The sequence below is a fragment of the Harpia harpyja genome, chromosome Z, assembly GCF_026419915.1.
Source record: "Harpia harpyja isolate bHarHar1 chromosome Z, bHarHar1 primary haplotype, whole genome shotgun sequence".
NCBI lineage: Eukaryota > Metazoa > Chordata > Aves > Accipitriformes > Accipitridae > Harpia > Harpia harpyja.
Window position 1 is genome coordinate 50,512,596 of NC_068969.1, and position 71,762 is coordinate 50,584,357.

At 45.9% G+C, this 71,762-nt stretch overlaps 1 protein-coding gene across 7 annotated transcripts; it reads right to left on the reverse strand.

Moving 5' to 3' along the window:
* Nucleotides 1-29,579: 29,579 nt before the first annotated feature.
* LOC128136953 (E3 ubiquitin-protein ligase TRIM36-like) lies at nucleotides 29,580-60,052 on the reverse strand. 7 transcript variants are annotated; one of them, XM_052777398.1, is made up of 11 exons: nucleotides 59,946-60,052; nucleotides 50,680-50,914; nucleotides 47,444-47,473; nucleotides 42,174-42,499; nucleotides 39,683-39,829; nucleotides 38,515-38,610; nucleotides 37,322-37,575; nucleotides 36,575-36,699; nucleotides 35,738-36,031; nucleotides 35,146-35,443; nucleotides 29,580-33,594 (listed from the first exon to the last, which is right to left on the reverse strand). In XM_052777398.1, exons 1-11 carry the CDS (start codon nucleotides 60,006-60,008, stop codon nucleotides 33,240-33,242), a joined length of 2,223 nt encoding a protein of 740 aa, XP_052633358.1. In that variant the 5' UTR covers nucleotides 60,009-60,052; the 3' UTR covers nucleotides 29,580-33,239. The 7 variants fall into 7 exon arrangements, with proteins under 7 accessions (XP_052633358.1, XP_052633357.1, XP_052633360.1 ...); XM_052777397.1 differs by having other exon boundaries at nucleotides 42,174-42,517; XM_052777400.1 differs by lacking the exon at nucleotides 59,946-60,052 and adding an exon at nucleotides 51,972-52,073 and having other exon boundaries at nucleotides 42,174-42,517.
* Between the last annotated feature and the right edge of the window lie 11,710 nt (nucleotides 60,053-71,762).

The following is a 71,762-nucleotide window of genomic DNA, read 5'->3' on the forward strand; positions in this document are numbered from 1 at the left end:
ATGTTTCTGTGGATGGCTAGGCTTTCACAGCAGGATATTGTAGCATGTTATATGCTAATGTTAATGTTTAGATCCTGCTTTAGGATCCCTTGTTTGGGGGAAACAATGTGAATGATAACAACAAATCTATTGTTTATTTACGAGGGAGGAAAATACTTAAAAAACCAAATTTAATTTGGAAAAAATTACTCATAGTTTGCATGTAAGAGTTTGCAAAGTAAACACTCAAACCTTCATGTGTCTTTCACTAGGGATATTCCCGACACATCCAGCTTGTCAAGAAGATAAAAATCAAAAGCTGTGTACAAAGCCCATACAGTAAATTCAGACGACTCCAGCAGGAACAGGCCTTCTCACAGCACCCGCCAGCTGTCCTTGGCTGGCAGAGACATCAGGCAGTGCTCATTGCCCGGGCTGTTCAGCTCGCAGCACAGTGTCCCCGTTCAATTACTCCTGCTTTTCTCTGTCCCCACATTTTTGACAGGCAACTCCCTGCAGATCTCTGTTTTAATATTTAACAGCTGAATTGGAGCAGTTGTTTGGGGAAAGAAATGGAGGTTTTAGTATCTGGGAAATTTTTGCCTGGAGACGAATGAGACGTTCCCATTGAAGTGGTTGGCTTACAGTTGCAGAGATTTAAATGTTCATTATTAGGTTGCAGTTCTGGTCTATTGAGATGGATGTAGCACTTGACTCCTTTCACTACAATTGTTTCAGTTCTCTGGAGGGTCAGAAAGATTGCTTTCAGCTCACGGTTTTTCTGTAGACTTTTATTTTCTTCACAGCTCTAGAGGCTCACTTCTTGACCTGAAAGAGTTCTGATCCAAGGAACCTATTTGATGCCCATCAGATTATAAGTTAAATGGGACTCTAACCATAAATACTAACCTTGCCTACCTATAGCAGGCAATGGGATGGGGTGGGCTGGTTTTGAATCTACCAAAATTCAGGGCTTGATATGCGTGCAGAACTCAGCTGTCTATGGAGCATTGCTGGTTTATTTCCCATGGTTCTGGTATCATTTACCACAAGTACATTTTAGGCACAGCCTAAAGTAGACTCCTGCTTACCTGAGCTGCTCCCCACAGATGCACACTGGCTCAGGAGCTATTTGGCCTCTCCTGAAGTGGGGCAATTTGTTTGGCCGTCATATCTCCCAGAGGACTCCAAGCTCTGCAGCAATCTACGTGGTGGTTCTCAAAATCCACAGTCCCATTCCCTTCCTCCCTCCCTCCCTCTGCTGTGACGGGATGTTTTTTGAAAGCTCAGATTTTCACAGCCTGTTCTTTTCCTCTTTCCTCCTCTAGTACCACATTTATAAGCCAATTCTGGCAAATCCATACCTGTTTCACAACTACTGGGTAGAATTCAGGAACCCTGAAGCGGGGTTCATTGGTCTCACTGATCCCACCCTACAATCTCAGACAGGAGCTGTCAGTCACATCTGATCAAGCTGGCAAAAGAGATGAAAGACTGAAAGTGGACTGAGACAGCTTCCCAGACCAACAAAGGAGTTACAGCTGAAAACTGATTTTGTCTTTGGTGACAGAAATCCCTTTCTAAAAGATAGAGTCTGAATTAACAAAAGTAGCTATTTGGGTTTATTAATATTCAAAACTACAGCCATGATTAATAGCAGGGAATGGCTGCCTCTGCTATTATATTGTTATTCTATTATTTTTCAGTTATTACTGTGTCATAGTCTTTTATATTTTGATGTCTTCTCTATTCTGTTTGTTAAAATTTGCCTGTTAAATTTTGTCTTCATTTGTTTCAGCTGCTCATGAATTGTGCATGCCCCCTAGATAAAAAGCTATGTGGAACTCCACAAAGCATGAAAGAGCAATTCCCATCAGATAGCTGACTGTCATGACCTAATAACCTGCTTTCTTCACTCAAAATTAGAATTAAGATGTCATTTCTCTTTTCTTGCTATCCACTCACTGAAGACTCGATCCAAAGCCGCCTGAGTTCAGCAGAGCTCTTCCCAGTGGCTTCTTTTCTCTGGCCTGTCCATCCAGAACCTGACTGAGATACAGATGTAGATCACTGACTACCACAAGTTCTTTTGACAACTTTGGAGAAAGAAAACATGCCTCTGAACTAAGTGTTGAACTGACTAGCCAAAAGACCACAAGTGCCAGCTATGACAAACAGGCGAACGTATTTGCAAGGGCAGAGAGCACAGGAGAAGTCATGCACAATCACTCTTTCAGGTGCAGAATGATAAATCTTCTAATTTCTGGTGTTCTCTTCTCTCCATAAACACAGCCACTGAAGTGAATAAGTAGATATTATAACTATTCACAAAAAACGCTCAGATACAAATTATGCTTTGAGTTATAACATTATCATAATGAAGTTGGGCACCCTCCTGAGTACAGAGAATGCACACACATCTTGCAAGATTGAGTAGTAATAATACATATGATGATCTTAAAAGTATGTAATTTTATCTTCTTTATAGTAAACTCTTAGCAAATTTCATGATAGTGTAATTATGCAGAATTTTCTAAATCTGAGTTTCTTATTTAAAGAAAATACTACACATTTTGCATATCTACTTAATATAGATAAGAAAGTCAGACTTCGCTATCTGTTGGTTTGTTACTGCAATATCAGATGACAGGAGGTAAAAATAAGTAAGGATCTAGAACAGAGAGAGGGATAGTAGGTTTGGGCTTTTTTTCATAGATGGATTGCTATGGATGCAATACTGACAGAAATCTTATAGGCCCCTGATTTAGTTGGCTATTTCTATTCAGGTAAGTTTTCAAGCACATTTGCATCAGCAAAACTTTTAAGCACGTGCTCAATTCTCACTGCCTTGAAAACTGTAGTGAGTCTTTACTTCAGCTCAGTATCTCTGTGGGAATCTCACTGGGATACAGCACTTTTCACGTCTTAGGTAGATATTGCAAGTTGCACTTCCAAAAAGATTATCCTTTCAACTGGTTGAATTTTTTGTATGTTTGTACTCCTCTGGCGATGTCAAATACTGGCCTTGTAGAGCCGACAGGATAGCTGACTGTGTTCATGTATCTTTGTTTTCGTTCCATACTAAAGCAGCAGGTATAGTCAAAGTAGTGGTTAAAAAAAGGCCTTGGAGGTTTAAAGCATAAGAAAGGGTACATTATTTATTTCCCTTTTGTCATGTTTGTGTTTGAACATTGAATTACAGGGGCATTATGACAAATTAATCTAGTCAGCCATGTTATGAAACAGTAAGTGAAAAGTTCACTGAAGTTAGAGGGAAGTCAAGAATTCTATCTGTTCCCAAGAGATGACATGTCTGCTTTGATAAAAATTTTCCATTTGATGCTCAAGACAGATACCAGAGATAAGTGAATTTCAAGTGCTTGCCTTTCTTTGATTGGCATTCTCATAAGCAAAATTAAACTGATGTTAATGACTGTAGCCCCAGATAAGTTGATGGTGCTAAATAAATCCTTAACAGCTGAGGATCTAGCATAGTGTATATCTTAGTATGAGCTCAGGCATTTCAGTCAAGAATCAGACCTGAGAAGACAAGTACTTCTCCAACTAATGGTAGGTACTTCCTGCTGTAGGTTTGGTTGGTTCATAAGCGTATTGAAGCCAAAACAGATGAAGCTACGGAATGACACTAAGTACCTTCTGCCAGAAGCCCCCAAATTGGGGCCAATCTACACATATCCTGGAGAAAGACGTCAATCAACTGGCATAAGACTCCCAGATTACTGATCATTTATCTTAGCCCTTGATAGGACTGCTCAAGGCATGTATTTTCTCATTTTGACTTTTATGTTTTCTCATTATGGTTTTGTTTAATAGATTGTAAGAATACAGAGAGTTAGATACAATACCCCAGGTAAGCACTTTTGTACCGTAAAACTAAGCTAGAGACCAAGCTGCTAAATCTCCCTTTGTAGGGCCATTGATCAGACTTCAAAACATTCTTGTGGTGCTTTCCTAACCCCACAAATTTTCACCATCCATTTCAATGTGAGAGCATCTAATCTCAGTTTAGCCTAAGTCACCAGAACAACCTACATGAGTAACTGCATCCACACTAGATGACAGAAGAATGTGGCAATTTCGCGAAGAATAGTTTCTAAGGAAATAAAAACATGTCTGTGCTACAAACATGGTGGGAATGGCTGTACTCCAAAAGGACACTCAGCTAGCTGGGGTTCTCAGAGAAGGTATCAGTGGCTTACAGGCAAGGCTGCCTGGTCAGCTGCATGCCAAGGGTCACGCAGCTGCAAATAAAAGCCACCAAACTAGGGACAACACCTGAAATCTCCTCAAAATCCTAAAGCAGACAATGGCCAAGGCTGTGGAAGCAATACGTGGCTTGGCATATGTCCAAAAAAGTGAAGCCCAAGAAAACCGTTATACTTTCATCAACCAAACCTGTGATCTAAAGCAATTAAATTAAGTACATTTGACAAGACCTGTTTTCTTTTAAGCCCTATTGACTGACATTAATTCTACTTCAATCTTTTAACCATTCCATCCTTTGGCCACAAATCAATGCAAGATTGACCTAAAATTACTCAGGTCATTTAACTTACCTTTCTAAAAATACTGTCATGACTTTCATACTGTGCCTAATCTCTTGGAACGTACACAGTTATAAATTTACAGGAAATTGTAGACATGGCCCAGAGATGTCTACTACAAACAACCATTTTTCAGTCATCTTGGTATCCTTGTTGGAATCGAAAGGATGGAGGAAGCTGGAGGAACTTGGACCTCCAACTTGTGCATTTCCTTACATGAGTGTGTTTGCTCCAGTTCGAGGGCTGAAGATAGTATCTTATTAATCTCTACTGCGCTCATATGCCCCTCTTGGCCATCCTCTCCTCAAAATCTTAATGCATATTAGGGTGCAGTCGGTCCTATGCTGAGAAATTTGCAATAGGCACTTCTGCAAAATTCCTCAGGCTTGTCACTTGTCCCTCTGAAGAAGAGCCTGGATGTTGGGAAAGCACATGAGTCAATATACCCAGGGGAGGGAAAAGGATTTGCCCCTTAGGATGTGCTGCAGATCAGGGGCAATGCAAGACCATTGAGTAAAATTAGCAGGCCCCTCTCAGATATAATTTGTCCTGACTCTGGATTATACACTGCTTACATCGTATTTCTCCTCTGAACCCAAACCTGAACCTTAACATTTTATAGCATTACCAGGCTGTTTGTTCTTGGATTTACCGCTCTCCATACATCTTCCTTCTGACTGAAGTAGTCCTAAATTTCTGACTTCTTGTTAAGTTAATTTTCCTTTCAGGACCCTGGGTTTTGTCTCCTCTCCATTCTGAACACCATCACACTGCTTTCAAAAGAGCCCTCTTCATTATGAATACCTCAGCAACCACACCCGTAAAACCCTTGTGCCTTCAGACTTGATGGTGGTGATGATAGTAATAATAAAAAAATATAGTGTGTCAGAAAAGAGCATTGGGGAGGGGAGAATAGACTGGAATAGTAATTAGTCTCTATAAAATAATTAGTACTTATAACAAAATGCATGTCAGATTGGTAGAAGGCCATTAATCGTTAAATGAAAGTGACTGAAAGTAAGAGACATAGATCTCCTCAGATGAGCACAGCTCCTACATTTCCTTACACAGTGATTCCCCATGTAACAGACTTATCTCTAATCCAGCCAACTGAGTGTGTTACTGACATCTTCAGAGGGAGTTTTCACAAGTCAGACTCACTTTGTTATGTAACATGAAAGCAAAAATGCACAAAGTCATGTAGCATTTCCAGTGAAGACATGCTAAGAAACAAATCAATCCTGGCACCAAGGTCACAAGGCCCTGACGTGATATGACCCATTGCACTCTCTAAGGCCAGAGGGAGAACAGTGAGGAGCATCTCAGTCACATTAAAGTCAGAGGTGAAGCTCTCTGCTGAGGCCTGTAAGGCCAAGACTTCATGTTTATTTTGCCAGTATCTGGTAACTGCAAATAAAATGTATTTTTCATAGTAAATCACTGCTTGGTGCCTGCTCAGCACTTTCTCCTCCATGCTCCAGCATCTTTGTCAATGGCATCCATTGCAGAAAATAGCTGGTTTAGTGGGTTTATTATTATTTAGTTATCAATCTCTATTTAAAGACATGAACAGTATTGACTATTCTGCACAAAACATCTATTTAAATGTTATGACATAGGCAGCCTTTCAGACTGGGGAGGTTCTCCTGAAGTGACTTGCACTGTGCTTTTTAAATTCTTCTTTTTAGCTTATCTACTAGGCCACTATGTCCTTCATCCAGGTTGGAGACTCAAAAGCAAAAGCAGTGGAAGACAGTGGCCAGGTGTGCAGAAGGGCTGGGTACTGGAAGGACACAGATTCTTTTTTCCAGCTTGAAAAAGATCTGCTTTCATCTTCCATCCAGCTGTAAGAGTAATCCTAACAATACAGGGAGAGCTGAAAGGTAAGATGGTAGTGACTGGTTCTGTCCGCTTGTTTGATGGCTGTCATCTTGGCTGCGGGAGGCCTTCTCCTTCTTTTATTAATATTCATTCCTATGTTTTCAATCAGCAAGGGAATCCATGGAATGTCAGGAGAATGAATTTCGCATATCCAGGCTGTGCCGGGATGCAAGCTAAGGAGCAAAACTATTGAAGTTGATCAGGTTGGTCATTCAGGCACACATCCTTGTTTTGGCCAGTTGAATTGTAGCAAGATTATTTGAGGGAAATGACATTTGTTGTTAATGTATTGAGATAGTCCCTGAATTAGGAAATAGAAGTCATCAGCACGGAATTTCACTTTAGGCAGAACCAAGAGTAAAAGCAGAATCTCGGTTTTTTCTGTACTTAAAAAGGAGGCCCAGACTACTGCCAAATCTAGAGAGGACATCAGCATCCAAACTGAAGATCTGCCATGCAGAGGCACACAGTCATTAACAAAACAGGGCCACGTTCACTGTTGGTATAATTGGACACAGGTTTTTGTATCTCAGGGAATTACTTCTCATTTAATCAGCTAAGTAAAGCGTTCTTCTCAGTGTCACGGACAAATACCCAGCTCACAAACCCACCATTTCCTCCAGCACCCTTTGTGTGTGAGTCAATTTTCAGAGAGTAATCAAAGTTAAGAAATCTGGTATCTTTCTTCAGACAGGGAAGATATCACAGCTCAGTGCACTGAAGGGCTTTGCCTCCTCTAATGGGATTGTTGACCCAAATCCTTTGGTATCACCTCTTGGCTAACCCCCTCTGGTTGACAGGCCTAGCAATGGAGCAGGTAAGCCCTGAGCTCACTGGGACTCATGGACTAGTCAAGAGCAACTGAGTGCACTCCCCACCCTCACCACAGTACTCTCCACTTCTATGCGAGGATTTCTCCCACACTAGCGGTAAAAAACCCAGGTGAGTTGGTGACTCCATCGCTAGCTGAATTTGTGTTGGCCATTATGACTGCAGGTACTGAATGTTGGGCATATTCTGAACTTTGTAGAAAGCTTCATAAATCAGCCTTAAGTCTGAGGGAATCCTCAGCGTAGCTGCACAAAGACCCAAGTATGCAGGACATTATAGCGTAAGATAGATACTAGCAACAAGGAAGGTAGAGTTTACATCACCTTCACTGCCGGGGGAAACCTATCATGGAACGATATCACGGGACACTCCAAGGTGGGGAAACTGAGGCACAAGCATGAACATGAAAATACAACAAAATTTTCTGTCATTCCTCATGCAGAAGGCATTAGTTAGGGCCAGGATGACTAACAGGGAAGGTTACATGCTCATTATGCAAGCTGAATGTATAGCATGATGAGGAAGCACTTCAGCCTCCAGAGCAGTTTTATACAAGAATGAAAAATCATCACAGGAAACTAAATACTTAAAAGGCATCTCAGCAAAGCAAGTGTCACCATCCCATGCATCTTGCTCTACCCCAAAAAATTCACCTTGCTGAAAATGCCCCAAGAGATATGCTGCTGAGTTCATCAGCAAAGCACCGAGTGGCTGAGAAGCCGTGGCTGAGAAGCACTGCAGCAAGCCATTTCTGAGCACGAGTAGAGAGGTGCTTGGTACACCCAGGTATTTGATCACGGGACTACAGTCGAGTATTTGTGTAGCCTGACATACAGTCTCTTGTATTTGAGTTGTGAATATACTCATTAAGAAACAGATTGGAGACAGTTGTGTATTTGTCCTTCAAAAAAGCAACGTCTTCATGAAATCTTCCTTTGTGGAAGTAGTAGAACACTGACTGAGGCTGGGACACGTCATTGCAATTCAAAACAAAGACCAAAGTGTCGTGACAAAAGAATTTAAAAAAATAATAATCCATTTTCTTTCCTCTTACCAGCTACCTTTACAGAGCAGTAACTGTGACAACATCAAGTCCTGAAGCAGAGAAATAATGCAATGTTTATAAAGTGTCCTTTGCCTGTCAATCTGGAATTGGAGAGAATTTTCCAATGTCAACTGAATGATAACAAATAACCCCAACTGGTTAAAGGAAACAATTTATAAACTAAGGACCATTATGAGGGTATCTTTATAACCATCCAGGAGGAAATAGATCTCACAGAATGCTTTTCTTAACTGATACCCCCTTGTTCTCACACAAAAGCATACACAACGTTAAACATCTGCATTTATGTACAATCTCTGCAACTGTGTAGGCAAAGCAGGAACCTGGCAAATACTTGGCTGTTTCCTGCTGTTATCTGGCTGTGAGGTCCCACTCATGATTCATGCATGTAGGAGCTTGGCTCTCAGAACTCTCCTGAAAAATGAACCCCACATTTCTAATGCAAAGTCCCAGACTGGTATCTTACAGGTCAAGCTTACTGAAGTTTTCTGTTGTCTAGCCCTCCATCACGTACACACACACTAGATGAACCTTCCCCTCCATGGAGAGTGAAAAATCTCTGCTGTAAGACATTGTACTACTGTAGCTGCCAGGTTCCCCAGAGCCCTTTTCCATGGCTGTCATTCCCTTGTGCCCCAGGCAGTGCTCCTAGACAGGGTGGCCTCCTGCAGCCACCCTTGGCAAGCCAGCACCCACTCAGCCACCCTACCACCACTGCTCCCGGGAGCTGGCTGCCTCAGCTTACCCTGACAGGCATGGGCAGGCAGGACTCCTTGGGAAGGAGCCTGCAGGGGGTTGTGTGCTCTCTTGCCACCCCATCAGGATTGTTTTAGTTATACTTCCCAACACGTAATAACTACTCAGCCATCTGTGGAGGAAATCCTCTGCTGTGCCCTGGTTCAGAAGCAGGCATAGACCATTACAAAGCTCCCCACTATTTGATGAGTTAGTATCAGCAGATCAAAAGAATAAGCCACAGAGTGCTAAGAATCACTGCCAGAAGAGACTTTCAAAACACCTACAGAAACAGGCTGGGGAGTAAAATCAATTCCCCTTCTATTACACAATACATAAATCCCCATTTTTAATAAGATGCTGGGCTTTCAAACTGCTAGAGGGGACTCCGCTCCGGAGACCAGCGCTGATCACTAGTGCTCAAGCTCCCAGTAGGCTGCTTAGCGTGGCTATCAGAAAATTGCTTATCTCATTAAATTATAGCATAGTAACAGACAGAATCCAACAAACCTGGCAACATTGCTTATAGTCAATGTCAACCAGAAGAGACCAGGATTGAAATAAATCATACAAGAAAAAAGAAATGAGAAAGAAGAGATCACTGTATGCCTCTAGCGGTAGTTGGTTATAGAGTATCTAACACATAATTGCGTGTTACATTTTCATAATGCAGTTTCATTGCCAAAGAGGTTACACTTCTCCCATTGCACATTGCTCATTCCCATCCATGCAGTCACCACCCCTTTAAAAACAATAGGCTGGGGGGGGGGGGGGGGGGAAGGGGCAGCTGGTGGCAGTGTGGCCAGAAACATCTTCAACCAGCTCTGCTGCTGAAAACTATAATACAGAATTACATCGTTATTCCTTACAGAAAATGTGACTTAGCAGCCTTGACCTGAAACAGATCCTTTCTTCACTTAATCATGTCACAGTGCTGACGGCATAGTCCTTAAATAAGACACAGATGCTTCAGAGAAACAAGCATGCATGTGTCAGAGAGGAAGAGATGACTACAACAATTTCTGTGCTAATTGTAGGGTAGACTCGTGATGCTCCTAAGTGGGGCTAAGGAAATAAGCCACAAAAAAACCACAAAGACAGGAAAATCAGGTAAAACACATCGGAAATACAGAGTCAGCATGCTGGATCCCGTGGAAATGTGAGCCACGAAAGACTCAGGGACATTGCAATACTTGGACTTCTCAAAAACAGTCCATTCTTCTCCCGCAGCCCTCTTCAAGCACACAGTTTATAAAACCAGGAGTATGAAGTCCTAGGTTTTGAGAGACTGGCTCGGCAATGCCAGGTGAAATAACAGCCTTCCGGTCAACTCCTTCTAAAACACTAGTTTTATAACTTCCCTGTGTCTAACTAACTAGAAGGTTTCCGGTCTGCCCCCAGAGAAGCAGTTTCCTTCTTGTCACGGTCCACTCGGTGGACTCGTGATGGTTCGTTTGCTACGATCTCGAAAGTGCAAAATTAAGGTGACCAACACCAAAGGGGATAGCAATAATCACACAGTAAAACTTTATTGTATTGCCTGTGAAGAGGCACGCGATAGTTAGAGATGGGTGAAAGAAAGGAGAAAAGAGTAAAGTTAAGTTTAGAGAGAGGAGAAAGAGAAGTTATAGCTACCACCGCTGATCTCAAGACGTCCTAACGGTCCCTGGTCCAGCTAATGCTGCGTCGTTGATCGTCGTGGTCCTTGGTGGGGAAGCTTCAAGCTTCCGTTGTTCAGAAGTCGTCTTTTATGCTTAGTAACACACGTTGCTCCACCTCTGCCTCAGGAGTCTCCGCCCTTCTCTAGCGAGGCTATCACGCAGGCGCAGGGTCAGTGTCCGAGGCGTGGTAAGTCTTGGAGGCGGGTAGCCTTCGACCAGGAGGTGTGTTTTGGTATTAAAATGAAGCAAAGTTCATCTAAAGTTCATGATTTCTTCATCCATGTTATGGCAACAGTTGCAATCCATCCTTTTTGACAGTCTAATGGCTCTAGCCAGGTACCTTCCAGGAGCCTTGTACCGCGCGTTCCGTTCTTGGGATCGGCCACTGCGCTCCAAACAGGCCGTTGTCAGGAAATGTACTGTTCATGTTCCCGATGACAGTGTTGAGACAATGCTGATTTTCTGACCGACTCCTACACTTCTTAAACTCATTTTCTTTCCTGTTTAAGAAAAAATACATGTATCTGTTGAAATTTACAGGCAGGAAGTCATTAAGAGTGTGGGAAAAGAGACATGGGTAATTCAGACTCTATTCCACAGGCTTACATGTATGAGACATGTGAAGCAGTTGTCTGCTCTCCCCAGCTCTGGATTCAGTTTTGGGGCTGGCTTTCCATAAAAATAGGAGCTGCTTGAGAGGGTCTAGAAACGGGGGGGGGTGGGGGGGGTGGGGAAGCAATCAGCAAGCTAGGAAGCATGACTTCTGGACACAGATTAAAGAAGTTGAAGGGGGGGTCATACTTAAAAAAGAAACAACAAAGGAGGAAGGGACGTGATAAAGGTCTTAAAAAACTCAGGAGACTTCTGCATAGAAAAAGGGATGATTTGTTCAAGTCCGTCATACGTAAAACTTAATCAATCAGGCAAGCCATGCTGCTGCAGGAGAGGGAGACACTACCAGGACTCTCTAGAGAGCCTGTGGAAACTCCCATGCCGGACGGAGAGGGTTAAGGACACGTTACGTAACCCTTTGTCAGGACACAGTTATCAATGGTCCCACCTCACAGCATGGCTGGGACCCTTCTGGGTCAATCAGTCTGATATTTGACTCTTTACTATGAAGCAGTCATTTACTGAGCTGATCATGAAAATTTTTTTTATCTTATCCTCTATGTGTTGCAGAAAAGAAAGTAAAAAAATTCATATTCTTGCTTGTATACTTGCCGGCCGGCAGCAGATTGCAGGTCTCCTTTCCAAACCTGAACAGTTGTATTGCTTAGTAGGAGATTTAAAGAGATTCAGGTATCAAAGGAACTGCTTTAGATGGCTACAGGCCCATCTAGACAATAAATTTAGAAATTGTCCTCTCGACTGAGGAGCCTGCAGTGCAAATGGGTGTTGTGTCCCCTTTCCACCCATGTTTTCATCAGCAGTTTAAGAAATAGTAGTGTGGTCTTCTTCAAGTTCTTTAGTTTTACAATTATTTATTGTCTCAGACACAGAGTGACTGCAAGTTGAGTGTTCAGTACTGGAACAAGCTGCATGTCCTTCTGGAAACGTAATGAACGTATGCCAAGAACAGCCTCCAGCTGAGACAACCGGAGCACAGTCCCTGCTTGCTCAGCCAGAGGAAGGCTCCACTGCGTCTCACCTGGGGTAGCTGGTGCCCACAGACCATATTGTTTCCTCTGCGTTCGGCGAGCACCAGGCTGGGGGAGCAAAGGCAGTGCGTAGGCGTTGCAGGAACAGTTGGTGCTGTGAACTGGACACTGCCTCTGTACTACGAATGTGGGAGGGATGCAGAAGGGAAGTAAGTTGGTATCTGTTCAACTTTTCTCTACTCTTAAGCGAAAAAAAATGGTATTTCAAAAGCATGCTCAGAACTCGGCACTCTTTTCAGCAAGTGACAAGGTGTGTATCCTTTTCAGTCAACTCATGTACTCACACAAGTAACCGCTGATCACCTGCTGAGCCAGCAGTCGAGAAAGCAGACGTATTGCACGGTGCAGCACCCCATTTTGGTTGCTCCTGCGTACGGTGGCACGAAGCAGAGTGCTTTTGGCACTTCTAAGGAGAGCTGAACTGTAGGCCTGAAGCAAGTTTGGTAGGTGCATTAACCAAACTCAGGCAGAAATCTTTTTTTTTCTGTCAATAGGCCTGCTCCTCAGAACTGCCAAGTGAATGCATTCCTCCATTATACCTGTCTTCTCTGCGTCCGTCTTACCTGTTCGCTTGCTGGGTAGCCTTTGAAATCTTAGTTAAATGAACTACCCCTGTAAAAATGTATACCTAATGTGTATATCCTGCCTAATACCTAGTGTATACATCCTGCAATTTGTTCTTGCACTTTGAACCAGTTTTCTTAGTACCAGTGCAATAAAAGCAGACAGGGTGCAGGATTTGTAATCCTGCACCTCCTATCACGTCCAGACAGCCCGCAGATGGCCACACCAGTACGGTGCCGAGTTCTACCGAGCGATGTGGTTCACCTGTCTCCCTTTTGCACGGGAGACGCGGGTGAGCAAAGATTTGGCGGCTCTTCGGCAACCCAGCGGTGATTTTGCCTTTGCTGTCTTCTGCTCTGGGTGGGAACCTGCCAGCAAAGCAATTTCTCTGCTACTTCTCAGCTCTTGGAGGGACTGCAGCACTCCCGCGTGCTTCCCATAAGGCTGGGGCCCTCCCCGGGGACCCGGCAAAGGCAACCAGCGAGCGCACAGGGGAGACTTTGGCAACCACTGCCTCTGTTGCCTTTCACGAGCCCTGCAGCTGCCCTGCAGGCGCAGCGCCGGGAGTGCCCCGGCTTCACTCCCGGGAGATGGAGGCACCTACTTAAACGCCGACAAAGCAGCTTGTGAGAGCCCCTCCGCGCTCCCGACACGAGACCCGTCGCGCAGTTCTAGCAGCAGCCCAGCGCTGGCTCCGCGCCTGCAGCCCGGAAGGCGGTCGCGGCCCCGGCCCCCGGCCCCGGGCCGCGGCCGCCGGCCCCGCGGGAGCCGCCGCCGCCGGCCCCGCGGGAGCCGCCGCCGCCGCCCGCAGCACAGCGCAGCGCAGCGCAGCGCAGGGCCCCGGGCCGCCCCCCCTCCGCGGCTCGCCCCGGCGCGGCGGCAGGGCCCGGCGGCTCGGTGCAGGGCTGCCCTCGCCCGGCAGCACCGCGGCAGAGCGCACCGGCGACCGGGCGGGACGGGTTGAAAGCCAGGCGGGAAAACGCGGCAAAGTGGCGGGGGATTTTTTGTTGTTGTTGAGGTTTTTGTTGGTGGTGTTTGGTTTTGCTTCGGGGGGGCGGGGTGTTAAGAGACAATAGGTAGGGCTGCCTGCAACTCCTGCTACGCTTAGGAAACTGCCCCTGGGCTTTCCTAGTCTTTGGCTGGGTCCCTTGAATCACAATTTGGGAAGGCTGGCTCTGGATATGGCAGGATTTTATTCTGGGTATCCCTCAGCGAAAGCCGTTTCGGGCCACATTTATACATGCTTCGTTCACATGACTCCTTTCAAAGTCGTTGGGAGGGTCACATTCCTAAAAAGAACTATCTCAACTAGGTGGCTCGACACACTGAAGTTGAGGTTAAAGCAAGTATCTTACGCTCTAAGAACAGTTTTTAAGGGATTGGCACTGTGGGTGCATGAGACCACATACCTTTTGGAACAGACTGTTCGGACATTGCTAGCCTTCAATGCTCTTAAGTATTTGTTCCTTTTTTTCCTTGCTGACATTTAGAAATGTTTTGCCTTTATAGTAGCTAATTTATATTTGCTTGCATTGAATATACCCTAACAGAGAGCTTCCTCTATCCGTACATCATAAATTAATGTACCTACCACCTGCAGCAATTCAGTAACTGATTTTGAACAGTGCAGTACATGGATTGTAGCTGCAGGTTTTAAATTTAAGCAGGCATCCTACTTTCAACTTCCCCTTTTCTTATCCCAGCCCCCTTGCCTATCATGGCACCCCAAGTAGAAAGGCATGTTTCTTAGCCTTTTACATGATCTAATCAGATTTTTCTTTATGGCATTATGGTCTGTAATCAGATCAAACAAAAAGGAGACAAATCTAAACCTTGGTTGCGTGTCAGCATAAATGCACAGCCTTCTCCTGGATCTCCAGGTGGCCTGCGGCGGGGGGAGGGGGCAAGGGCAGCACTGGGTGAGCTGCAATGGGGCAGCAGCCCCAGCCCAGTGGTGCCCCTCAGCTGCTGGCCAGCCATGCCAGGGCCAGGGCGCAGGCAGGTCCCCACTAGTACTCTTGTAGAAGGGATCCCTGTGTGGTCTCACCTAATCTTTCCCTAATAATTCACCCCAGGCACCTGCCTTGTAGACACCCTGGGAGGGCACCCAGTATAATCCCCATTGCCCAGCATGTCTGGACAGCACTGCCCTCTGCTAACCTTCAGACTGGTAGTAAAAATGGTAGTAAAAACAAAACCAGGCGAAGGGCTGCAACTTTTGTGTGCAACATGCAATGAGTAAGAACACTGCCAATGGCCCAGAAAATGGGCTCTGGTGCTGTAGTTTACATGCTTCATGCCTTCAGTGGGTCTCCTGTAGCAGACTTTGCTGCTTGCTTCTCTTAAAAATAGATAAATTGCAAGGCACAGCTTACAGCTGCTACCTGTTGCTTTCCAGTATTTATTGGAAATATAACGGCTTTGAAGAATAAGGGACTGAATGCATTGCTTCACTAGAAATCCTGGTTAAGAAGGGTTCTGACTGCCCTGTACCCACAGCAGTTCACAAGAGGTGTTGTGCTGCCAGCTGCATGGTTTAATGACCGCGACTTAATGCAACTAAGATCATGACTTAATTATATTAATTGTCAGACCTGGAAGGCTGCAGACTGCACAGTGCCACAGAAACTTGGCTTTTCAGCTGAAGAAATACCTATTTCAAATTGAATCTGAGTGTTTTAAGAAGAAGCAAAGGCGAATCATGCTTATTGCCCAAAGCCATGATCTCAGAGGTTACAAGTCCAGCCACCTGACATCACTGTGTGTAAAAATGGTCATGCAATGAGAAGTAAAACATGCAGGTAAGTGAGGAGAGAAACAGCAGAGATTTTTGGAAGACAAAGGAGTCTAAGACTATTTCTCTGCAGGAATCTAGGTTTTCTTTTTAACGTGCTACAGATCATGGCTGTTTGTTATTAAGTAAAGATCTTCATCATTCCACAATATCCATGTGGGCAGATGCTCGCATCCCTCCAGCAGAAAGCTAATTTGGAGTTGAAGGAAATGTGTTGTTCTTGCCTTCTTTCAGGGTCTGTTCTGGAATTTATGAAGTTACTGAAATGCTGCAATCAGGTCTTGAAGCTAATGCAAGCAAGATGGGTTTACATTACCTTCTCAAAGCTGCTTTTGTTCCATTTGCTTGGCTTTGTCTTTGACAACCTTGTTGTATGGAAGATGTTTTGCAAAAGCAAATGATCAGTCAATGTTTTGTCAGTAGAGTGCACTTTCTTACACATAGGCGAGCTGAGCATTCCTGGAGGGGATTAGCTATGTTTCAAAATGAGAAAGATTATTTGATATGTTCTGATTGAGGCTCAACACACATTTTCTTTCTCTTCCGTTGAATCCAACAATAGGTTTTAATAATTAAATGTGCAAAACTTAGCGCAAAACTTAGCACAAACTTAAAGAATCTGAAGCTTGTTAACGTTAACTCTGTCAAATGATGATTACCCAAGGATCAAGTCAGAGCTTGTTAATGAAGGTGTAGAACAGGGTTTTCCTTCCTCTTCAACAAATAGTTTGATAACTTGCAATATTGTGGTCTTACCACTTTGATAAGATAGAAAGCCCCAGCTGGTAAACAAAACAACCTAACATTAATTATCTGTTAAATATTTCTGTCACTATTTATGTCAACATATACAATATTTTGCAAGCATTTAGACTAAACCTGCTATAAGAAGCGGAAGGGCAGACAGATATATACTACGGAGAGCAGAATATACCCCCCACAATCCAGGAGGAAATAGTTAGTGACCTACACGCCGTCTGGACACTCACAAATCTATGGGACCTGATGGGATCCATCCAAGAGTACTGAGGGAACTGGCGGAGGAGCTTGCCAAGCCACTCTCCATCATTTATCAGCAATCCTGGTCAACAGGGGAGGTCCCAGAGGACTGGAGGCTTGCCAATATGGCACCCATTTACAGGAAGGGTTGGAAGGAGGATCTGGGGACCTACAGGCCTGTCAGCCTGACCTCGGTGCTGGGGAAGATTATGGAGCGGTTCACCTTGAGTGCGCTCACACGGCACGTGCAGGACAATCAGGGGATCAGGCCCAGCCAGCATGGGTTTACGAAAGGCAGGTCCTGCTTGACCAACCTGATCTCCTTCTATGAGACCAGGTGACTAGCTTAGTGGATGCGGGAAAGGCTGTGGATGTTGTCTACCTTGACTTCAGCAAGGCCTTTGACACTGTGTCTCACAGCATACTCCTTGAGAAACTGGCGTCTCATGGCTTGTTCAAGTGTACTCTTCGCTGGGTGAAAAACTGGCTGGACGGACAAGCCCAGAGGGTTGTGGTGAATGGAGTTAAATCCAGTTGGTGGCCGGTCACAAGTGGTGTTCCCCTGGGCTCAGTATTGGGGCCAGTTGTCTTTAATATAAGTTTGCAGACGACACCAAGTTGGGAGGCAGGGTCGATCTGCTTGAGGGTAGGGAGGCTCTACAGAGGGATCTGGACAGGCTGGATCGATGGGCTGAGGCCAATCGTATGAAGTTCAACAAGGCCAAGTGCCGGGTCCTGCACTTCGGTCACGGCAACCCCATGCAGCGCTACAGGCTTGGGGAAGAGTGGCTGGAAAGCTGCCCGGCAGAGAAAGACCTGGGGGTGCTGGTTGACAGCCGGCTGAATATGAGCCAGCAGTGTGCCCAGGTGGCCAAGAAGGCCAATCGCATCCTAGCCTGTATCAGGAACAGTGTGGCCAGCAGGAGCAGGGAGGTGGTTGTTCCCCTGTACTCGGCACTGGTGAGGCCGCACCTCGAGTACTGTGTTCAGTTTTGGGCCCCTCACTACAGGAAGGACATGGAGGTGCTGGAGCGTGTCCAGAGAAGGGCAACCAAGTTGGTGAGGGGCCTGGAGCACGAGTCTTATGAGGAGCGGCTGAGGGCGCTGGGGCTGTTTAGTCTGGAGAAAAGGAGGCTGAGGGGAGACCTTTTCACTCCCTACAACTACCTGAAGGGGGGTTGTAGTGAGGTGGGTGCTGGTGTCTTCTATCAAGTAACTAGTGATAGGATGAGAGGAAATGGCCTCAAGTTGCGGCAGGGGACGTTTAGATTGCATATTAGGAAAAATTTCTTTACTGTTGTCAGGCATTGGAACAGGCTGCCCAGGGAAGTGGTGGAGTCACCATCCCTGGAGGTATTCAAAAAATGCATAGACAAGGCACTTCAGGACATGGTTTAATGGGCATGGTTGATGGTTGGACTCGATGATCTTAAAGGTCTTTTCCAACCTAAACGATTCTACGATTCCATGATTCTATATAAATGTTCCAGTCAGTAACTCAATTATGGAAGAGAGAAGTAAAAATGTCCTGTATGAAAATGTTATAACACTTCCTAAATTTTCTGCAAAATTTATGATCATATCCTTTTTTCTTTTCCAGTATCTTGACTTAAAGCTGCTTTCCTCTGATTTCTTATTTGCTTCAGCAAACCTTGGAACAAAGCCCACTTCATAACTTCAACCAAGTTGGGGCTGAACATGTTTTGGCTTCTTCACACACGATGTAAACAGGTGTAAATGAAGCCTAAGCTTGCTTTGCTGCAGATCATAAAAATAGCTATGTTGGCTTAAAGAACATGGTTAAAATCCTGTCTGCACTGAGAAGGAGAAATAATTATGCCTGCATCACACATCTACTTTCTTAGTGATGTCTCAGTTCAGGAAGGTGCAACCTGTAGGATATTGTCGTCACTTCTTAGACTTTTGCCCTGTTTAAATAAAATTTAATGTTGTTTTGAACTTAGAAAAAGTTGCCCTTTTTTTTTTTTCCCCTCAGTAGAACTTGCTTTTCCTTTTGGTATCATCAGCAAATGATGGAGCCACAAGCAAAAAAAGTTTTGTATCGGTTTATAAAGAAATAACCAAGTGTAAGAAATTCACGTTTTGCTAAATCCATAACAGGGACAAATGTCAACTAGTGACTAAGAAATCTTTTTCATATCAATAAAGAACATTCTTCTTAAATCAGAGTTCACCCTAATGACAACTTCAGAACTTCCAGCAGATTTTTCAACAATCTGTGTAGAAGCTGCAAAGCCAACCCAAAATTTCTTGTTACAAACACATTGCAAATGTGACCAACATTGATCTCAACAGTTAAACGCAGTATAATCATCCATTGAGTCACACTGGGGAGGTGCAAGCTTTTAACTTAATTTCCAACAAGTTGGTCTCTGCAGACCTACTTGTTGAACTCTATTTCAACAGGTTGAGTATTGCTTAGCATAACAGCTGTGGAAAATAAGAATATGTTTTCTCTGGTCCTTTGCTTCTCAAAGCCTTTTGATTGTCACTCTCTAGCATTCATTTGCATTGTATGTGCCATATCAAAGGGGACGGCAGCCACTAGAGCAGTGGCTTTGCCATCAGGTTTGCATTTCAAAGGAGAAGAACGATTTCCAGATTTACTTCAAAGCAGCCAGCTCTTGTGCCTTTGCATTTCTCATACATTCTGTGGAGGACAACCCAACGCTACCAGCAGCACTGGAAAATACATTAAAGCCTGGGTTGGTCCCATGTCAAAGAGCACTTCATGCAATCTTAAATCTTGCACCTCTCCCTTGAGAAGTAAATGGGTATTTGTGAGACTGCAAATTGTACAAAGCAAAGCACACACTGACTATACATGAGCTGAACAAAGCAGGCTCAGCCTGTCTCGCAGGAAATGCTGCCAATGGCTGCTGTGAAACCACATAGCCCATCTCTCCTAACTATTCTAGTTTCTGCTTTCAGACAATGTGCTTTGATTATGCGTTCTTAAAAATATTTCAACATTTTTTCCTTGCTGCCTTGCTACGCGGTCCAGTCTCACCAACACATGCAACTGGCCTTATTGAGATGAACCTGGAGCTAGATGTCCTGTGAGGAAAGATCTCCCCCAGAGGTGACCAGCAGGTAAGTCAAAGGGAGGCACAACACTGCAGCAGGAGCTTGAGCTGAGAGTTGGTGCTAATGCTGGTTGCTGTTGCCTCCTCTTTGAAAAGAAAATGGGCATGGTTAATGGTTGGACCAGAACCACAAAATCACAATTAAGAAATCAGTATTTCTTAAACAATGTGGACTAAACTTAAAAATAGTAGTGATAGGTCTTCTTTAAAGTTAAAAAAAAAAAAAAATCAAGCTCATAAACTAGGTTTAAGTCTTTTCTTTTTAAAATCATTTTAAATAGTAAAATACTAAACCGGGCAGTATATCAATACTGCAAACAACAGAATATTAGTATTTTCTCCTCACCATATATAGTAACTTTACAAGTGATTATAGAATCATAGAATCATTTCGGTTGGAAAAGACCTTCAAGATCATCGAGTCCAACCATTAACCATGCCCACTAAACCATGCCCTGGAGTACCCTGTCCACTCGCTTTTTGAATACCTCCAGGGATGGTGACTCAGCCACTTCCCTGGGCAGCCCATTCCAATGTTTGACAACCCTCTCAGTAAAAAAATTTTTCCTAATATCTAACCTAAATCTCCCTTGCCTCAACTTGAGGCCATTTCCTCTCGTCCTACCTCCAGCCACCTGACAGAAGGGACCAGCACCCACCTCACTACAACCCCCTTTCAGGTAGTTGGAGAGAGCGATAAGGTCTCCCCTCAGCCTCCTCTTTTCTAGACTGAACAACCCCAGATCCCTCAGCCGCTCCTCATAAGACTTGTGCTCCAGGCCCCTCACCAACTTGGTTGCCCTTCTCTGGACATGCTCCAGCACCTCCATGTCTTTCCTGTAGTGAGAGGCCCAAAACTGAAAACAGTGCGGCCTCACCAGTGCCGAGTACAGGGGAACAACCACCTCCCTGCTCCTGCTGGCCACACTGTTCCTGATACAGGCTAGGATGCGATTGGCCTTCTTGGCCACCTGGGCACACTGCTGGCTCATATTCAGCCGGCTGTCAACCAGCACCCCCAGGTCTTTCTCTGCCGGGCAGCCTTCCAGCCACTCTTCGCCAAGCCTGTAGCGCTGCATGGGGTTGTTGTGACTCAAGTGCAGGACCCGGCACCTGGCCTTGTTGAACTTCATACGATTGGCCTCAGCCCATCGATCCAGCCTGTCCAGATCCTCTGTAGAGCCTCCCTACCCTCAAGCAGATCGACCCTGCCTCCCAACTTGGTGTCGTCTGCAAACTTGCTGAGGGTGCACTCAATCCCCTCATCCAAATCATCGATAAAGATATTAAACAGAACAGGGCCCAACACCGAGCCCTGGGGAACACCAGTTGTGACCCGATGTGGTCTCCAAGGGCATGTTCTTTGCACTGCTTCTCTAAAAAACCTCTTCTGCTTGCATTAACACTAGAAATCCAGCAACTTGCTAGATAGGAGAAGCTGAGGAGAAGGAAAAACTAAATAAAGGGGGAGACACTAGAAAGTCAAAACCAGCACCTGGGACCCAGTAAAAAATGATGGCAGGGCCCTGAGGGAAGGTCCCCCAAGCCCATGTGTCCAGTTGTACTGGCTGCTCTCACAGCAAGTTAAAAAAGGGGGTGCTGGAATATAAACTCATGTTTAAATACTCTTGAATGCATTTACACCACAAATGTGCATGCCGTATGTTATTGCCCTTTGATTACAGCTGAATTCACCAGCCTGAGTGCTGTGACTTGCCAGGTGCTGGCTGGTGCATGGGGAACTGGATGGGGCTTAGAGTGATGCCAGCCTGCCTCCGTGGAGCCTGAAAACATACAAGCTGCATAAAATAAAAAAAAAAATCTCTGAATTAGGAAATGAATTAACGTATTTAGAGAAGAAACAGGATTTGTAGAGAGAAATCTTACCATTACTTCCTTTCCTAGCTAGTGTCTTGAAAATGCTTTTTTCATAATTTTTTATGTCTGGAAGAAACAAAGTGCTCTGAAATAAAATTAAAATAGTACAAACCTGGTACTGTATATGATATTTTTCTCATAAAAAGTCCCAGTCTTATCAGTCTTATCTTCTTCATCCTTATTTTTCTGTCTCAATAGTTCTCTAAAATGGACTCTATCGTTATTTAAAAAAAAAATCAATTAACATTTTGAGGTAGATTTACTTTGTTTAAGAGTTTGCCTGTTCCCCTGTGAGGCAGAAAGAAGCTTTAATAAAACCAGTGTGAATGAATCCACACCTGCATAAATAGCCTGAAGTATCAGGGGGTGCCTGATACATAGCATCTTCTAAATAAGGGAAGAAGTGACAAATTTGGCTGAAGTCTGGACTGACTATGCAAAACCAGCTTCCTTTGCCAGTTAGCTCCCCAGCGGTCAGTGGGGAGGGCTTCTTCCCCACAGGCTCTGGGAGCCCAGACCCCACGTGGGCATCCTGTGGATGTGGCCATGGAGTATTTCTGCCAGGGCAGAGATGCAGGAATTGGGCTTGAAAGATGTCCCCCAACATTACTCCCAACTCCAGAGTCATCTTCTAAGTCCCAAGAAACAGCAGGGAGGGAGGTGACAAGTGTCTGTGGTATCTCCACGTTCAGTGAGAAAAAGCTGAGGAAAAACCATCCCGTCAGCTCCGCTGGGGTACAATGTCACACCTTCACGTCTTCTTCTGGCTTAGTGTTCAAGTGTACAGGAGATGCACCACCAGCACCGCCCTAGGTCCTTCTGCTTCATGGTAAACAGTCCCTTGACCCCATACACCCCCAGGTGCATAGGAAAGGAGCACCCTCTGTCACCTCTCATAGTCTAAATACCTGGATGCACTTGGCCCAGCAGTATGCAAAATCCTGATTAAGATGGTCCTAAGAACAACTGTCAGTATTATTTGAAGGCGTCTCAGTGTTTTCTGGCCTTCCTAACGATTTCATGAGTAGTCAAGTAACTTTCCAGAAAAAAGAGACATGTACGTACGCACAAATAGAGACGCATATACCCACATGTCTATATATAGGTAGGGTTTAGTGATGAATGAAATGGAAGTGCTGCTTGTTTTCCATAGCCAAGTAGTTAGTTGAGATCCCTGCAATTCTCTTATGAAGTGACTTCTCAAGTGAACTCCTAATTTTTAATCTTCATTCATCGCTTAACTTGGTTTTGAAGGAGTATTTACGAGATCATTTCTTAAAGGAATTTTTTTCATTCCACTGGTTTCATTTGGGTGGTTTTGTGCCATGCTATATAACTAAGTACGATGACTCATTTAAATCAAATTAATACAAATTCTACTGTTAAAAGTTACACCGCAGTTCTCTTTTTAAGAAAGGATGGATAGATAATCAGACAAGTTTTTTGTCGGGGATGGATATTTTTTAAATTGACTGACACAGACGGAGGCCAAATATAATCTTTTTACTTACGATCAGGCAGAAACAAAGTCATTTGCACATTATGCCACACAGGAAGAAACTAGGAGGAACGCACCGAACTTCCCCATTTTAGCCCAGTGGGTTACCAACCCCAGAAACAGCCATTTCTGGACACCATGCCAAGTTGTGCTGCAGGCTCTACCCATTCAGCAGCACCAGTGGGAACCTCCTCCGCCTGTCTGGCTCCCTGCCCTGCTCAAGCACCCATGCAGAACGGTCACTCAGAGACCCCGCCGAAGAAAATAGTAATTTTTCCCCTCCTCTGAAACTATTTTTTTCTCTCTTTTTTTTCCAAGCTGAAAGTTTGCTATTTACATAGGGCATTTTCTCTCCATCTGATAGGTTTAAGGATATTCATTCACTCAGCGGCGAGGCCAGCAGAGGCGACGGTAAGTCGGCGGCCAAGCGGTAGCCTGAGGCGGACCGGGAGGCTCCCGAGGCCCGGGAGCGCCGGGGCAGAGCGGAGGGCCCCGGCCAGAGCCGGCGGCTCTCGCGGGACAGGCTGACGCGGCGTGGGCGTTGCCAGGGGCAACCGCGGGAGATTTGAACGGCCCCGAGGAGCGCCGGCGAACGGGAGCGCGTCAGAGAGGGCGTGGCGCGTCAGAGAGGGCGTGGCGCGTCAGAGAGGGCGTGGCGCGTCAGAGAGGGCGTGGCGCGTCAGTTGGCGCAGGCGGGGAGTGCAGGCCCCGCCTTCCTCTTCCCAGCTGGAGAAGGCTACTCAAGCGGTGGGCGTCGGCCCGGAGGGAGACCCAGGTAGGGTTGCCGCTCGGGGGAAAGCCATTGTTAGGAAAAACGCGTCGACGCAGACGGAGCTCCCATGTGAACATGCAGCTGTCCGGGTCTCTGGCTGCAGGGAGTGCCTGAGCCTATCACCGATGCCGGAGGGCAGCGGGGACACCTCTTGTGTGAGGTGTGACCAGGCGAACGATCTGCTCAGCGTGGTGGTAGAGCTGAAGGAGGAAGTGGAAAGGTTGAGGAGTATCAGGGAGTGTGAGAGAGAGGGAGATAGATTGGTGGGCCCACACCCTACCATCCCTGAGGCAGGGGCAGCAGATGGAGGCTCCGCAAGAAGCGGAGGTTCCCCTGACGTCCTGCCGCCAGGCAGGAGGGGACCTAAGAGATGGAGGGGAATGGATACAGGTGCCTGCTCGGGGAGGCAGGCGAATCCCCTCCCGGTCTCCCTCACCTTCCCAGTTGCCCCTGCGCAACAGGTATGGGGCTCTGGAACTTGCGGACCAGGCCAGTGAAGATCAGGGTCTAGATGAAGCCCTATCTAGGGAGGTGCCTAGGCCCAGTCGGGCAGCCCCACGCATTCTCACATCCGCTGAAAAAAGAAAAAGGAGGGTAATTGTCGTAGGCGACTCCCTTCTGAGCGGGACAGAGGGCCCAATATGCAGACCTCACCCATCCCACAGGGAAGTCTGCTGCCTCCCTGGGGCCCGGGTAAAAGACGTTACCAGGAAACTCCCTGGTCTCGTTCGGACCTCTGGTTATTACCCATTGCTGGTTGTGCAGGTTGGCAGTGAGGAGATTGCAGAGAGAAATCCAAAGGCAATCAAAAGGGACTTCAGGGCACTGGGACGACTAGTGGAAGGATCGGGAGCACAGGTAGTGTTTTCCTCAATCCCTTCAGTGGCAGGGAAATACACTGAAAGGAACAGGAAAACACACCTGGTTAATACGTGGCTCAGAGGCTGGTGCCATCGGTGGAATTTGGGGGTTTTTGATCATGGGGAGGTTTACACGGCACCGGGCTTGCTAGCGACAGATGGTTTCCAGCTATCTCAAACGGGTAGAAGAATCCTCGCCCATGAGATGGCAGGGCTCATAGAGAGGGCTTTAAACTAGGTTTGAAGGGGGTAAGGGATAAAACTAGGTGCACCAGAGATGAGCCTGGGGGCAGCGCGCCGATGTTAGGGGTGGATTCGATAACCCAGCTCAAATGCATCTATGCCAATGCACGCAGCATGGGCAAGAAACAGGAGGAGCTGGAAGCCATCGTGCAGCAGGATAGATATGACTTAGTCGCCATCATGGAAACATGGTGGGACGACTCCCATGACTGGAGTGCTGCAATGGATGGCTACAAGCTCTTCAGAAGGGACAGGCAAGGTAGAAGAGGTGGTGGGGTGGCTCTCTATGTTAGGGAATGTTTTGACTGTTCAGAGCTACACGATTCTGATGACAAGGTGGAGTGCTTATGGGTGAGGATGAGAGGGAAAGCCAATAAGACAGATATTGTGCTGGGAGTCTGTTACAGACCACCCAACCAGGTTGAAGAGACGGATGAATCGTTCTACAAGCGGCTGGCAGTAGTCTCAGAATCGTGTGCCCTTGTCCTCGTGGGGGACTTCAACTTTCCAGATGTCTGCTGGAAATACAACACAGCAGTGAGTAAACAATCTAGGAGGTTCCTGGAGTGTGTGGAAGATAACTTCCTGACACAGCTGGTGGGTGAGCCAACCAGGGGAGGAGCCTTGCTAGATCTGTTGTTTACGAACAGGGAAGGACTGGTGGGAGGTGTGATGGTTGGAGGCTGTCTTGGGCTTAGCGACCATGAAATGATAGAATTTTCAATTCGTGGTGAGGCAAGGAAGGTGGTCAGCAAAACCAGCACTATGGACTTCCGGAGGGCAAACTTTGGCCTCTTCAAGGCACTGGTTGAGAGAGTCCCTTGGGAGACAGTCCTGAAGGGCAAAAGGGTCTAGGAGGGATGGACATTCTTTAAGAAGGAAATCTTAATGGCTCAGGACCAGGCTATTCCCATGTGCCGCAAGTCAAACTGCCGAGGAAAATGACCAGCCTGGCTGAACGGGGAGCTTTTGCTAGGACTTAAGAAAAAAAGGAGAGTTTATCATCTCTGGAGGAAAGGGCAGGCAACTTGGGAGGAGTAGAGGGATCTTGTTAGATCATACAGAGAGAAAATTAGAAAGGCAAAAGCTCAGCTAGAACTAAATCTGGCCACTATTGTAAGGGACAACAGAAAATGTTTTTACAAATATGTTAACAGTAAAAAGAAACCCAAGGAGAATATCTATCCTTTAATGGATACAGAAGGGAACGTTGCAACCAGAGATGAGGAAAAGGCTGAGGTACTTAATGCTTTATTTGCCTCAGTCTTTAGTAGGGAGACCAGTTATCCTCAGGGTACTCTGCCCCCTGAGCAGGAAGGCAAGGATGAAGAGCAGAATATACCCCCCTTAATCCAGGAGGAAATAGTTAGTGACCTACTATGCCATCTGGACACTCACAAATCTATGGGACCTGATGGGATCCATCCAAGAGTACTGAGGGAACTGGCAGAGGTCCTTGCCAAGCCACTCTCTATCATCTATCAGCGATGCTGGTCAACAGGGGAGGTCCCGGAGGACTGGAGGCTTGCCAATGTGACTCCCATTTATAAGAAGGGTCAGAGGGAGGATCCGGGGAACTACAGGCCTGTCAGCCTGACCTCGGTACCGGGGAAGATTATGGAACGGTTTGTCTTGAGAGCACTCACATGGCAAGTCCAGGATAAGAAGGGGATCAGGCCCAGCCAGCATGGGTTTACGAAAGGCAGGTCCTGCTTGACCAACCTGATCTCCTTCTATGACCAGGTGACCCGCCTAGTGGATGCGGGAAAGGCTGTGGATGTTGTCTACCTTGACTTCAGCAAGGCCTTTGACACTGTCTCTCATGGCATACTCCTTGAGAAACTGGCGCCTCATGGCTTGGACAAGCGTACTCGTCGCTGGGTGAAAAACTGGCTGGATGGACAAGCCCAGAGGGTTGTGGTGAATAGGGTGAAATCCAGTTGGCAGCGGGTCACAAGCGGTGTTCCTCAGGGCTCGGTGTTGGGCCCTGTTCTGTTTAATATCTTTATCGATGATTTGGATGAGGGGATTGAGTGCACCCTCAGCAAGTTTGCAGACGACACCAAGCTGGGAGGCAGGGTCGATCTGCTCGAGGGAAGGAAGGCTCTACAGAGGGATCTGGACAGGCTGGATCGATGGGCTGAGGCCAATCATATGAAGTTCAACAAGGCCAGGTGCCGGGTCCTGCACTTGAGTCACAACAACCCCGTGCAGTGCTACAGGCTTGGGGAAGAGTGGCTGGAAAGCTGCCCGGCAGAGAAAGACCTGGGGGTTCTGGTTGACAGCTGGCTGAATATGAGCCAGCAGTGTGCCCAGGTGGCCAAGAAGGCCAACGGCATCCTGGCCTCCATCAGAAATAGTGTGGCCAGCAGGAGCAGGGAGGCGATTGTTCCCCTGTACTCGGCACTGGTGAGGCCGCACCTCGAGTACTTTGTTCAGTTTTGGGCCCCTCACCACAAGAAAGACATGGAGGTGCTGGAGCATGTCCAGAGAAGGGCAACCAAGTTGGTGAGGGGCCTGGAGCACAAGTCTTATGAGGAGCGGCTGAGGGAGCTGGGGTTGTTTAGTCTGGAGAAGAGGAGGCTGAGGGGAGACCTTATTGCTCTCTACAACTACCTGAAAGGGGGTTGTAGTGAGGTGAGTGCTGGTGTCTTCTGTCAGGTGGCTGGAGGTAGGACGAGAGGAAATGGCCTCAAGTTGAGGCAAGGGAGATTTAGGTTGGATATTAGGAAAAATTTTTTTACTGAGAGGGTTGTCAGGCATTGGAATAGGCTGCCCAGGGAAGTGGCTGAGTCACCATCCCTGGAGGTATTCAAAAAATGCATAGACAAGGCACTTCAGGACATGGTTTAGTGGGCATGGTTGATGGTTGGACTCGATGATCTTGAAGGTCTTTTCCAACCTAAATGATTCTATGATTCTATATCTCCCAGTTACACTGCATGGAGGAGCAGAGGATACTGCTGCTGTAGTTGTTTCCAGGTCTGAGAAAAGAGCAGGAAATCCGGTAACTGCACCAAAGCAGAGCTGATATGGGTGTGATGGAGCAAAAGAGTGGCAGAATTTAATAAACAGGCAGGAAAAGATATATTTTTGAGAGAAACACTTTCTGATAGTGTTTGAGCCTCCCATTTCTCCTTTACATATGTCTTATGGGAGATAGAAGGCAGGAGGAATAAAAGGGTTAAGAACAAGGACTAAGCCTGTCAAACCAGGCAGGCTAGCTGAAACAAATGGATCCTTTCATGCTAAGTTGGATTTGCCCAGTGCAATGTTTATAGTTGGGCAATAAATACACAGAAAGCCTTATTATTTTGTCAAGGAGCTAGAAATATCCTTCAGGCCAAGTCAAAGCCGCTTCTTTCTAATTTGAGACTCCAGCACAAACTGAAGTTCTCTCTCACACAGACGCACTGTTTGTTTTTCTGAACTTCAAAATAAGCTTTCAGAAAGTTGTTACTGAATAGGAGCTGAGCCAAAGACCACGCACCATCTCAGTCTTTCCCTGATGGCAAGCACCTCAGGAAGTGCCAGTCAGCTCTGCATTCATGTGCTGATGTGGCGCCAAGAATATTCTTTGGCCTGAGTCCTTTTCAAGTGCTTCCTCAGCCATCCTTCTGTCTCTACAAGTGTCGGTTTTACTCAGATTCCAGCAATAAAGAAACCTGGCATTTATACCTTTGAACAACATACTTGAGGATGGCAGTCAAATCAGAAAGTTGAGAGAACTCAGCAGAATACTGCACTTGGTTTCCATACTCCTGCTTTCCCAGGAGCATCAGCCCTTCTCGCCTAAAGTAAACATATATATATAATAAATATATATATATAAAAAAATATATAAACAGATACATATATTGACTCTGTGGCTGATTTAACCACACTAGCACAGCTCACAGGACACCACTGTGAATACAGCCTCTAGCACTCACAGGTGCACACACAGCAGGCCTGAAGGCAGCAACCATCAGAAGCTGGAACTTAAAACATCCTGAAAGGAGCAGTGTCAACAAATGTAAACACTGAATTTTCAAACAGATGCAGATTTAAGCAGTGGCACCCATTTTCAGAATTGCAGAGCAAGGTAGGTCCATCCAACTGAACTTAGCTCTCTTGGCTGGGCTGCTCTGGTTGGAGAGGTAAGCACCATCCACGTCCTCCATTAAGGAATGAGTAGGTTCCCTTGAAAATGCCCAACAGCCAAGTTCCTTCTGGACACACATTTTCCTCCCCTGCCTGGAGAGGGAGCCTCAGGCAGCCAAGTTCCTAACGTCAGCATCAGAAGTAAAACCCTATGTGGCAGTTAGTCCAAACTAGCCTCTTTAGTCCTCCTAAAATGAGAGGTACGGGTATATGAGCAGACTTGAGAACCAAAAGCAGTGCTTTCTCCCTGCAAGTCACCTGGTGTCATTTATTCTAAGAAATATTATTTCAACCAGGGTAGTTCAGAGCTGGGATGTAATAATGTGAATGACCAAGCTCTACTGTATTTTCAGCTTTTATTAAAAAAAAAAAAAAGACATCACATTTACATTTCAGAATATTTTAAACAAGGCCTTTTTGTTAAAGCTTTAGATATCTAGAAAGTGTCTACATGATTCACACTTGCATGGAGCTTTGCAAATCACACAGTACTCACCAAACAGCTATATTGCACAAAGATCCACACAATACCACACCATTCTTAGCTTAGTCTACATTGTAAAGTGCTGTTTCATAGGAAGAAACTTGTTCTGGAAAAATAAGTATCTGGATAGGCAAGTACTGCTGAACTGTATTTCTGAAAGGTGACAGTTCCGTTGCAGCGGAAAAAATCTGACAGTGTTTTCAGTGCCTCCGACTGTGTTATTTAATAAGCTGGAGTAAGCACCATAGAGTACCATAATGAATGCATCCTAAATATTCAAGTAACACCAAAAGCCAAATCATTTAAACTTGGAATGAGATAAATACAAACAGACATATCAAAAGGTAGATTAGATAAATGTTTAAGGTAGTGTCAGTCTCTGTCCAGTAGAATAAGTAATTGCATAGCAGAGCACATCTCAAATGAATGTAAGGTAAAGCTATAGTAGAAAAAAAAAACCTAAATTTTTAATTTCTCACTTCTATGTTCTCAAATTGGGAAAATTTAATCTTTTTTTTTTTAAATAAATGAGTCTGAGAGACTGTCTTCATTCTAAGATAGAGTGTTCAGTTTATTAATATTTCCATGAAGTAATGAAAGGCCAAAGCCTGGTGATATTGGTCCAGACGCTTATGAAGAATCCAAACGTGGAACTGTGGAGTGCTAACCATGACAAAAACCTCTAACTTAGACCCATTTCTGAAACAGACGAATCAAAAATGATACATTTGTCTGTGGAAGGAGATTTGGTCTAGCAAAAACAAACCAGAAAGTTCAACCCTGTAATCTATAGCTTTAAGCCATCACCAGGTTTGGCAGATGAACAGACAAATGGTGATTATACAATGGGAGAAATCACAGCTACTGAAGAGAGAATCCTGTCTCCTGGGTTTATCTGACTACTGGGCTCACACGCACAAGAACATGAGTCATCTACTCAACAGAGTGTACTAGCATGTAAAAGTTTTCAGTGCTTCACTAGCTAATCATGATTTAGTAAATGACTCAGGGAAAAAAGTGGAAGGAACAATAAATTTTAACAGCAGAAAGAGATTTGCTGCGTCCCACTACAACTTAAGTTGCCCCAAGATCTGGAAAAGCAAGCAAAAAAATGATTATGTTTGCGTTACCTATGAAGCTACTCAGGAACATTCAGCTCTAGCAGTGACTGAAGAGCTGCAGGAGGCCCTCAGGACTAAGTGACTAAGTAAACAAGCAGATGACATTCAACATTAACAAATGCCAAATAACACACAAGGTGGAGAAACCCTGTATGTGCACAACTTGTTTACAACTAACCATCAGGACTGCATGGAGAACACTGCAGAAGAAACTTTGTAATGTCACCTTAACATTTGGGATCAACCAAAAAGGCAAATATGGTTTTAGGACTATGGAAAAAAGGAAAACCCAGAATTTTGTCATCCTTCACAGCAACAGAGTGTCTGTATGGAGGGCTCCTTCAGTCAGCCTCAGAAGGCAAGAGGAGAAAGAAGGGCAGCAGGATGCTCACCAGTACAGAATGGCTTCCATCCAGCAAGAGGAAACATGAAAGGGAGGGCATAATGGGACAGAAAGGCTATGGTAACCATCTATTACAAAAAGAAATGGCCTAAAGAATAATTAGCGAGGGACAATTTGCCATTTCTCCTGCAGGATAAAGTTTCAGAAGATATCCACTGCTTCACACCTGCCGCCTGGGACATCAAAGTGTTTCTCACACAAGCACACAATAAAGGCGTGGAACATACTTCCATACAGCCTTACTGAGGCAGAAATATTTGCAGGTGAGGCCCAGACAAGAAGTTGCCCTTGCTGGGCCTTTCTAGCCCCGAAAGGCCTGTCAAGCACACCTTGGCGCAGATGACATTTCTGCCAATTACCATTTCTGCCAATTTCTTCTGACAGTGGCCACCAGACAGAGGCTTAGGAGAGAGGACACTGTGAGGGATGGACTCCAGGTCAGATCAGTACAACAGTTCAGACAGCAAAGCACACAAAGGTTTTGCATTATGACCTACATTCATTAAAGTGTATTGTGATTTTCAGGTCCCGTTTCATAGCTCTACAGCTGTATACATGTACTTAGTAAGCATACTTCACACACATTCATCAAGATGCAATACTATCCCCAAATTAGAAAGCATATCCCCAAATTAGAAAGCACCAAGTATGTATTAGAAACATCCTTCACTTTAGATCCTTATTTTTCCACAACGCAAGTTAACAGTGCAAGTACCCAAGTGGTTTTTTATGTAGATTTCTATAAACAGATGCAGTCCACCTCCGTGCCCAGTAAGATCATGTAACAGATCCTCCTGGAAGATACACTGAAACATATGGAAGACGGCGAGGTGATTAGAGACAGCCAACATGGGTTCACTAAGGGCAAATTGTGCCTGACTCAGTTAGTGGCCTTCTGTGATGGAGTGACTGCATCAACGGGCAAGGGAAGAGCTACAGATGTCATATACCTGGACTTCTGTAACGCCTTTGATAAGATCCCCCACAACATTCTTACCTCTAAATTTGAGAGAGATGGGTTTGATGGATGGACTGTTCAATGGAAAAGGAACTGGCTGGATGGCCACGTCCAAAGAGTTACAGTCAACAGCTCAATGTCCAAGTGGAAACCAGTAATGAGTGGTGTCCCTCAGGGGTCTGTAGTGACACCAGTATTATTTAGTATCTTCATTAACAACACAGTGGGATTGAGTACACCCTCAGCAAGTTTGCAGATGACACCAAACTGAGCAGTTCACTTGCTAGAGGGAAGGATTGCCATCCAGACGGACCCTGACAGGTTTGAGGAGTGGGCCCATGTGAACCTCATGAGGTTCACTGAGGCCACATGCAAGGTCCTGCACTTGGGTCTGGGCAGTCCCCAGTGTCAGTACAGGCTGGGGGATGGAGAGCAGCCCTGCAGAGAAGGACTTGCGGATCCTGGTGGATGAAAAATTGGACATGAACCAGCAATGTGCTGAGAACCTAAACGTTCAGCTGCAGTTCTGATTTCTCCCTGCTTTATATTGTATTTTTGCAAATGTTATTTCGATCTGAAAGGCCCAGCCTCTGGTGCTCAGGGGTTAACTGGAAAACATTTGACCCTTCAGAGGTATTCAGGCAGATTTCTTAAAAGGAGAACAGCAATCACGTGCTGCCAGCTTTGACTTCATTCAATGGAAAACTGACTATGTAGATTTAAGTTACAGAAAAGGCAGATTTCTACCCCTGAAGAGTAATTTTGGTTGCTAGTCAAACTTCTTCCCTGCTTCCCCCTGGGAAGAAAGTCTGCGGATAACAGCATTGCACAGATCACAAGAAAGGCAGGAGAGTTCCTGGAAGAACATTTCCCACTGGTGTGGGAAGTGTCTGGACTGTTAGTTTAAAAAAAACGTGGCCCGGAGGCTTGTGAGCAACACATAGATAGAATGTAATTAATCAGGACTGAAAAATAAGGTAGAATTCTTCTGCTCTCATTTTCCATCTCAGAACAGCAATGGGAAGAGATTACTGCACTAGATGTCATCGTGGTACTCCCCATACCTTGCTCTGACAGCTTCCTCAAGATGAACCGCTGCGCCACCCATTAAGGCAAATGCTGGGTACATCATGCCAGAGCAGTCCACCTTGGATTCATAAAGGCATTTCATACAACCTGCGTCGTAAAACCCCACCTTGCCTTTGTCACAGTCAAGGCAGATGCCCAAGCACGACGGCAGGGGGAGGATTCTGCTTGCTGGATCCTTGGGGGAAGCAGGTGTCATGGGGATAAAGAACTTCTTCATGCCTAAAGTGACCAGTGTGACAGGCTGTGATGAGTCAAAGAAGGCATCTTCACTCCCACTGTCATGACCACTGTCTTGCTCATATCTAGAACAGAAAAACAACCATTTGCTTTTGTCATGTTCTGAAGTGGGATCAGTGATGTGAACTGGAGAAAACATTTTTGTATGATAGGTAACACCACATTATCAATCAACCACAAAAACTTGGGGGGTAAAAATATAGCTAAGCCAGGAGGGAAGATCAATTTAGTAGGTAGAGAACACTTACTTGGGCCACCTCAAACAATTAATAACAGCTAAACTACTACTACTGAGGACGAGGCCACAGGAGGCTTTACTAAGGAGTAGATGTATCGAAATGTACTCATGCTAGGCAATCATTAATGAACCTACAGGTAAATTAGTTAACTTGAGAAGTAATTTAGCAAGTATGACTAATCATTACAGACAACATATGTTTATTTACGTAATCTTAAACGGCACCAGTAAATATATTTAACATTACTGTTGTCCTATGAGTTTTCCACGACACTGCTGTATTACATTGTCTTTAAAATTCAAAATACAAAAAGTAGTGGTTTAAGGTTTTGGTTGGGGTTTTTTTGTTTGTTTGTTTGTTTTTTAAAAGTGCTCTGCCTGGAGGCTTCCCTGAACCCCTGTTCCCCAGCTGGTTACTGGGGAAAGTTTGTAGCTAGGTTTGTTCAGTTTACGTGCTTTTCCCCCTACTCCTGTCCCCAGATGAAGACAGAGCTGAGAAGCACGCATTCTTCTGTGCGGACAATCCCTAGCTAGGTTTGCGGGTTTGGGGTGTTTGGGGGGAAGTTGGATGTGTGTCAGCTAAAGTTTTCCAGATATTTGTGTGGATAAGGAAAAAGAAATCAGGAAATCAGGATCTAATTTCTCACTTTGCAAAAAGGCTCCATCTGACTTTAAGCACCTCAAGACATTTGCATTTTTACACTTTCACTATGTTATACAGGAGGAAGCCAATACCTTTGTTAGATTCCTGAAAAAGTTAAGAGTTCCCAGGAGATAGCCTCCCAGCCTGCAGTTCTTGCACACATCCAGGCTTACTACAACTGTAATTGAGAGCTGGAGATCTTTTTGCTGGTTTGTCCACTGTACTTTGGCTTGTGCTCAGTAGCACTCCAGTACTGTAAGCAAGCGTATAGCCTGGGATAAGCCAGTGACTTGGAATCCACCATGACGCAAGCTACAGCAAAGTTACACAGATATGCACAGTGAACATTGTACCTCTGAATGGCTGCCAAACCTAGTATGCTAAGGGAATTAAGGCAGAGTCTTACTATTGACAATTAAGCATTGCTTCAATCTTGCAACTGATGGCTTTTTTTTTACGTTCTTGCTTTACATCCCTATAGATGTATCTTGACATCTACAGGAACCTGATTTCTTTCCCAAAAAGAAAGAAAATAGGACTCTGGATAATTAGAATTTCTTTCTACTAGTAGTAGGGGATGAACAGGACAACCTGCTTACACCATATCCTTCAAGCCACTTTCCACTGGTTAGGTTCTCCTTGTGTACTAACTGAGACCAGACTCACCCTTAATTTATTTTTTAAAAAGCCATCTCCTTATATAAAACATGTATTAAGCAAGAGTCTGGAATTTACCTTGGGCTGGTCACATCATGGGTATTATGGAACAATTTCTGTATCTTGCTGCTAGAAAGAACTCCCACTTTCACCAGGTAGGAATAGGCTTCCACATGAAAAGCCCAGAAGTGCTTCCCTTTGGCAATCCCAGTGTCACCAATGATGTAATCCAGGGTTGTGTAGCATCCGACCTGCATGTGCTCAGATCCCAGCAGTAGAGGAAATCCAGCCCTGCTTTCCACAGAGGTTCTTCCTGGGTTCAGCAGGAGATGTTCGCTGTTGTACCCACATTTGTCATCAAAAAGAAAACTGAAAACTGAAAAACAGTATCCCCCAAAATTTCCTCTTAGTTAAGTATTTGACCTTCTGTGCTTATAAACTACATTTTAAGTCACACGGGTGTCAGAATTTCTCACTTTTAAAGGCTACCAGGAATGTCATGCAAGTCTCAGTATGCTACCCATTTAACCTGTTTGTTAACAGTGTTTCTTAACATTTATGCAACCGGTAACAGTATAGTAGAAGTCCAGGAGCTACTGGAAACCACCTACAGCTCTTAATACCGACAGACATGGATTCAGCACCTGGTGGACATAAGAAAATCCAATACCTGGAGCTGGAGGCGTATGCAAAATAACTTCTTGGCTCCAAGGGCTACAGATGGACCCTTTATATCCTCGAACTCTAAAGGCATAGCTGCTGTTGTCATCAAGATCAGATATTACTTTGCTCTTGCTGCAAACTTTGATCTCCTGCCACGTCGCACTCTCCTCTTCTCTATTAAGCTTATGATACTCAAGAACATAGGTATCAGCTGAGTCTGTCTTCCCAGGGCATTCCCAACTGATCAGAGCTTTGTTGTAGACTCTGCTCTGCTCTTCATTGATTTCTGGTGTTTCTAGACCTGGAATGCCAGAGATTCAGGAGGAAAAATCTCAGATTCAGATATACATTGTTTCAGAGTTAACAATACAAGCCCTTTCTTGAGCGGCTATAGCACTGTGTGTGTGCGAGTGAAATCTGACCTGCCTAGTTGAAGAGTGCATACGAGGATTGTTCTGTTCATGCACTTAAATAAATCCCCTATTTTCTGTTTTTACTTTGAAATTCGTATTACTTATTTCTGCTGGCAGCTAAAAAAACCATATAAAAAACTATTCTTTTCGGTCATACAACAAAAAGCTTCTAGGAAGACCTAGTATTATTTAATTACGATATTTTGAAAGCCAGTGTAAACTGGTACTGAATGCAATGGCATCTTAGCTTCTTTATCAAAGCTGAAGTTAGCCTTGGTGCCAGGCAATGCCTCACGGATCACGGAGACAGAAGGGACAACACAAGTCACAACACTGAGTTCTGCAACTACAGCCCTGCATAAGTTTTGCCTCTTTCCAGAGAAGCCCTTAAAGCCATAACTCGAGAAAGACCTGATGCTCTTGCTATTTACCATTGGAATGGAAGGCCAAGTCACCAAGGATGTCTTCTTGCTTGGCTATGTCCACCACAAAGTCTTCAAAAGTAGTTTCAGCTGCTGGCCTGAAGTTCTTCAGAGATTCAGTAGCTTTTTGGATTCTGAACGCACAGAAGCAGAAGTATGGCAGAAGAGAGAAAAGGGAACTCACATGTCTGCATTCCTTAAGGTAAAAATGCTAGGTTTTGCTTTAAAAAAAGTTCTGTTTTCATGTACTCACTGACGCCTCCCAGAAATGCAAAATTTAAAGGTTTTTTGTAGATCAGTGTAAATATAAGGAACAAGTAATTGTTCAGCTGGCAAAGCATTGTAACGATTTGGGGCATTATGTTCAAAGAACAAAACAGGTGTGAAGCACTAACAGAGAACAGCCATTAAGATGAAAGAGTTTAAAGCCAGAAGAGACCTGTTAGATTAACTTGCAAATACCCGATACAATCTCTGAGCAAAGGAATGTGTCAGTGAGCTGAATGGGCTACCCTTCCACTGCAGTCCTACTGAACAAGGCTAGGCGTTGTCGCAGGACAGAGCCCCTCCTGTGTGCTGTTCCTTAACGCACACTGTCAGGTAGTAATTTCTACTGCGTGGTACCAGGACCATCTCCTGAGCATCTGCAATACAAGGTACTGCATTCAATACTTTGCTAGCAGGTGTCAAAAGAGTATGATTGACCAGACATCCTGGAACAGTGCCTGTACCTCAAACAGAAGATAATTAAGATACCTGACATGAAGTTGTTTTGCTGTTTGAACAAAAAAAGATGGATCAGTTTCTTTAAGCACTTCTTGAGCATATCCTACAAGGCCATTATTTTCCAGGAGCCCTTGATATTCTTCTGCTTGCGTCTGCAATTTTTCCAGCCTTAAATTCTTAGAGGCTTCAATTGCCTTAAGAGCTGCAGATTTCTTCTCTTCCAGGACATGAGATAATTTCTCAAAACTCTGAGATGCTTCTTCTTTAGCTCTTTCACTGTTGCACTAGGAGGGAACAAAAGACATTTTAGACAGAGTCCCCAGCACTGTGACTGTGTACAGAAACACACTTAAGGCTGCTCAAGGTATCATAGCAATCTAGTCATCCATTTGACAGACAAGATTAATGAGCTTTGTTATGCTCTTCAGCACTGAAAATGGAATCAGCACTGCACCCAAGCTAGTGAGCATTTACTATCTTAACACAGAGAACGAAGAGCAGGAAAGTATTCCTCTGATTATATCTTGAATTATGCACAGCATTTGTCTGAACAGCTCATCGAAAAGCACTGTAAAAGCAGGTCAGTCTCTGAAATCTTCATGCCCAAGAGCTAGGTGCTCTTCCACCTTCCCCAATCACCCTCAACTGGGTGTCCAGCCCAGTTTCTCACATATGCCCTCAGAACTGTAGTGCCACCTCTGCCCAGTGCCCTGGATAAAAGGAACTACAAAGTACGAAGACAATCTCTATCAAGATAAAGGCAAGTGCCAGAACTCCTGCAATTTCTGCCACTGTGTTTTTCAGCTTGTATGTGAGCTCCCAGCTCTGGCTCCTCTGCAGGGAGATTTTGCCCTTAATTCTGACTTTACTGCAACATCCTCAAGGCAAACAGACGGTGTAAATTGTGCAGCACCATGAATACACAAGAGCTGTAAGTCTAACCCACCTCTCTTTGGTTAAGGTATCAAATAAGCTTTATTTCAGTTAAACTTAGAGCAGCACCCAAAACTTAACTTCCCTCTGTATGTTGCCCAAATTCCCCATGCTGTCAGGACTAGGTCTTACCTAGTGTGTGATTCAGGATGAGCACAAACTGTTCAGAAATTGTTTTACTGGCTAACTGAAAAAACCCAAAGGATTTGAAACACTTCACTAAAAACAGTTCAAGTCCCCACTGTGTCCCTGCAAGGGCCATCCCCAGACAACCCACAAGCCACTCTTACCTCTGTTTCTTTCAGCAGCAGATCCAGCTGTGTGATGTGAGCTTTCACCTGGCTCTCCTTACTGATGAGGTACTCAATATCTTTTGAAAGCTTCTCCTGTTAAAAAAAACCAGCAAACTGGCAGAATAAGGGTATCCCACCCAAACTGACCACCAGCACAGGCAGAACATCCCACTCATGCTCGGTTTATCTAGTTAAAAGGACAGCAGCCTGCCACCAGTCACGAGCAGCAACCCTGCAGAGAATTGCTCGGTGACCTCTGATGACTGCACAGGGATATCAGGCCACTGCTGTGAGCAGGACTGGGGGCACAGTCTCTAGGGACAAGAGGTAACAGCCTCAGCTGGCTCATTCTTCCCCAGCCACAGGAGTCACCCTCTCTTAGGCTAAGAACATGAGGCTTCAGGACACTACTAAAATTTACAGAAAAGCCTTGTTAGTTATTAACTCATTTGTAATAAGATTTGCTAGAAAAATTAGTGTTTCAAAGCATGAACTTGGGAGTGTCTCTGCACTTCCTTAGTTGCAAGAGTTAACAGTTGTACAGGAAAAGCCTTGCAAACAGTCAAGGAGGCCAAAGAGCACAAGGCTGGCTGGTCTGGTCTTTCTTTTTTTTTTTTTTTTTCCCTGTGAGCAAGAGAGGAAGAAAAGGAAGAAGCGGAGGTAGCAGCAAATCATTCTTTAATAACGAAGCAATGTTTGCAAGTCTTCCCTGTTGTACTGTGCTTAGGGAATTAACAGCTATGCAACTTCAGAATTATACAAGGTCCCAACAGATACTTCAGATGAAAATTTTTCAGGAGGGCTTCTAAAGTATCAGCTAACCCAAGCCACAAGGACATTTATCTTAAAAAAGCTAGACTGTAAAGTATTAACTGCTTAAACCTTCTACATCGCTCAGTACTGCCGTACAGTCGGCTAAAATAAGGTGAAAGCACTTTTAAGGGGTTATGTTTCAAGCCTCATAGAAAATATAGTTTAGTTTCTCAGAGGTGCACTATGTCACACTAATATATACATTAACAGATGTTGCCCAACAGCATGCCTCATGACTAGTTCAGTGTCCTCTAAACACATGTCCTGGCTTCCTGCCAGGAGTTTGCCCTTACACCAGAAGCTCAGTACTCTTCCCCTTCTTAAGGCCAGGTCCAACAGTATTTACTTTTACCTTAAGGGTTTTGTAGGCAGTGCTCATGGTTGTTACTCTATGGTTTGCATGACATCCACCCAGTTTACAAAGATGACAAACAGGCCTTCTGCAGAGTTCACAGTACATGTTTACCCTCTCCATTTCATGTTCTGGACACATCAAAATCTGAAAAAAAAGAGCAGAGCAAATGCAGGTGTACTTCCAAAAACTGAGGTGCTCAACAAGCCATCAAACCGCTCAATCATCCCACAGCAGCGTCTGATTTCATTAGTGAATTTTTTATATTCAGTTTATCTTCCACCTTTTATATGTGGCCATGCCAGTGAAAGCCAGCAGATGAACACACTGTTCCACAAGGTTTACAGTCAGTAAACCTGTGGCAATGTCTGTGTACACATCATGTAGCCTCTATATTGCAATCAACCCTGCTACTAATCCCTGAAGTTGTTTGCATGCCTCAAACTCCCTACACTCGTGTTCAGACCTGTAAATGCAACATACAACACACCCACCCTGTCAAATTTAACTGTGTCCATGCCAGCATCTCTTGAAACAGCTATGAAGTGTTTCTTAAAGCAAGAGTTGCCATGATATGGTAATGATTTAAGTTTAAGCTAGACTCTGATCAGCCACATAGCTATTGCTCTTGGAGCAACAAACGAAATGCAGCCACCACCACCAGTCACAGTCATTTTAAAGACAAAAGGCTCCAGTGTTTCAATTTTTCTGTCTGACTCCAATTACGAGTTGTTCATGCTGAACGCTAATTCCAGTATCAGCTTAAACAGCATTGCAAAACATACACACACACAGGGCTGTGCAGGCAGACATCTCCAAACACTGCAGTCATGCTCTTAGTCTGTAGAAGGAATTTTTCCACAGCAGTGCCTAGTCACACCTAACAGAAACCTTGTATAAGCCAGAATTGCAGCCTGCAAGCTGGAGACAGAAGAGGTTAGCAGATTACCTTGTCTAGTTCTCTCAAAATTCAAGAACAATCAGCCCAGTATGTGCTTTTCCCATCCCCACCACACACGTTACAAAGTGCTTTCCAGTCTGGTTGTAAATTAAAGTGATGACTGGGAACATTGTTCAGGTGACCAGCAAATACTCCATGCATTCAGCTCAGGTCTTAACAATGCAGTGCCATGAAAAAAATGCACTTTTCTTTCTTTATATTAAGCTCAAACACTCCTCAAAAAAGTCTCTATAAGAGCACAGTAAAGTTCAGTTTAACCACTTCTCCCCCTTTTGCTCTGCTTCAATAGAATTCAACTCCTGACTTTTAAACCCAAATTCAGTGTGCATGTAGTATAACAACATGGTACCTTTATGACTACATAAGGATCACAAGATGCCTTTGGTGTTTTTAAGTAGCAACATTGCAGCAGTGAGGGTTTAGATACCATAGAAGCAAAGTTTTTAAGGAGCTGTACAACATTTTAGATCAAGAGCTGGAAGACAGCATGCAAACTTTTACCTTACCCATTTATCCAGTGAAGGGACATTTCACAAAGATAGCTGTGTGCTAGTACATTTTAAAGCACACCAAGCACGTGCTTGTTCTTAGCTACAATGAATGTGTTAGACTCAAGAAAAACGGCACCAAGTGGACTTCTAGAAGTTTACTATCTGCCAGCTCGCTTTCGAGGCTCTAATTTCTCCAGCCTCAGAAAGAAGGTACACCACCAGTCAAGAGTTTCTTACGCATTGCCCATTAAATCAGATCTACTTAATTTAATCAAAATTAATCAGGACTCTTTGAACACCAGCATTTCCAATATTTGTGGGACCTCCAGCAAGGTCACTGGCCACAGACACTGCCATGTTCTGCACTACACTTAGCAGGAGAAACAAAGCTAACGGAACTTGCAATCACTCTGTTTTGTCTAAGTGCAGCAGCAGCAGCAGCAGTATGTAAAGTAGAAAACTTGCCATTACATTTTTCTCTTCTGCTATAGCTAAAAAAATAACAGGGTGTAATAACAACAGAGACCGGAACTCCACCTTTTGCTATTGCTAGATGGAAGGAAGAAGAGAAAGAAGATGCTTTGTGACGGATCAAGTTCAGACACAAAACATCCAAAGGCAACCTGCCTTAAGGGGGCAGGGGGGAGGCCAGTTGTTTTGGGTTTTTTAAGTTTCCGCACACAGGCATTCTCCTTAACCCGACTTTCAGAGAAAAGCACTGCCATTCTAGATGTTCAAGATCATTAAGTGTTCCAAAAAAAGAAAAAATAAAGACCCAAATCACAAATAACACAATCCATTCCCCAAAGTAAAAAAAAATCCTTATTTTTAGAGTCCCCTTCAAATATGTTCTCAATGTCCTCTTGAACAACAACCACTTCATCATCAACAAGAACAAAAGCTTATGGTTCGCTCAATAAATAACAGCAATAATCAGTAAAGCGATAACGGTCCTAAAAAGCGACTACCATTGCACAGGTATTTCTGAAGCTCTATGTGAATGGCACAACCCAAATTCTCTAAGATACGGTATCCTTACCTTGGGTCTGAAGTTGGTGGTTGGTCCTACATATTCATGCTGGGCTTTCACAGTTCCCCAAGGATGGTGTATTTTGAAACATTCATTGCAATAGCTTGCACTGCAGTCCATGCAGCTCTTTGTGGACTCTTGAGGTGGAGGTTTGCAGAAATCGCACATAATAGCAATGGCTGCCCTGGCTGCCTGTCTGTACCTTTCCACAATGGTTTCCAGAGTAAAATTGCGAAATAAGCCATTGATGCCACGTTCTCCAAGATCAATATCCCGCTGGCAACCCGGACAAGGAAATAGACTCGATCGAGGAGTCAGTGAATTGCGTTTTCTGCCTGTGTAGACACCAAATCCTGATTTCGGAGGAGCATAAACAGAAGAGGTTTAGATTTTAAAGGGAGAAGCACAGGAATTTATGAACCAATTCCAAACTATTGTAGCACATCGTCCAAACCAGTACAATACCAATTCATATGCAGTCTGCCAAGCCAAAGAGAATACATTTGCCACGACAAGGTAGTGTAACGTCTGAGTCCAGGGGACATTGCAAACTACTGCTCTAAAACTTACATCTATCTTAAGATGAATTTAGCTGTTCCAATCCTATCTTCTTCATCTAGTTTTGGATGCACTCAAGCTGCAGCCTTTCAAAACACTAAACACAAACCCTTCCAGAAACCAGCTGGTTTTAGGCTAACTGGGTGCCCATATAGAGAGCAACAGCTTCGTAACATATTGAAGTGAAAGATGCTTATTTCCACAGTGAGACTAGTTATTCCCAGACAAATATAGCCAACTTTGAGCTCCCTCAAGTTTGCTTTGGCTGAGTTGAGCTTATCTGGCTCATCCCAAGAGGCATCATATAAAAATAAAGAGGAAAACAAAAGAACTAGATATTACCTGTATGAAATCCCAGACAGATCATTTAGTCAAAATATGCAGAGGCTGACTTGGCCCTTGCTGAATGGCCTTGATAAAGGAGGGCTGCTAAGTAAGCCCCGCGCACCAAAGGCGATGCCGAGATGGTTATGCCTGAGAGACTCCTCTACCTTGAACTGGGGAATCATAGAATGGTTTGGGCTGGAAGGGACCTTAAAGGTCCTCTAGTTCCACCTCCCTTGCCATGGGCAGGGACACCTTCCACTAGACCAGGCTGCTCAAAGCCCCATCCAACCGGGCCTTGAACACTTCCAGGGAGGGGGCATCCACGGCCTCTCTGGGCAACCTGCTCCAGTGCCTCACCACCCTCACAGTCAAGAACTTCTTCCTTACATACAATCTAAATCTATCCTCTTTCAATTTAAAGCCATTACCCCTTGTGCTATCACTACATGTCCTTGTAAAAAGTCCCTCTTGGGCTTTCTTGTAGGTGCCCTTTAGGTACTGGAAGGCTGCTGTAAGGTCTCCCTGGAGCCTTCTCTTCTCCAGGCTGAACAACCCCAACTCTCTCAGCTTGTCTCCATAGGAGAGGTTCCCCAGCCCTCTGATCATCTTCATGGCCCTCCTCTGGAATCACAGATCTGCATGGTTACACAGGGTACATCTATCTCTTTTCATTTCAAAAGGAGACAGCAGAGAAACTGCACTCCTACCAAACAGCTACACACAAATTTCCCCTCCTCTCCAAAATAAAGTGATCAAGGGCTCAAGTAAAGCCACAAGCCTAAGGAGCCTCTGGAGCCTGTTCAAGGGGATGGCTCACACAGACCCAAAAGCTATTTACAGGGTAACGTTCTTGAGGCTATCAAACAGGGAGTGCATCCCCATGTCGCACTCAGGAACACACAGGACACAACTATCAAAAAGAGACCTTTATGATTTCTGAAGCAGGGCAAGCCAGTGTTTAGGCTTAACATGTGTCCTCTCAGCTTCTCCTTACAAAGAAACAAAAAAGCATTCTTTGTAGCTGGGGCGTGGTTTTAAGATCCCTTTGAGAGGACTGCACGCTGGTATAACTAACAAATTTGTAAATGGAGGTATGACTTAAAGTTGAATTCTTACTGTTGACATAGGTTCTTCTTCAGAAGGGGACATTTGTTCTCATCTGTATTTAGTCTGTATTTAGACCTTCCCATCAGAAATGTCAATGCTTCATTTCTTTTTGAAGTGTCCTTTGCTGCTATCTAAAAGACACTTGCCTTGTGCTGCTCTCCTGTGGCTGCTTCACCCAACAATCCAAACCCTCCCTTCCTATCACAGCCTTTCCAGTCTCTTCAAAAAACCCAAACCAACACTCCCATAAGGAACCAGTTCCTTTAAAAATCTTTGACATGTGTCCCATGGTAGTTATGCACGACTGCCAGCTAAGAACCCACAGAAAGAGCATGAATAAGTGTGTACAAGGTGGCAGTCTCAAATTCAGCTGGTCTCATGCCTTTCTGTAGGTTCTGAGCAGAACAACTAGACTGCATTTACAGAACAGTATGGGTGACAAAAGGCACTGGTATACAACTCTCTGGCCAAGGGAAGCACAGATTTTTTTTTTTTTTTTTTTTTTTTAGTACTTACTTGAAGTGAATTAATTACTCAAACTGTATGTCCTGCACTACCTGTAACTTGGCGTACACAGCAACACACACACATGCAATGCACAGCCACAGCAGTGAAACACAAACTGTATTTGCAATGTATGCTCCAAGCTAGCACTGCACACAGGAACACAGAGAGATCTTCTACACAGACTTCTACAATGGCCTGAACAAAAAGATGATTTTGCATGCAGTACCATGCAGTCAACGGCTACAGAAAGGCATCTGGAGTACTTACATTTGCTAAAACTGAGAAAATAATCATACAGTGTACAGGGACTGCCTACAAGCAGTATGCTGTAGCAGAGAGCAAGCAATGACAAAGCAAGATAACAAGAGGAAAAACCATGGTGCAGTGGTCAAGTTTAAAAATACTATCTGAAATTCGTATCCAGTAGCATGCTTTTGAAGTCTGGCCCAAGCGGCTCAAATGTGGAAGGAGTGTTTGTTTAACTCAAAGGCGAGTTCAGCTGCATCCCAATGGAGGCCTTTCATTCTGCCTGTGGTGGACTGAAACAAGATCGTCATCACGAGCCATGCTCTGCGAAGACTGGTGACACTGTGCTTACGGAAAGCAATCGAGTATCAAGGAAGTCCTGTGCACCTTCAGATGTCTCATCCCTTTTCTTTGACAGCAGTCTAAGAGCCTAGGGTTGGTTCTTTTCCCCTATTTTAAACCCTGGAAGTTTACTTGCTAAACTTCTTGGCATGCTCTGCCACTTCAACATTTAAAGTATGGAAACATCCTCTTTTTGCCTGGCGAGTGTTAAAATATTAATATGCAGTAAGAATTAGTCTGCTTTCTGCTCATAGGATTTCTACGCTTGTATTTTAAAAAGAAAGCACTGATGAAGTGCTAAATTACTTCAAGCACTATCTTTCCTATCTGCCTTCTGTCCAGTTTGCTAAAACTGAACTCTGCTTATATACCAAAAAAAACCCCAATCCACAAGAAAACAGAGCAGCAAAACCCACGGATTTTGTAGCCATATTAGATGTGCGGCTCAGAGATTAGGTCCTCCCCGTATTCTCTTTTACACTTTGTCAATCTGATTTACAACAAACAAGTATGTATTTTGCGAAATATTAGGAATCATCACAAGAAATTTTCCACTGTGGTTTGTGAACAGACTGCTCCACTTGCAATGAATAGCTCAACGCTTAACTAAAAAATTAGCACAAAAATTAGCACAACATATGCTAATGCTCAGACTCCAAACTCACAAATATTAGGATATAGATTGCAAAGACTCAAGTCAAAGAGCAATCTTAAGTATGTCTTTCGAAGGCAATGTTTAAATGTCCTCTTCCCAAGGAGAGGTACCAACACTTAAAATGTTGAAAAGCCCAACCTGCAGCTGATGGTTTGCAAAGGGATAAGACATCTTAAAGATAAAATTGTGTTTTCCAAGTAAACAGTGTCACCAGAATTCTATGGTTATGGAAGACATGGAAGTTAAATGTGTGAGAGCTTAAAGAATAAAGATTTTAAAAGTCAACTGGATTCTCATAAAAAATTTTAAAAAAATGTAAATGTCTATTGCTACCCCCAAGCCCTGACTTGGTTAATGCTTTTCGACAAATTTTTAGGAAGAAAGAAAAGAAGAAAAAATATGAGAGAAGTCAGTAGCTGCAAAACGTCATTTTCAGATACTTTAATCTTCCCCAAATCAAGGGTGCTTTCTGCAAAAAAAGCAGATAAGGACAGCTTTCCAAGAGCTCTGCCGGTGTCCTACGGTATCTTTGTTTTATGACACTTTCAGTCTTCAACTGACCCAATTTAAACTTCCCCTTCCGATTAGCTGCTTTGTCCTCCACTGAGTGTGAAATTCAGATTTGTGTTTAGCTTAGTTCATGTCTTTCTTGAAGGACACGGTATTTCTATGGATTGTTCAGGTACCTGTCAATATTACGGCAACATGGAGGTTTGCGCTTTTTTTTTTTTCCTGTTTTTGACAGAGCATCACATAAAAAAAAAATGAAGTATTTATGTTACCAAGCCCACACAGTGGCTGAGATGCTCAGACTAGCTCCGTTTTGGAAATCAGATGTACTTAAAACAAAGAGACACTGGCTATCCTTCAACCCAACTGTGTCACTAAGCACACCAAACATTACAAGTGTATCAATTTAAAATATTTAGTTTTCCTCACATATTCATGTGCCATGCTTAACTGCCAGATCCAGAACTACCTACTCAGATTAACATGGTGTAAACTTTAACCTGCTTCTTTATCAAATTAAGCAGGCTCAGATATAATGAAGAACCAGTATTACCTTCCATTTAAAAGTGACGGCCAAGCATGACCTCTCAATGTTACAAAGATCAGTCTAATAATTACACTTCACTACCAGTAAGACAGCAGTTTTACTGAAACTTGAGCATGTAAACTCTTAAAAATTAAAAAGTGTGGGGCGGGGGGGGGGGGGGGGAACTGTTGGGTTTTTGTTTTAAAGGGAAGAGAGAACGTGCATTTTTGTACCCATCAATGTATGTTCAGTCATGCATACAGACAAGAAAAAAAAAAATACAACCCTTAACTGAATTCCAGTCCAGTTGACCTTTAAGTCAGTGTTAAACAGAATGAAAAGCTTTCCCTATAGAAGTCCTTTGCTGTACCTTTGCTCACTGCAAAAGCCATTTTGTGGACTTGACCACTGACAAAAAGCTATATGCTAACCAACAATATTTAACTTGAGATCTAAATGCTAGACTATCTCTAGCCAATACAAGAAGTGAAGCATTTCTACCTCTCCACCCAAAAGACCTCCTCTGTGAGGCTGCGAACAATGAACAGAAAGCTGTTTAGAAATCAAAAAATGAGATATACCATTGGTTTACGAAATGATACTTTTCAAATGAAAAGCATCAACTGTTTTCTCTCCTGTGGCTGTTAAACTACTGCAGGGCTGAAAGGCAAGAATGTTTAATTTCCTAGCATGTGAAACAACTGTAGTATTTAAGCGAACAGAAAAAAGGACAAAGAAGAGATTGGGGGGCGGGGGGGCGCACGGAGAGATATTTCAAACATTCAGTTTCTGCGTTATCAGTCAGTGCTGCGCAAGTGTCAACACAACCACATTACATGCTTTACTCTAATTACACCAACATTGTAATTGCAGTAACATTACAGAAATGGATAGCAATAAGAAATATCCTTCATTTTCATTTTATATGCAACATTATTTTTTAATCAAAACTTATTTTATATAAAACATAAACAGTGGGGGTTTTTTAAACCAACACATTAGATTTAAGAAGCACACGCACTCCGTTTCAATTGAAAAATAAAGAGTTCTACCAGTTCCGGCCTTTTTACATTAAGATAAATTGTATTTGTAAATGCAAGCTGCGTGTGCACAACAAAACGGAACATGGACCAGTTCCTTCTGGCATCTCAAGAACTTAAATGCCAAAATCATTTTAAATAGATGATACTCCTTATGGAGATAGCAGGGATTCCTTAAGTGAAATAAAGAAAAAGAAAAAACCCACAGCGGGAGGAAGGTGTCGTATACGTTTTCAAATATAACAATAATGTCTTGACAGTGACATGCCCTCCATAAGCCCACCAGAAATTCTAGTGGTTTTTTGTTACACGTATGAGGCCCCACTTTGGGTGTTTTCTTGTATGTTTTCTCTCTTATGGAGCTGTTTTGTTACAAATTCCCCTAGGGATCACAAAATGAATTAAGAAAGGCAATGCACAGCATGGGTACTTCAGATGCAAGACAAGAATTGTACGAATGTAAGTTGCAAGCGGGTTGAACATTACTGGTACCAAACATCTGAGAGCAAATCTCACACCCTACATAGCAATGGAGCTATAATGCCTGTAACATTAGAAACAAAGACAGTACAACCTGAATGTCCAAATGTGTTCTTTAAAGCTCCCATTCCCATATGCCTTTCATTTTGCAAATTTGAACTGTCTGAGAAGATAATTTTCCTGTGATGTGCATCTGCCCAACACTCTTTGGGGGGAAGGGGGAAAGCCCATTATTTCCAAGTCTCAACCCTCTCTTGCTACTCATCAAACAGGTATGAAGTCTTTAGGAAAGCATTTATCTCCCTCTACTAGCAGGTCAGATGAGGAGATAACACACGTAACTTCCCATCGGTTTGCTGGGATGGTGGCGGACTACGATGGCTTTAAAGATTACAACCCCTGCCACAACTTGTGTGCATGGGGGGGGGGGGCGGGGCAGGAGTGCCAGGAATGGGTCTTTCTTGCCCTGTCATTAAGGGCATAACAAGCAGTAATGCTGAACCTTGCAAGAAGAGCAGCCAACAGCTATGGCAGCACTGCGAACTGAACTCTGCACATTTAGTAGTAATTAAATGTCAGGTTCCCAAGGGAGCTCTGCCTCCTCAGCGCACAGGGCAGACTGTGCCGCAGCACTGCGTGCGGGCCGAGTCATGCTACATCGCTATTTCTACTGCCCGACGGAGAGGAAGCTGGAGGGCAGCTTTTGATGAGAGAGAAAGGATTACCTCCTCGCTTACGCTGCTGAAGGCAGCATGGGGGGGGGCAGCTCCCCGTGTGAAGCCCGTCTGATACTCCCACACTTCACAAGCCACAGTTTTCACAGGGAGGTGGGGTTGCCCACGGTGCATCCACCACTCCCCGGGCACCCAGCCTGGTGCTCCAACGTCCACGTTGTAAAAACGTAAATCAGACAGCTGCAGCAGAAACCGGTGACCGCTTCGGTCCATGCGCACAATGCCATCCCAGAACATTATGCTTACTGAGGAAAAAAGGGAATAGACTTGGATTTGGGAGAAGGCAGTCACCCATGGGCTCTCTTCATTCAAACTTAACACTGCAGTTAGAGAGGGCTTAGAAAGCAGCTGAAATGTACGCAGAGCTAAACAGTGACTGTGGGGCTGTGCACCCCATGTCCAGAAAATAGGATCGTAATGAAGATAACTAGCCATTTGGTTTGGGGACTCCCTCAAACCATGTAAGCCTCAACCAGCCAAGCTATAGCAAACACAGCACTCGCTGATCAAACTGATTTGAAAGAGCACCAGTACTAACAACTCGGGAGCTGTTTAAAAGAAGCGGGTGAAATAAAACATTTGAACTTTGAAAACCGGGAAGGGGAGGATGAATGTTAGTAACATATGAAATGCAAGATACAGCTTTAGGGTTTGTCTTGTGGGTGACTCTTCCAGAGCACTGTGGAGTGTGGTTTTAAAGTGGCTAATTATGTCAGAAGGAAGCCTAAAAGCCAAGCCAAGGTTTCTTTCAAGAAGTATAGCATGCACAACGTACTTCTGATGTATCTGCGTAAAAGCGGATCAACTCATCCGTGGATTACACAGACAGCTGTAAGAATCTTTCTAGCGTGATATCACAAAGAGCATGAGGAGTCCTGCAGCTATGTGCTCCTGAAAGCTTCGAGCAGAGCACACTGAAAGAGACTGTTGGTGCAGTCGTCTTTCTTGCAGTCATCTGTCCTCCAATTCTGCAACCATGCAATGATCATCATCTATGGAAAATGACTTATTGTAAGCATAACAAAATGGGTAGGACAAAGCCATCATTTGCAAAGTCTGCAGAGGCTCAGAAGGAAGTTGGAACTACTGAATTTAGTAGTTTCGGCTGGCCGAAACCTGAGAACCACCTCAACAGTACTTCTGACAGGCAATGAAATTGCTGAAATCTACATCCCGACGCTATGGAACATGATGCTATTGCATCTCGATGTAACTGAAATACAGGAATAAACAAACACAATGGTTACAAAGGTTTACAGGATGCCACAAAGACAAATCTATTATATATGAAATACAGTGCACTGTCCTTAAAAATATTCCCATTGTTCTTGCCACAGAATGAACAAGACTTGCACTATCCCCAAGTCATCTCTTTAACCACGTCAGGAGTACTGGGAAGACGTTTTACCAACACAGATACCATTCAGCTCAAATCAGTCTAATAGATAAAATTAGGAAAACACGCAAAAATTCTGATACATACCTGATCTACTAATCCTGTCAATTCTGTCCATGCTAGAAGAAGAGATTTTAATTCGAGGGCTACTCTGATTAGAGGATTCAGAGCCTCCATCAGCAAAAGTGTCCTCAAATGCAAAGAGTATTTCTTTCACACATTTGTGACAGACGTTGTGCTGGCAAGGAAGGATCAGTGGATGGGTAAATAATTCCTTGCATGCCGGGCAGATGAGCTCTCTTTCGATACCCTTAATGGTAACCTTCATGACAGAAAGAGGGAGAAACCAGTGTAAGCGCAGAAAATGTGAGCCAGCAAGACTTACGGCACAGCTGCATGTCTGTATGCCACCAAAGCCCAGCTCTGTAGAATAATCGTTGCGCAGTTTTAGACGGTCTGAAGCACTCCTCTGGTTGACACTGCAAACAAATCTCGATTAACATTTATGAAAGCACTGACAACATTCATTTCAACTGAAATGAACACTGCCACTAGGCAAACTCAGTTCATCTTTAGGTCATGTCTGCATTGCAGGGGAGGAAAGGAGAGGAGGGGAGTAGTCTAAATTCCACTCAAGGACCTACTGAAAGGAAAGCAACCGTACTTCTTAACAAAAGGAATCCATACGTTTAACTCAGCTTGCTCGCTCGCTTGGGGGGGGGGGGGGGGGGGGGGGGAGAAAAAAGAAATTAAGTGTCAGACTGGTTAAACAACGGGCTTTCCCGCCGGGTAATTCACATTTAAGGACTGAAGCTGCCTTGACTTCATTAGGCTAATAGTTCGAGTCGGGACCATTAATTATTTATTTATTTATTTTCCGCACAAACAGCAGCCCGTGGATCAATGCAGCTCTTCCGTAATTTAACGACCCCACAGCCATCTGGCACTGCGCTCCCAGGCCGGAGTACCTGCCGGGAAAGCCAACGGCAAGCCAAACCCCGGCGAAGCATCAAGTTGCGGGCGGGGGCACCGGCTGCCCAGCGCCCGCTCATCCCCGCCTGCGTCTTCACCGTTCAGCCCGCCACGGAATCGCACCGATTTTATTCTCGTGCCTGCGGGAGCGCTTCCCCCGCGCGCACCGAGCCCCCGTCCCGCGACCTCCGGGCGAGCCCTGCCCGCCGCCCCCAGCGCCGCGGGGCTGCCGCCGGCGCCGCTCCCAGCTGGGCAGGGACCAGGCTGCTGCTGCTGCTGCTGCCGCCGTACACCGAGGGGCGGCCAACGCCCGCCCCCCGCCCCCCGCCGCAGCACAAGGCGCAACGGCGGAGGGGACGACAAACCCCGACCCGGCGGCCGCGTCCCCCGGCTCCCCCCGCGCTCACCGGGCTCTCCAGCCGATCGCCCTCCATCCCCGCGGCAGCGGCTGCCAGCCCGGCGGGGCGCCGTCAGGTCGGGCGGGAGGCGTCCCGCCGAGGGGCTGGGGGGGGGGGAAGTGCCGTCCCCCGGGCGGGGCCAACGGCGGCGCCCAGCGCACAATGGCGAGCGGGGCGTGGCACCGGGCACCGGCGGCGCGGCGCGGCGCGGCGCGGGGGCGGCCACGCCCGCCGCGGCAGCACGGCCGGCAGGGGGCAGCGCAGTGCCGGTCCCGCCGGGGCTGTCCGGCCGCCGCCCCCCCCCCCGGCCGGCCCGAGGGGCGGGGCCCCGCCCCCGCCGCCAGCCCCCGCCTCGCAGGTGCCGGTGCCGGTGCCGGTGCCGGTGCCGGTGCCGGGGGGGAACATAAGTGGCTTTTTAATTAATTCGGTTTTCTCTTTCGCCAAGCGGCACTGGAAACGCCGCCCATCCCAGCGGCGGGGAGCGGTTAGCACTTTCCCCGCTCGAGACCCTGCCGTTAATGAGGCCCCGCGGTACCAGGTGTCGCAGAGGTGTGTGTCTGTCCCTGGGGAGAGTCACGTCGCGATGCGCTGGCACGGGAAGGCGAGCTGGGCCGGGGCGTTTCAAAGGCGTAGCAGGCACGCACCGGGCGGCCGTCGTGGCAGCTGGGACGAAACGGGGGTGGGGAAGGCGTCATGTCTGTCCGCACCTCCTACCCTCCCCTCACAACGTGTTTCCCTTGGAAAAGGGGCAGCGAACGCCCTTTTGACCACCAGCTAGAACGAACAGAAATACTTCTACATCTCCAGCTGCTTCTTCAGGTTTTGGCACGGGTGCGGACACAACCGCTGCAGACGGAATGCTGCCTGTAGTTACCGTAGCATTAGGCTAAGGGGGAAAAACCGCTAGTTAGGAAACTCGGAGTAAAAGCCTACGGTGTCCTTGCGTTACACAACGGAAGGAGGTTGAGTTAATAGAAACAGGTGGAGCCTGGACTGCGTGAACGATGAAATGCTGTCAGTTTGACAAACCCTAAATTTGACCTACTTGCCTATTCGAAAGACTAACACCGGGACAAGAAGTTCCTTTTTCCCCTCAGAGTTACCCTTCATGTGAGTCAATAAAACAAACACGCTTGAAATGTCTTATTTGGGTTTTGGTCACATTAGTGACCCACATTAGTCACATCTGGGCTTCAGTGGCCTGGACGTGAAATTTGAATGGAAAATTACACTCAGAAATCGTGAAGACAGAGGTGATGTTGGTTTTGCGCATCCAGTACTACAAAAAACTCTCTAGAGAACACATGTAAAGATGTTATTTCACATTTACTTTAGAAACCACCCTCATAAAGATACAGACTATGGTGCTTGAAATGATTCCAGTAATGTCGGTAATGCACAGAATGTATATTCAAACTGACACATGTCACTTGACCAAGTGGGGGGGGGGGGAGCAAGGGACGGGGGGACGGGTTGGTAAGGACTTGAGTTGTCAGCCTTCCAGCTATGTTTTGAGTAATGATTTGCAAGCATCTCAATAACTATGTTATCCGGTAACCACCTCGACTATCCCCAAATTTCCTGATGTTACAGGCAGGCTTTAAAGGATGTAGCTCTTAATAAGCCCCTGTTTACATTAGCACACTACCCATCGCTGACACTGGATGTGGTTGATTTGGAGTCAAATAAACTATCAGCTGCAGAACAAAACAAAGCCCCTTTGGCTCTGCTGCCGCCTTTGAAACAGTATGAAGAAATTTCGTCTTTGGGGCACAGCAAGGCAAACTATTCTGCGCTTCATGCCAGAGGTGTAGGTGCCAGCAGAGGAGGGTGTTGCTAGCGTGGACAAAGCTGGAGCACGCATTTTCCTCCTGTCCTCCCACAGCCTTCAGACAGACCACAGTGCCAACTACTGTTACCACCGGGACTTGTGGCTGACTCTGTGAGCAATCCTTTAATAGATCATTAAGGTATCAGCTTGTTTGTGTGCCTGTTTGCTCTGGCTTCAGGGCACTTTAGAGCAGGATTTGAATTACCACCTCCTCCTCCTCCACCACATTAAGATGATACACGGATGAAAAGGTCCTTGAAGGCCTCCAAAGGGCAAAACTCCCCCTTCTGCACTCACACCTCTTTACTAGCCATCTGATCCTCCCCCCAGCCTAGGACTACTGCATTTGCAGTGCCAAAATTCGCATTAGCTTTAAGGTACTGGGAGGAAAAAACAGCAGTTGGGAATCACGGGTACTTTAAAAAGGTAAGAGCACAAACCACTGTCAGAAAAGACTCCTGTTGTCAGCCTCTGCAGAAGGGGTTAGTAAGACCAGCGTGGCCACAGAAGTCGGAGCTACCCTTCTGCTTTGTTTCCAGCCACACGATTGGACACCTGTTCTGCTAATGAGGGACTCCTTTTACATGGAGTAATACCTGGAAAGTGTCAAGATAGTACAACACATCCCTCATAATTTGCTCCTGCCCCCTCAGCAGGCAGCGTCTGACCAGGCGTTGCTGGCATGCCTTGCATTCCCAAGACAGGAGCACAAGATAGAAACTGGAGGGGGGGGGCTGTCATTCTATTTTCCCTCCTACCTCAGGTTAAATGTGCTTGTTAATTTAATCATTGATACACAGCAGTCTCCCGAGCGCTCATTTGCATTAACTGTCAGTACAATTCAAAGGAAGGATGCGGCACCGGTTTTCAACAAGCCATAAAAATCCTACACTTGTTACACAATGCAGTTGGGGTCCTACTGCGTGGAGCAACACAGCCCTGCCCCAAAGCGCTCGGGAGGTTCTGGCAACACCTCCCCTGCCTTCAGGAGTCCAGTCCTCAGACCAAAGCTTTCCTAGACGTTTTTTTTTCACGCTGCTTTTGCAACCATGGCTCGACCCCGAGCCAGTTCCCTGTTGGTCTGCACCCATCTGACTGAACTGCTGCTACCTGCCTTGCACTAGGCTTGCATCAGAGCGGAGCCAGTGTGTCCACAGCGCAGATAACACAGGATGAATAGTGAGATTTGTTCCTGAGCTAACATGACTGTCTTGTGGACCGAATTACCAGGGAGACACTTTTCTCCCTGTGCAATGGAAGTACTTTGTGCCAGGATGGATGCTGTGGGGTTTTAGCCCGCATCTCACTCTCTGTAAATTGTCAGCGATGCGATGTGCTTCTCTATGTAGCCCTGAAAAGTTGAATCTTGAAGATGACTCTTTTCCCCAGGATTTTCTCAGTCATGCAGGCTGAAAGGTAAATTGTTCGCTCAGCAATAAGGCAGGAATTCATGTGCCTGTTTTAGCTCAGGAATACAGGCTTATCTTTGTCTTCTTGATGGTTACCCTTCAACTGTGTCACCCTGAACAGCCAGCAAGGTCCTATAGACCTTGGGTTTTTCAAAATGAAAATAACGATGACTTGAGGATCTCTTGTCATAAAACAAAAATATCAATCCCTAATCCTTTGATTCTAGGTTTTTATCTGCTCTGCAGAGATGTGCTGCAGGCCTATAACCCTCATGGCTGGATGGGTTTCCTAACAGATCCCATGACCTGATCGGCTGGACCAAACAAGTTTGGAAGGTCACACGAGCCACTGCTATGCACAGAGCACTGAGCCAATAAAGACTACGCTCATCGAACTGCCAGAATACTGGGCTTGCTGTCAGCTTTGGGTAGGATCTGTAGCTAGCACATCTCAAAGTGTGCTAAGTTGGCTCAGTATATCTTTACTTTTGCACTTACTGCCACGTGTACAGTACTCTGCTTCACGCCCAGGACACCTGGAAAGCAGCAGTTGCAGGGGATCCAAAGAGCAGCTACAGACAGCAGTCCACACAGAGGACTCTGCTGTTTCCCTCCGCACATTGTAATCACTTGCCAAGCAAATGAAAGAAATATAATGAAAAAGCTTCCCCAAAATACATGACGTTCAAGTCAAAATGCCCTCCAGCTCTGAACTAGGAATCGTACCTGTAAACGAATCATTACTGTTTAGCAGAAAGGAAATGTTATTTTTGAAAAGGATTTGGAATATAAAAGGTTTACATTTTAAAAAAATAAAATCAAATTTACAGGACGCCCAGCCACAGGCTCAGTTTCTGACACCATAAAGATGTGGCATGAAAAATACGAGCAATACACACGCAGCACATAGGGAACTGGTATTCCGTCCTGCTGCCTTCTCTCCTTCGCTTCAGATTGTAGCTACCCCCTGTCACCGAGGGCAAGGCTGGCAGCTCGTCCTTTCCATGTCATATCCCATTGTCCTGGTTTCTTGTAGGCGCTTCAGAGAACCCACTAGTGGAGCGATGAGGACATGTCTAAGCTGTGGAAACACACCTTTGTCACACAGGCTGACTAACTCCTCGAAGTAACTCAGATTAAAAGCTGTGAAGACAGGCAAATTGGATTTTAACTCCTCTTAGCTGCTAGATTTCAAACTCAGACGGCTCTGCAGTATCTAACTTAAGCTGTCACCTGAAATTGAACTCCAAGTTATCTTTACATGCTCTTTTAACCCAGGTCACCTTTTTGTTCAAATACCCCTCATAATATAGACATAACCTGGCACATTTCTGGATACTCAGTAAATGGAAGAAAATTGCTGTTAAAAGAGCTGTTCTCCTCATAGGACTCAAACAAGCACTTTCCTACACATAAGCAAGAAATATGTAAAGCCTTATCTTCTGAAAGATGAGGAGCAGAACTCCAGTTCAGCTGAGTCAGGCAGCCCGGAGCCTCCACAGCCGCTAGTAAACTTTGCTGTATTCCCTCTCTTGAGTTCCTCATGTGATTTGGGTTTTGTACCCCTGTGCAGCTCTATGTCTTGCTCTAACCTGGAGAAAAGCTGAAATGCTACCACGAGAGAATTGTACAGCAGTCACTATATGAAACCAGGCAGAAGGGAGGGACAGAAATCAGTGTCACCTGCAAGGTCCAGGTGGCGAGCCTGCAGAATCTGAAATGCCCTTGAAATTATTTTTACACATTTCTCACGTTCACATCATATGGGCTTAGGGCTTCATTTTAGTTGTATCTATTTCTCTAAATGCTTTTTCTGGAGAAATGTTTTTAAAGCTGTTCCCTATGAATCACAAACTGTCAGTTTCTGCAAAGCATGCGGAGGGTAGGAATAGATGGTAAAACAAAGCAAATGAGTGAGGGAAAAAACAGAGGGGGCAAGGGGTTTGATTAAAAAATGGAGCATGCCAAGATCCTTATTTCAGTGAAGTCAACAGCTAGTGCACAAGGACAGTGTCAGTGTTGGTAGCCTCTCTCTGAAACTCACATTGGTTTTTATCGGTTTGTTGATTTTACTCCACTTACAGGATAATGCCCCAAAATGGTTCTACAAAACGGATGGCAACTGTTGGTATCAGTTTCCCCATCGGACACAAATATTTCTTTACAGCATCTAAAAATTCTTTGAAGTTAGTACTACAAGAGAAGCAGATGCGTTCCAATGAAGAAAACACACATCTATGCAAGTAAAACAATGTTGAACGGAGTGAGGGTGAATAATTGTAGGGGTGTTCGTGTGTTTGACTGCTGCAAAAGGAAACTTACAGACAGCGAAGAAGAGAGAGGAAAAAAGAAGCCCGAAACCATTTGTGGAATACTATGTCATATTGAGACAGTTGAGTGTCCGTCCTTGCTGTGATTTGAACTGGGATTTCAGAGTCCTGGAAGAAGGTCATACAATCTCTTTCTGCCTCAGTGCCTCTGCTACGAAGTGCAGTTAATTGTTAATCTATCTCACAGGGGCATTTTGGAGTGCTCAGATGCTGCTGTGACGTTTGTGACAGGTGCCTCAGAGGCCCAGAATATCTCACAGAGTATCGTAGTGAGCCTAAACAGATGTTGTGGATATACAGATTACACGAGGACTCTCTTGTTGGGGCTAAGAGTGTTACATGCATCTTTCTGTTCCAGGTACAACGTGCAAGTTGCGTGTGTGAAACAGAGTCACAGAGGAATAATTAGTACAGATCATTAAAAGAGATAACAGGGTTTTGAAGTGACGTTCCCCCAGGGAAAAGCGATATACAGTGATTTGCCCTGTTTGAGAAGCCTGACAGAGGCTGCAAGCTGAGTCGAAAACCAGCACGAGTGCCGAAAGAGGTCACAGTGCCATGGGGTCTAAGAGCTGAGGTATCGTACCTGTCGGGACCCTACGCAGCGAGAGGTGAGCGTGAAGTACGGTTATTACAGTCCTGTTTCTCTAGCAGTTCTTTGTTCAGTGAAAGCCTGATGCTTAGCCGTTAATTCAGAGCATGTTAATGCGCTCAGGCTTTGTTGCAAAAGCTTTACTGATAAGGGAGAACGGGAAAGGGGAAACTGGAGTGCTGGGACCTCTAAGCAGTTAATATCCTGCCCATAAGCAAATACGCTTTACCATGCAGAACTGTCCTTTTGCTGGCATGATTTATGTCACCTGAGAAAGCTGCTTAATTATCCCAGCAGAATACCTCCAAGCTGCTGGACAACATCAATAAATTACAAAAGGGCTGTAATCTAAAACCCTGGTCCAGAGGTAAAGAAATGCAAAAGGAAAATGTGGAGAGCGAGAGGTCTCAGAGCTGGCCCGTGGGGAGCCTCAAGCAGTGACCGCCACTACGGAAAGCGTTTGAAGGTCACACAACTGCTACTGCTCCTCTTCAGGTACATCAGGTGTCTCTGAGGATGGGACTTGGCAATACTCCACGTATAAACAACAGCACTGTTTGTAATAAACATGCATATTTCACGCTACTGTGCTAACTGGGCTGTCTAACGAACCACGTGCTCTTGCAGAGGGCGTCTGATTCAAGCTACCAGCACAGACTCTTTCACTGTGAGATAAGGAGCAGACGTAGCACCCCCTTAAAGGGAAATCACAGGCAAAAGGAGTTTCTTGCCTGAAACCCCCTATGATTTCGTGTATTGCATAAAATGGACAGGAACGAGACTTGGCCACCTGAATTTTCCTTTGGAGCCCCAGGCCTGGTTACTCCCGGGCAAGAAGCAACAGAAAATCACGCAGGAAACTCCTCTCTCATCTGCTCTGAAGTTTCATGCACGACTTTTAGAAGAGGCGGGGGGGGGAGGAAGGAGGAGGAAGGGTGGGCACAAAAAAACGGAGGGCGAAGGCAGCCTCTGGAGATGAGCTGGAAGGTCTTCAGGATGTGTTCAGAACAAGCAGTCTTTCCAATAACACCATTGTTTGCCACGCATTTTTAAGTTTAAAGGTACCGTGACTACAGTATCTTTTTTTAAACCCACCACAGCAGAGTCTTTGGGGGGAGGGCAGAAGAAGTGCTCCCTGTTTTTTATACGTATCAGCAGCTCACAAATACAAGAAGTTGGCTTCCCCCCTCCTTTTTCTACGAAACGCACACGCTCGTTTCCCTAAAAACATTCGCCAACGCTGAATCACTTCCTGGGGGCGACACTTTTCACGCCAGCATTGCCCACAGCCAATCCAGCTATGTACGGGTAACAGAAAAAGCCCCCCGTAACGGGCTGGCACGGGCGCAGCCCGCGTTAGCCCGGCAGCTCCACAGAGGAGCAGGAGAAACTGTCCCACACCGAGCAGAAGGCTGCGAAAACGCCAGGTGCCTCGCTGTGCCGGGCTGAGCGACACTTCGCATTTTAGCGTTTTTTAACTTTTTCACCCGACAGCCTCGGAAGCACGCGGCAGACACCAGGCGAGCCTCCGAAGTGCATCAGCTCTAAAGACGAGTCAAGTTCCTTCCTTCCCCGCCGCCCTCCTCCCCCCAGAAGACCCCAAACCCCACACAACCGTTGAAGGAGGGAACGGACTCTCCCCTCCAGGCGCATGCCCAGCGGCACGCCGCTCCCGGCGCTGCTGCCTCCCCGCACCGCCACGGGCGTCCCGGGGATGCCTTCCCGCACCCCCACCGACACGCCGCCGCCGCCGCCGGGGACCCCCGCCGGCAGTCCCGCCGTCCCCGCACACGGGCGGCTCCGCGGCCGCGCCGCCCCCACCTTGTCGCGCTTCAGCAGGTCCAAGATGTAGCCGAAGCGGCTGCTCTCGGCGCCCACCGCCATGGCCCCGCGCTCCACGCGGGTCAGCCGCGCCCCGGCAGAAGGCCGCCCCGCCGCTCCCTCCCTCCGCCCCCCGCAGCGCAGCGCAGCGCAGCGCGGCGCATCCCCGGCCTCCCCCCCGCGGTGCTCGCCGCGGGTGGGGCGAGGCGAGGCGGGGCGGGGCGGGGAGCCGTCGTGGTGCGAGAGATGCTCTCCTCGCCTCCGCTCCACCCGCCGCGGCGGAGGATGCTCCCGGGAGCGAGGGTGCCGGTGGGAAGCTCTCACCCCGCAGCGGCGCGGGCGGGGTGGCGGGGCACGTCGAGGGGCCCGGAGGCACCACCTCTGCTCCGGTGCCGCGGGCTGTGTTAAGGCGGGCGAGGTTATACCTGCGTGTGGTCTCGCCACGTCTAAGTGCTAGCGGGTAAGCCGCTCTCGGTCTTCGCTGAGCCCGTGGCGTGGGGCTGATGCCACAGCCATGTCTGCCCAGGGCAGCACCCGGGGTGGGCACGCCTCTTTTCGAAGAGGCTTGAAAGCACAGCTTAAAGCGGGACGCATGCTGAAGCGCAGCGTGATGCCCTTGTCCCCAGGCTCCATCTGCTTTTCTTAAATTCCAAGCTTTTGTTCAGGTGAAAAACTGTGCCTAAACACATCTGCAGGGAAGAGCACCTACTAATGTAATGGACGGAATTGCGTGTATGACCCGTCTCAGGTGTCGCACTTGGCTGGTGGCGTGTCTCTGGGGTGACTCGAGCAGGAAGAGAACTTCCGGCCAGCTGTTTTTCTGCATCCCAGGCCTGATGCTGCCGCTCAAGATGAGATGGGTGCAACATGCCTGGACACAACTGTGGCAGAAAAACTGGTCCCAGCAACTCAAGTACCCTGCAGTCCTTGAGGAAGGCAATCCTCAGGGCCAACTGAAATGTTCACACCAGGCAAGAGGGCCAGCTACCAGGTGAGGCACTGTGAAACGCCACCCGGACACAGAGAGCAAGGGGCCCCCGCGGGACAGCTGGGGAATGGTGTTTGAGGTGTTGCAGACATCGCACCCCTGCTCCGTGCCCGGCTCCGCTCCACGCCGCTGCAATAGCTTGCTGCTGGTAGAGGCACCACAGGCCACTTCAGTCAGCAGCTGGCTCGTTTCTTCCTCTTCTGGTCTCAAACTGCCCCAAACCCCAAGGTCCCAGCCACCCCCAAGACCTGAGGGAGAGGGACGGGTGAATGGCCAGTCCGCTGCTCTCTCACCAGCTCTCTCCCAAACTGAGAGGTGGAAGGGGACGAGCCACCCTTACGCTGTAGCTATCAGGTAGCCCACGGAGCACATCACCCCTCCGTGCTGAAAACATACCAAAGGGTGTTTTATAACAGTATAATGTATCTCTTCGGAGGCTGTATTTCCTAAGCGTATTGGTACGGTAGTAATGTTATCCCAGATTCTCTCTACAGGTTACTCGCTGAAACAATATACCCTTTCCTTCTCAGGAAAGAGGGATTCATGAATAGCTACCAGGCTTTTCTGCTACTAGATACTGTACAATTATATATATCAGATGACTCGTTAATCAAATAGCTCGTTATTGGGATACAGGCAGGCTTTCAGCGTTCCACATATTGCTTTTGTGTGAACAGCCCGGAAATAAACAATGGGCAGCGGCACAGGGAACAGTCAGCTGTCATCACCCACGCAGCTGAGAGGTCCTCGGTACATAATTTAACTCGATGTGACATATCTTGCTTCTCTGATCTAATTCCGGCTCACCAAACGGCTCTCATGTAGGAAGTTTTCGCTACTGTAATTTCTTTGGGTCAGCGCTGAGCGCTGTCAGAGAGCAGGGCTGGCCGAGGCTGGGACAAGGGACTGCCTGAAGGAGTGCCTCGCCTCTCTCAGGCTGCTCAAGTCCCGTAGTCGCCTGCAGGACACCGTGCTTGTGGTGGCCTCAGCAGCGGCGGCACTCCCGCAGCAAGGAAGGTTGTACCACCAGCGCCAAGCAGCAAACGTACCTTTGACCTTAATGCACAGTAATGACAGGCTGTGTGGAAAGCCAAAGGACTTGCAACCCTTTCTGCTCCCTAGTGCAAGACAACATGCAGCAGTTTAGTCCCCTGGAACCCTTTCAGCTGGAGGTATGTCTGCACCCGAATGTCATTGCAGCTTTGTTACGTTAATGTTAAACGACCCCCAACAACCATCTCCCAAAGCCTGTGAGACAAGGGTCTCCCCTGGTGCATGCACCGTGTGCCTGCTCTGAATCGGCGCTTTTGTCTTGCGTTCTCTGGCCATGAATCACACCGGTATTTTGAACTATGTGCTCTGAATTTCTGGCTGCTCTCTCATGATTTTTTTGCTGCACCAGTGTGATTAAGTCGTCCGTCCCTGTCCCCGTCCCCCCATTCTGCTACACACTGTGGGTTATGGCCAGCCTGGGCTGAAATTCAAGGACTTGGGACAGAAAGGATGATTCCTGGTTCCGCTCCCTTCACCTCCTCATGTCCTGCTTCCATAAATTGATCAGCACCCCACTCACAGCTGAGTTGTGCTGTCCTCCAGAGCAGGGGAGTGCTGTGGTTCTCATTAGAGTGCTCCGTAAATGTAAAGAGATGTAAATGTAGCTCAAGTCATGATGTCAGCCAGGGCAAGAAGGATATGGGAGAAGACGGAAGAAGCTGATAGTTCTTTCATGCTCTTTTCCTGGAGCAGTTTAGCTGTGAGCTCTGTTAGCACTCCAGGTTCGGGTGGCTGCCAGTGATAGGCAAGCAGGAGGATGCTACAAACCACTTTTGCGTTGATTTCACAGCTTTGGCGATGGCATCTTCCCAAGTGGCTCTTGCTGGAATGGTCCTGGCCCCTGTATGACAGCGCTCTCTGCCATCAGCCCTGCAGAAGACTGTATTTCTGCAGAGTCCTGCACGCCTAGGCAGAGCCTTGTGGAAGGTTCAGTATCATCAACACGAGCTGTCTCCATAGATCCAGACTAGTTAGGAATTTGGGACTATTCTCTGTAGCAGTTATCAATTCCTGTAGCCATTCTGGGCGCTCCCATTTACCTCCCCTCAGATGGAAGACAGTTTGTGCTAGCCTTTGTCCTGAGTGGCTGCAGGCTGACAGGGGAATGTGCACTTGGAAGGCCAGAGACAGATGGAGAAGCTTCGTGTTGCAGCTGGTGGCCCAGGGACTTTCACCCCTCTTAGTAACTGGTTGCTGCGTTTTATGCAACCTTTACGGCGGTAGGCTGTATGTCAGAAATAGCCGGGAGCTCCTCACCTGTTCCACATAAATCGCAGATATGCAATTGCTTTTCACACTTTTCCTCCTTTTGTTTCATCTCTCAGGTTGGTTCCTTTCTGTGGAACCAGGATGTCTGAAAATTAATTCAAACCTTCCGTTGACTTGAACTTATCAATCTCAGAGCATGTCATATTATGTTAAAATGAATCAGTAGAAGGATTTTATTTGCTTCCTATCACTTAAACTTGAAGTGGGTCTCCAAAAAAAGCAAGGATCCCAGGCCAGATCATCAGCTGATGTAAACTAATTTGTATAATTTTATACCAGTGGAAAAACTCCGGCCCTGTATTGCAATCCTGAAGTGTCATGCAACACAGGGATCTGTCTTGGCACATTGGTATAGAAATTAAAATAGAAAGGAAATTTGTGTTTCCTGACCTGTGAATTATGTTGATTCTCCCAGGACAGCAGCGACAACTCTAGATTTTTCTGGTTGATCTCCTTCTCCGTCTTAGTTTCTACTTCTGAACGAAATCTGAGCAGTGAAGCCTGCTCACATGCTCTTTTCTTTCTGCTCCCCTAGGATGGTGAGGTTATTTTCCCATTTCCATTACACAGGGAATCCACTCAAACATGCACCCTTGGCAGCCGTCTAGTGTCCTGAGGGGAGGTCTTCTCCCACCTGTACACCACGCTTGAACTCGTTGGCCATCATTACCTGAGGAGATCTACTTAAAACGTGTTTGAAACCAGTTGCAGGTGGCAGTACGGGAAAGGCTAACACAAATAATTGAGTACAGAGGACAGAAGGAGTGCTTCCATTTTATAGTACGCATGGGGGAAATGGATCTGTGTAGATGTACTTCCATCGCAGGGGACTCTGATGTCACTGACAATTGCAATGCCAGAGCAATGGAGATGCGAGAAAGATGATGTTACAGGTGGTGGAAAACTGTGCCGGTATTCAGTATGAACTACTTCAGTGTTAAATTGTACATTTGAAATCATGAAAAAACCCGCCACTTAAATGCATTTCCAAGTGTGCCTGCCTCGGGTAAGGATTGTGACCTGCTTTTATTCTCTTAACAGTGTTCAGAGGCTTGCATCCAGCTTGAGCAATACTAAAGAGAATTTGTGTAAATAGTTTATGAATTTTATATAAACTGCTTCCTTCCACAGGGAGTGATGTAGATGGGAACTGTCACTAGCAGAAAAAACCAAAAAATAAATTTGCCATGAAACAGATGAGACCTTCTGATCGCTGGAAAGGTTTTACAAGCAGGACAAATGAGACCAAAGTGTATTTCAAACCTCAGCGTACCTGCACGCAGACCTAAACCTCTCCCTGCAATAAACCCCATCCCCTCTAGTTCTTTTGGGCACCACAGGGGGATTCCTCCCCCACCCCCCATTCCCACCTGTGCTGCTCTAGGGAAGAAAAAGGAGCACAACTCTCTCTAGTCTCTTGGTGAGTGGTCAGGGATCCGTCTGCTTCTGCGTCTCTTCAACATTCAGTTGAGGTCCCATCAAGGCCACTTCAAGCAGACAAACTCCTGCACCTTCTCCCTGATAGCCATGTTAATAAATCCCGCCCAGGACTCAGATTTAGCCTGTGATTCCCTGGGATCCCCAGATCTCTCTCTGTGATGCATCTGCCAATTCACATCTTCATTTCCTGTTGGAGAATTTGATTTTTGTCTCCTCAATGTGTCTAGCCTTCCTTAGTGATCAAATTTTTACTTTCCATCACCACAGACTGAAACAGGGTTTTACTTATTTTTCTATACTTTGTTCTAATAGATACTGGCAAAACCAAGGAGGTTGCTAAACCGCTAACACTAAATATGGCAAACAAACAGCAACAATCAACACGAGAAACTGAAGCAGTTCTGCTGCTGCTCTGTGGCTAAGTCAACATCATCCATTACTAATGGCCAGAAGAAACAGTCCTACCCTTAGCCTGTACCTCTCATTTCCCTTACTTCTGGCTTTAGGTCCTCTGGCAAAGGCAAATGTAATAAAATTAAACGGTGAGTTTCAAATCCATGATATTTTGGAGCCAGACTTTTTGTTCTACTGTGCTCAGACCTTCCTGACACCGCAGATGCCTACCTCCAGGCTTTTTGTCTTGCTCCATTTAAAGACCTCCATCCAAATACCGTAAACGTATTCATTCAGTATTCGCGAGGCATAAACAAACCAAATAAAGTACAGAGTGAAAACTGCATCTGTACTATGTGAAAAACTATCTTTCTTCCTAGCCTGTCCCATGTGACACTAGCATAATACCACATGCCCCTGGGAACAAGCTCATTTAAGAAATGTGGGTTAAGTATGTAGACTACTATTAATATTTGATGTACTGAGTATTTTATTAGATATTTATAAGGAATCAGCTAAAGTACGTAATCATGCATACCACAAGTATATAGTGTAATTGCCGTTTTTTGCTACAACTACAGTTAATCAAGTTTGACAATATAAAGCGAATTTTGGATATCTAGAGTTTTAACAAATATTAATTGAGAAAACACAGCACGCTTGAGTCTGTTAATTTACTGATTCTATTCATTTGCTTAAAAGAATGTCTCTAATGAAGAAATCAGAGACATGCAAATCAGGGAAAGATAAGGGAAAGATGTGCGCTGCTGAGATCTGCATGCGACTGCGGCAACCTATGTTTTAGTGATTGTGTGTGTTTTCCAGAAGGGGCAGTTCTGTAACAGTGAAGGCTCTGAAGAAGGCGGCTTAGACACGAAAGCTTTTCAGACTCATCTGGCCTTCAGAGAGAGTATCATGCCCCTCTACAAAGCATGTCCAATTTATGCCTTCAAGGTTTAAATGCGTCAGCTGGCATCCTGTGCTTTTGTTTCAGCTTAACTACCCCAGGATTAGGTTTGAGTTAACTTTCCTTTTTCAAAATGGCATGCCCTGTGTTCCTGCAATGAAATTCTTCCGCTGCATTTACCCATGGGTTAATTCAGCCTTTCATCCCCACTGAAAGTGGATTAAGGTCCCTGCATATTGAATTTGCACAAAGTGAGGCCGGTGCAGACCCCACTGTGGCCAAGGGCTGACCCTCCTGGCGTCCGCACTGCACCAGAATGAGCCTGCACCTTTACCTGTGTGTCCTCTGTGCGTCCGAGGCTCTGCAGACCCTTAACACCAACAACATGCTTTTAACAGCAGTATCCGGCTGGGATCAGCACTTAGGCAGATGTCCGCGCTGCTGGAGCACCTGCCTACAGCGCAGCGAGAACACTGTCACAGCCAGCCTCGGCCAGCAGCACCGCACCGATGGGGGGTCCTGCATCTCCTTCCCCCTCTGAAGGCTGAAAAAGCGCTGGTGACCCCTCAGAGAACCACCGGCTTAAACAAAGTTGGCTTATACACATGAAGGAATGTGCAGCGCAGAGCAAAAGGCCAAAATTGTCACTTAGGGGAGTTTATCTGAAGTCACAACAAAGCAAATTGTTCCTTGTAGTGTTGACAAAAAGCCGAGGGTGAAGCGCTGTGACACTCCTGCTCCCTGGATCTGGGCCAGCAACTTGTCGTGGATGTGAGATGGATGCCAACGCTGGCCAGCACTGTTTGGGGCCAAACCCCCCAAATCATGGTTCCCTGTGTGTGTTGTGGGGCAGGACAAGCCAAGCAGCACAAGGTGCAGAGCCAGCCACAGGGTGTAGCATAAGAGAGCTGCAGCCCCGAGTGCTTGGCTGTTGCTTTGGAAGGTGTTCCTGTCCCATACACACTGCAGCGCCGAGTGAGCTAGTACAAACCTTGCTGCGTGAACTTGGTTGCTTTTCTCACATGGGTGATATGCAGAAGCACGGTCCCTGATGGTGGGAGACTGGGCCCCACCACGGGCAGACAAGCACTTACGTGCTATTCTGGAGTTTCTAGAGAAGGAAATTTCCCTGGTTTTCCATGCAAGTTTCTTTTCATTCCTTTGACTCCTGCAGGCCTCTTGACAACTTCAGCAGTTCTCAGCATACTTAAAAAGGCATCCCTGATGCAGCAACCCGAGTGGAACGGATTTCCCTCTGATTCAGCTATCATGCACTCACTTCACGAGGGCACGCTCGCTTTGCCCTACTGTGAAGGAAGGGAAAGTTAAATGCACGTTGGTCTGCCAAGGGTGGCTCCTCCCAGCATCCTCCCCAAATAACTTGCCAGCCAAGGATTTCAAACTGGTTGAAGACAAGAAAAATCCTTCTCCTACTAGCTAGGAACATTGCGTTATTTATTATCTTTTTACTGTTTTCATATAGAGCTGGGGTGGGTGAAGTAAACTATGTTGGCAAAAGGACACTTTAGCCTGGTTTGGTTTTATTTTTTTATTTATTTTTTACCATTAGTTTAAAGCAATCAAGAATAATCTGTTCCTGACTGACACCAGTAGATGAGCAGAAGTGTGTAGGCTTGAGCCACCTCAGCCCGCAAGACAAAGCACCTCCAAAGTATCTGAATCTTCCTTTGCCAGTGTTTGCAACGTACAGACCTTCACTGGAGTGACTGCCATCGGAGCGTTTATTTTTGAAGGACAAAATAACCCCCTTCCTTTATGTTCCTGTTTGCTCCAAATCTGGCTAGCATCAAAAAGCACCAGAAGGCTCAGCTTGTTCTGATGGCAAGAGTTGTCTGTGGGTAGCTGGAGTCGGCTGGGCAGCCAGTAAGAGGATGGGAGGGGGATCCCATCCAGACTGGCTATCAGATCAACAGCTGCTGCAGACTTTAATTTCCTTTTATAGAAGGGAGATCGTGGGAACTGTTGCTCTTCATAGCCTGCGGAGTCTTCGGCTTAAAATACTGCCCTCCCTGGGGACCAGACGCTACGTAACATCTCAAATGCTGGTCTGCGTGTTTCCTCAGGTTTCTGCTGCAGCCAAAAGCAGTGTGCTTGCCTTTGCTTTGTACAGGGACCTGCGAAGCCTCCCTGTTCTGTGGCTCCTGGACCATGACCTGGAGTCACAGGAGGTGAGAAAGCCTGCAACAGTTCAGAGGGGTTACAGGCGGGTGGTAAAGGAGATGCAGAGTTAGGGCCACCCAGGAGCAGGAGGAGAAATGTGCTAGGAGCCTACCTGCTGCTATGCATGGGGCCCCGCAGGGCAGGGTGCAGGCTCTGGTGCCTGCCTGGGTCCTGTGCTGAGTGCCACTGAGCACAGGAGCGTGCCCATTACAGGGCTGGGGAACAGCTTTCCCACCGCTAGCTGCCATTCCCAACTCATCCTCAGAGTTGGGAACACCCCTCCGCGGGGAGGGGTGTGCATCTCAGGCAGAGCGGAGAACATGTGCCTCTGCTCTTCCCTTGTATCTGCGTTTAATAAAAACCAGGATAAGCCCGGGGTGGCAGAGGGGAAGGGGACAGGACTTGGCCTATGGCCAGGGAAGCTCACCTTGTTAACACGGTTTACATCTTTTCTTTAGATACCCACCATCGCAGTCCTCACTCGTACCAGCAGCAGCTCATTTTGCAGAAAGTTGCTTGAGACTGGAGTTTATTTACAGTGAAAACAAGTGTCAAGGCATGGAGCCTGCTGGTAGGAGCACTTTGCATGGTCTGCACAGGAAGCTATCTATAGCAACTGGGAAGCCACAGAGGGCACATGTCATCACCACTCCACAGGACGCACTCTCTCTGGCCATATACAGGGAGTTATATATAGAGCCATACACAAAAAAATATAGAAGAGCCCCATGGCTGTGTTGGAAAGCCTCATCCAGACAGATCTCTAGCAGAATCCTGTGCTTGACCCCACCAGAGAGCTGCGTATTTCAGAGGCTATTTCAGAAGGATGCTGGGCAGCCAGCACCACCCCAGGACGGCTGACCTGCAAAGTATGAGCGTACAGACCAGAGTGCAAATATGCCCAATCCTTCTAAGATTTCTGATTTCCTCTGAAGTATCTTTGTGCTATTCATAGAAACATCCCCCCATTCCCATGACGTGCCTTGCAGATCAGCACTACCTTAAACAGTTCCACCAGCAAAACTCTCCTTAATTGAAGAATTTACTGGGGGGAAGGGGAATTACAAAAATTACAGTGTTAAAGTAGAACTAAAGAACTGTAAAAAAATAGTCCAGGAGGGTCCTTAAGAGTCCACCAAACTGTCCCAAGGCGGGATCAGCTGTCCTTACGTCATTCACAAAAGTTGTTAGTGTAACCTGCTATGGAAGAGGACCCCTGACAAAAGCTCCTTGGGCAGTAGGTTTACACAGATGCCTTTCGGCACAGTGCTTCTCCACAATGAGTCTGAAGTTAAAGGAGGCTTTAATGGTATAATAAGCAGTACGAAGGTTGGGTCCAAGATTAAAATGTAATTTTGTAAAGTGAGCCTATTTTAGTAAGGAATGGTCATATTTTAAAGAAGGTTGCTAAATGAAGACTCCTGGGCAGCATAACAGCAGCAAATAAATATAGCTCTGTGCTTAGGGAAACCTTTAAATTAACCAAAGGCAGCATACAATTTCAACAGCAGTCCTGCATATTTAGCTTTCTAGGCAGCATAAGCACCACTCTTGTCCCACAAGCGCTCAGGAAGGGTGATGAACAACAGGAAGCTGTACCTTGACTTCTATTCTGTCATTTTCACATCAAATTGTCCTTCTGCAGACTTCCCATAAAAGGATAAGGTGGGATTCTGCCTCCCAGGGTGAAGGCAGAGCCTCTGTCCCGTGTGCTGTAGCAAAGGGGACACTGGGAGAGATCTGGGTGGAAACCCAGGGATGGTTCTTGCAGAAATAGCTTCATGAAGGTCTCCGTGCTCTCTCAAGACTGCGAGCATGCAAGGTGGTTGGTTTAACCGGCGCACAGGGTCCTCCTGGTCCTTGTACCAGAGCCTGGTTATCATCACTGTTAGGAGTTACCATGGAAGCCACCTTCACATGCATACATGACTAAAACTGTAAAAACACAGGCTTCCACATGTGTTATCTCCCTCCTTTCATTTGCGAGTTTAACATAAACAACCTAATCTGTCAAGCTGAAAGCTCTTCCCTTGACACAAACATTTCCCCTCCCATGCACATTTTGAAACTCTTGAAGTGAGAGGTTGCAGATTGTTCTCACACACATTTTTCTCTTCCTTCATGAACTTCCCCTTTTTATTGAGAGGCAGGACTGTTTCCTTCCTCGGGATCCTGCTTGTTCTCCAGTGATAATGGCCACTTCTGTCCAGTCCCATTCCCAAGTACAGAGCCTGTACCTACAGATGAACATTTTAAAGGACGTCCTTGCGATGCAGTTATCAAAGCACTTTGCCAGTGCCTCAAAACCAAAGCAGTAGCGTAGGGGTTTGCTGCCTTTGGTGGGTTCAGCTTGAAAACCTTTGGAGGTTATAATTTTCTGTGCCCTTGAGAAGATGGTGTGTGGGCAATTCTTCACCCAGAACATCTGACTGGCTTGGCAAAAAAACCCCACCCCACAAGAGCTACAGCTCACAAAGAATAAGAGAGTCTTCCCTGCTTCCCAAAGCAACACTTCATTGATTTTCATTAAATTCAGAAACTAATCAGGAAAATAGAGACCGGGAAGACAAAAGCTTTAAATTGGTGGGCTGGAAGTGTAAATCTGTGACATACTGTAACCACTCGGTGCAGTAATTTAATAATCATTTAGTATAAAGATGATGAGACTTTCTTCTCTTTCACCCAGTGCTTGTCTAAAGTGAGGAAAACTTGTTAAGTAGTCTCTACTTGCAATAGCAAAACAAGAGCTTTTCAGAACAACCACGGTATCTAACACCAACCTAAACAGATGAATATTGTCATTCAACTGATGAATTCTGGAGATGTTTCACATTTTAGTTGCAGCAATAGGTTCTGCTTACCTGGGGGTCTCTCTCCTCACATTCCGACAACATGTCTTCTACCTCTGCAGGGGCACCAACAGCGGGGTTCTTCCAAAACGCAAGGAGATGGGCTGTCCAAGAAGGCTCTGACTCTGGAATCATTGTTCCTTCCCTTCTACACAAGGTAACCCCAAACTGAAGGGCAGAGGACTTGCTACAAAGGTGAAATGTATTTTTCTGGGAACGCTATTGTTTCTACAGGGTATTTAATTTTTGATACTGGCTTCCATGGAGAACTGCATATATGATGTAACTTCTTCAGCTCCTCTCAGGTTATCTTTTACTTTGTTACAGGGCATTAGAGCATGGATCAAGGTAGACTTAATATGTGCTTCAGCATACCTGCTCCAACACCCAATTTACTTGTTAGTTTTTTTCACAGCTGATGACCGTTCCATTTAGGAAAAAACTTCTCAAGGGGAAAAGTTCATAAATACGAACATAATTAACAACAGTCTTCCAAAATGGTGTTACCATATCTGGCAGCAGCTATGTAGAAATCAAGTTGCTGTGAAAGCCCTAATGACAATGTTTAAAACCTCAGTCCTCAGATCCCATTGAAAGGACACATTTAACTTCCTGTGTTCAACAAGCCAGTTCAAAGCTGGTTTTCCCAAAGATGAGGTAGAACCACAGACACAGTTTGTGAGCCCTTCAGGTAAGATAGGGGCAACCCAGCTGGCATATATTTGTCAGCCTGAGCC

Bases quoted from the DNA above. Each gene is read 5' to 3' on its own strand.
- LOC128136953 (XM_052777397.1), bottom strand. From the start codon at position 60,008: ATGGCGGTGGGCGCCGAGAGCAGCCGCTTCGGCTACATCTTGGACCTG. The intron at 50,915-59,945 runs GTGGGGGCGGCG...TCTGTCATGAAG, and splicing joins ACCTGCTGAAGCGCGACAAG to GTTACCATTAAGGGTATCGA. The intron at 36,032-36,574 runs GTAAATAGCAAG...CTGGCATTCCAG, and splicing joins CTTGGCCTTCCATTCCAATG to GTCTAGAAACACCAGAAATC.